This window comes from Sphaeramia orbicularis, chromosome 14, assembly GCF_902148855.1.
Source record: "Sphaeramia orbicularis chromosome 14, fSphaOr1.1, whole genome shotgun sequence".
NCBI lineage: Eukaryota > Metazoa > Chordata > Actinopteri > Kurtiformes > Apogonidae > Sphaeramia > Sphaeramia orbicularis.
Window position 1 is genome coordinate 22,772,112 of NC_043970.1, and position 72,089 is coordinate 22,844,200.

General features: G+C 37.0%; 3 protein-coding genes across 6 annotated transcripts; all 3 read right to left on the bottom strand.

Annotated features, from left to right (window-relative positions):
- Positions 1 to 2,390: 2,390 nt before the first annotated feature.
- esrra (estrogen-related receptor alpha) lies at positions 2,391 to 17,559 on the bottom strand. Of its 3 annotated transcripts, none has more exons than XM_030153886.1 (8): positions 17,292 to 17,559; positions 15,269 to 15,359; positions 9,996 to 10,379; positions 9,180 to 9,296; positions 8,905 to 9,018; positions 7,479 to 7,646; positions 6,005 to 6,274; positions 2,391 to 5,689 (listed from the first exon to the last, which is right to left on the bottom strand). In XM_030153886.1, exons 3-8 carry the CDS (start codon positions 10,372 to 10,374, stop codon positions 5,436 to 5,438), a joined length of 1,302 nt encoding a protein of 433 aa, XP_030009746.1. In that variant the 5' UTR covers positions 10,375 to 10,379; positions 15,269 to 15,359; positions 17,292 to 17,559; the 3' UTR covers positions 2,391 to 5,435. The 3 variants fall into 3 exon arrangements, with proteins under 3 accessions (XP_030009746.1, XP_030009747.1, XP_030009748.1); XM_030153887.1 differs by lacking the exon at positions 17,292 to 17,559 and adding an exon at positions 17,131 to 17,192; XM_030153888.1 differs by lacking the exons at positions 15,269 to 15,359; positions 17,292 to 17,559 and adding an exon at positions 12,419 to 12,653.
- A 4,677-nt stretch (positions 17,560 to 22,236) lies between these two features.
- kcnk4b (potassium channel, subfamily K, member 4b) lies at positions 22,237 to 36,326 on the bottom strand. 2 transcript variants are annotated; one of them, XM_030153884.1, is made up of 8 exons: positions 36,057 to 36,326; positions 34,332 to 34,461; positions 33,792 to 34,068; positions 27,359 to 27,473; positions 27,088 to 27,248; positions 26,803 to 26,989; positions 23,480 to 23,622; positions 22,237 to 23,387 (listed from the first exon to the last, which is right to left on the bottom strand). In XM_030153884.1, exons 3-8 carry the CDS (start codon positions 33,978 to 33,980, stop codon positions 22,791 to 22,793), a joined length of 1,392 nt encoding a protein of 463 aa, XP_030009744.1. In that variant the 5' UTR covers positions 33,981 to 34,068; positions 34,332 to 34,461; positions 36,057 to 36,326; the 3' UTR covers positions 22,237 to 22,790. The 2 variants fall into 2 exon arrangements, with proteins under 2 accessions (XP_030009744.1, XP_030009745.1); XM_030153885.1 differs by having other exon boundaries at positions 33,792 to 34,182.
- Positions 36,327 to 45,546: 9,220 nt separating this feature from the next.
- Positions 45,547 to 56,722, bottom strand: adssl (adenylosuccinate synthase, like). Its single transcript, XM_030154499.1, has 13 exons — positions 56,396 to 56,722; positions 55,059 to 55,161; positions 53,610 to 53,678; positions 52,161 to 52,211; positions 52,005 to 52,071; positions 51,743 to 51,850; positions 50,541 to 50,622; positions 50,042 to 50,168; positions 49,801 to 49,955; positions 48,057 to 48,181; positions 47,859 to 47,956; positions 46,540 to 46,689; positions 45,547 to 46,430 (listed from the first exon to the last, which is right to left on the bottom strand). Exons 1-13 carry the CDS (start codon positions 56,621 to 56,623, stop codon positions 46,378 to 46,380), a joined length of 1,416 nt encoding a protein of 471 aa, XP_030010359.1. The 5' UTR covers positions 56,624 to 56,722; the 3' UTR covers positions 45,547 to 46,377.
- Between the last annotated feature and the right edge of the window lie 15,367 nt (positions 56,723 to 72,089).

The following is a 72,089-nucleotide window of genomic DNA, read 5'->3' on the forward strand; positions in this document are numbered from 1 at the left end:
TCTATCTATCTATCTACATACATACATACATGCATCTCCCCTGCTGTTCTGTATAGGCCTAAACCCCTCAGCCAGATCATCTCAAAGAGCGGCTTTGGGTACCACTTCCAAAGTGGAACAACCATCAGCCACCTCCTCTACATGGATGACATCAAGCTGTATGCCAAGAATGAGCGTGACAATGACTCTCTGATTCACCTCACTCAGATCTACAGCAAAGACATCGGTATGTCATTTGGACTACATAAATGTGGGCGGATGGTATCTAGAAGAGGAAAGGTGATCACAACTGAAGGGGTTGAACTACCTAAAGGGGACATTGCAAACATACAGGACAGTTCCAAATACCTGAGGGTCCTGCTGGCAAAAAGTAATCATGAAGAGGCAGCTCGGAGGTCAGCCATAGCCAAATACCTACAGAGTGTAAGGCAGGTCCTGAAAAGTCAGCTGAACGGCAAAAATAAGAACCAGGCCATTAACACCTATGCCCTGCCAGTAATCAGATACCCCTCTGGCATAATATTCTGGCCACTGGAAGAGATACAAGCCACTGATATCAAGACAAAAAATCGCCTTATCACGTATGGAGGGTTTTACCCTAAATCCAGCATCCTGAGGCTGTACACAAAGCAAAAGGAAGGGGACCGAGAACTAGTAAGTGTCAGAGCTACTGTCCAGGAGGAAACAACAAACCTCCAGGAATATATCAAGAAGATGGCCCCCAAAGACCAACTGCTAAGTGAATGCCTCAGGCAACAAAAGCCCAATAAGGAGGAGGAGCCTGAGGGGCTATCATGGAAGGACAAGCCCCTGCATGGCATGGACCACCGGCAAATTTAGGAAGTGGCTGATATCGAGAAAACATACCAGTGGCTGAAAAAGGCTGGACTGAAAGACAGCAGAGGCACTACTCATGGCTGCACAAGAACAGGCCCTGAACACCAGAGCAATAGAGGCCAGGGTCTGCCACACCAGACAAGACCCCAGGTGTAGGCTGTGTAGAGAAGCCCCTGAGACAGTCCAGCCCATCACAGCAGGGTGGTAGAGAAGGCATACATGGAGCAGCACAACCAGGTAGCGGGCAAAGTATACAGCAATATCTGTACTGAGTATGGACTGGAGGTCCCAGGGTCAAGATGGGAGACACCCCCAAAGGTGACAGAGAACAAACAGGTAAAGATCCTGTGGGACTTCCAGATCCAGACCAACAAGATGGTGATGATCAGCCTGACATAGTGGTGGTGGATAAACATCAGAAGACAGCGGTAGTGATAGATGTTGCAATCCCAAATGATAGCATCATCAGAAAGAAAGAACACGAGAAGCTCGAGAAATACCAAGGGTTGAAAGAAGAGATAGATAAAATGTGGGGTGTGAAGGCAACAGTGGTCCCAGTAGTGATCGGGGCACTAGGGGCAGTGACCCCCAAACTGAGTGGATGGCTCCAGCAGATACCAGGAACAACATCAGGGACCTCTGTCCAAAAGAGTGCAGTCCTAGGAACAGCTAAGATCCTGCGTGGAAGAATATATATATATATATATATATATATATATATATATATATATATACACACACGCATACAGGATTAAAAGTGTATTGCATATGCCTGCGTAGACTCAGTCACAGTTTATTTCAAATTTATCAGTGGTACGCAAATTAAAAATATTATAAAATCTGATAGTAACAAAATAAATAATCAATAGACTATGACTGAAAAATTTCTAAACTTAAACTGGATGATTTTTTTTTTTTTTTACTGTTAATCATTGTATGCATCAGCAATATAGATAAGGTTGAGAAATTCCTAAGTTATAACTCAGCTGCAGAATTGTGATGAGAAGATGGTCCTTACGGTGTGTTACGAAGAGTGTGCAGTGAGAGTCATTCTTTACTGCACTTAAATTTCCTCAATAATGTATCTCCTAAGTTCCTGATGAATGTAAAACTGTTGTGCTGGAATAAACCGAGGAGTGACTTTTAAGTCGTAAGAGCCACATTTTTATAATTGAAAAACGATTAGCTTATCAAAAACTAAGCTCAGTGCAACAAATACATTCACCTGTCAGAGGTCTGTTAGATTTAAACCTCAGTCAAGTCTTTGATTTTCATGGATTCAAAAAGTTTCTAATTCTGCCATCATCAGCACAGACTTATCTAAAATGTTCTCTGATATATCGGACTCTGCTACATTCAGTATCGGATACATCAATGACTGTCGGTCATTATCATACTCAGACTGTGAAATGTGCACTTCATGGTCAAAATGTGAATTATAATGTTGAATGTTTAAACAGTGGACTTCCTCAGACTCACTGCCCTCATTCCATCACACATTCACACAGACACACACATATAAACATCCAAAGGGAGAGATGAGACCAATGATATGTGGTGGTGGTGTGTCCATTTATTACACAACACAAAGCACCTACAATAATCCACTCCCTGTTGTTGGCAGAGAGTGGAAGAGATCACTTTTTTCACAGTGATTTTTATGTGGACATGTTTAGACAAGGACATCAAACTGTTTCATCTAAATGAAAAACAAAAATAGCCTACACACAGAAATTCACAGCCAATACCACACACAAAAAATAAAGCAGTGTCAACAAACGACATTAAATTGAGTAAAAAATAGAATTTAATCATTTAAATAGTCTTTCAAAGTACAAACATTGATTTGAACTTCTAAATAATATATTGTTTAGTAGCTATTCTTCATTTTAACTGGCAATGTTAAATTTACACTGTGGCTATACAAGGAAATGTGTGAGGTTTGGTAATTTATTGTATTGCTCATTTATATTAATGCGCACGTATTTAATAGAACCTACAAATGACTGTATAATTTAAGCAGTGACACTGCAAATACCCCTCACCCGTTGTACCTAAAACGTATTTTATGCTAGTGAAAAATCTACCTTTGTTTTAATGGCAGACTTTGCCTGGACCCAGGCATCTATATTAATGTTTAACATTTCAGAATTCTGACTATTTGAAGAATCACGCAAGTAATCCATTTTTTTAGATGAAAGGAGCACATTAACCGTAACCTGTAGTATTAAATGCTTCATTACCTTACACATTAGGACCTGAATAGGAAAATAGAAGTAAAACCAAAGAGCTCAATCAAACAGTCAGGTTTTTCAAAGAATATCTCCCACTGTTAAACTTCTGTAAATGACCTGTGATGATCTGAGCTGCATTTTTTTTGTTGTTGTTGTTGTGACACAAAGGAGGCTGGCCCTCCATCATGCAACATTTTGTACCGTGGACTCTAGTAAAGCCTGACTCATGATCCAGATGCATCATGAAATTATAAAAAGACAAAAATGTGCAGATGTTGGTGCAAGAAAAAACAAAATATATCCCAAAAGCCAAGTTTAACTTGAAAAATCACTTAAAAGAGCAACAATTATATTAGTCTCCATAGTTATTTGGCCATCTGGCACACTTCCTCCTGAGGTAGCCTTCTGTAGCCTCCTCATGTCGCTGATCAATAGAGCTGTGATTGATCCCAAATATGACAATCAGCTTCAGCAACTACACAACTGCTCACATTTTTTAAAAAACAAGTAGCATTCAAAACATTCTGAATGGACAGCTCATTTCAATACCAAACCCACAACAGTGTCACAATCTAAACAAAATACCCTTAAATCCTACAAAGTAAAATGTATGAAAAAGCAAGTTTCAAGTGTTTTTGTTCTTATTATTTTTATACAAATTTCAGTACACTGTAAGATGCACAAATATGTGTAATGGGGAATTTGTATCGCATCTGCTGGCTTTATTCTTTGATTATAAATTGCATTTTTCTATTTATTAAATGGAACTGTACATGGCTAAAGTTTACTGGCCCCATGGCCACTACATATTATGTTTATCTGACCTGGACATCAGATAATGTTGTGTATGGCATGTGAAGCTTACTACGTTGAGAATTGTTAAGTGTACAAATGTGTTAATGAGTAGGATTTTCAGGATATTGTGAGACAATATTTTTAAAATCCAAAAGGAAGAGGTTGCATATGTTGCATTTTTTTTGTTGCCCTGAACCCATTTTGGGCACTTCCATGTTTAAGTCTGACAGATGTACGTACATGAAGAGGGGATCTCTTTTTAAACTGACATCTCTGATGCAACGTTCTCCAGTGCTGCAAAAAATTCCACAAAACTTCATGATGAAACCATCAATCATATAGGTTAGTGTCACATGTAGCCTACAAATGAAACGGGTCACCAGGAACTGCATTATTTTGGACCAGCACAGCTGCTGAAGTTAAGAAGAGTGGTTAATATCTAAAAGGAGGATTTATAAAAAGAAAAAAAAAAAAAAGAAAAAGCAGATCAGGCAAATGCATTTTTTGTCTAACCACTGTTGTCACACTGACTTTCAGAGTTGAAATCTTCTTCCCTGATCCAGTGTCACTCCTTGGTTTAGACTGCACACAAGTGCACACGCTTGTATGGAAGCCAGTTATTTGTGTGCCAGTAGGATTTACATACAACACTGAATATATTACCTTCTAGGCAGAGCATTTTACGAGTGCACAATCTTCATATGCACTTCTCCTGGACTATTGTTCAATTGCACAAAGTTTTATAAAGCATTCTGTATCTAATATGTACACCCGTGGTTTCCAACTCCAGTCGAACTGCCCCAGTGCCACCGTATTTTCACATCCCAAACTCATACTAAAGTTTCCCCAGAAAAAAAAACCTTAGCACTTGGGGTCCTGCGAGTGGAAAACAACTGATATACACATACAACAGGATGTCTCACCATTTTATCCACATTTTAAATGTGACAGACAACAATCAACTCATTATATTGCTTTTTATCATATTGCAAGTAATTCCTATGAATTTGCCTACAACGGCACACTAAACTAATGAATACAAGCACTTCATGTGCACGCCTGTCTGACCTTATACCCTATGGACCCTCAAGTCTTTAGCCAGGTATGTTATTATGGCTTTTATGAGTAGATGTTGCATTATTTAAATTAAAAAAAGTTCAAAAGCCACATGATTGCAGTCTGCTGCTTGGTGTTTTTCAGTGGTTTCTCAACTGCAGATCCATGCTGTGATAGAACACACCGTGATGATGGTTGAAATTAAGTCGTATTCTGGCATTCAGTTAAATGTTTTTCATCCATTTTTCCATTTGGACTGATGGTGGTTCTTGAAGCCTTTAATTCAGGTTTGGCAGTTAGACCTTAACTATCGGTACCCAAATCTTACTCCAGGGATTGAATACATATGGTTTTATTTTCTCTTTTCCTTTCTTCATGTAGCTGAAAGAGAAAAGGTTCATCTTATTAATTCTCTAATTAAAACCTTCCTTTTACACTAACCACTTATTCACTCATGGAGACTCTGAAGATCTCTGTTGGGTCTTTATCTGCATCCCTCTGCTTCATTTGGCTCTAAGGAGAGTCCATCATGGCTTCCAGCATCTCCAAGAATAGTTTGTGCATTGGTACACCACCACGGGTCTTGATACTGTAGAAGGTGGTGAGAGCACGACCAGCAGTCTGTCGTAGGAGAGGCAATGTTAAAAGGAGGCGTCCTGCCCGCTGGGGGTCGTCTGGGCGCCGCTGACATTCAAGCTCCAGCAGGGCCTGGTGAAGGAGGTCCCGCAGCTTCTGCACAGCCTCCATATCCTCGATGTAAACAGAGTCTGACAGAACAGCAAGAAACACTTGGTGAGGTGGGGTGTAGGTTGGTGCAGTTTCCTTACTGTTCACCTAAAGCCTGACTTGCCTAGTAATCTACCAAAAAGGCTGCCTTTATTTACAAAACAAACAGTTGTACTGCAGTGCCAGCAGGATAACCAATCTGCTATTGACAGTAATCATGGGTGTATGTGTATAGAATATCTACATAATGACAGTCATCATGCCACACCCACTACCACTGTATAATCTGAAATGTGCATAATCTCATCAAGATAAAAACTGCCTGCAGGACTATTCCAGTACACAAGGAAAGGTACCTGAGTTGGTGAGTGCGATGGCTTTTAGCATGACAAATTCCTCCCGGTCCACATTAAGGGCACGGAAACGACGAGCAAGTTGACTAATTGCCGCATTTAGCTCTGTCAGTCCGGCAACTCGTGACATCTCCTCGTCAAGGACAAAATCCTCTGCAAACACTACCTCATCCTCACAGCTGAGGGAGCGGTACGCTACACCCAACACCAGTACCTCCAGCCAAACTGACTGCAACACGGACATCTGGTCTGCTAGGGACAGCGACAGGAAGCCTGCAGGAGAGCAGACAGATGGAGACGAAAAAAGTGAATGTGAATGCAGAACAGGCAAAAGGGCATTGTGTTCCTTTTTGTTGATGGGCCAGACACTAGTCCAATATCTTTATATAGCACTAGCTAAATAATAGACTACAAAGGCAGTCTGTGACCTACAATAACAGCAAATTGTTGGAACAGCATAATTTTTTGTAAGAACAGTGTTCAATGACTGTTGGCTATGAGCTCTGCCTGTGTTTGACACATCACCATAAAACCCTTACCAAAGGTGTGTGCACTACCACAGAAGAAAGTAAAGAGGTACATGTATGCTCTTTGATTAACACTAATGCAGTTCAACACTTTGGCGTGTTTTTAAATAAAATATGCAAAGCCAACTTTACACTGAAAAAAAAAAATCTACAACACGGTGATAGGAAATATTCAATCCTTGAGTGTTGAAGAGATACTGAATCAATGATCAAAAACAGTGCATCCATTTTGAGTAGTAGAGCTAACATTAAACATGTAATATTTGCAGTTCGTCTGTACATATTTATATACTATATGAGTAGCACTGTCTGTTTAAATATTTTTATTGATTTAGTTTAATTTACCTTAAGCATCCTGCAAGTGTTTAAATTTCACTGATGAGGGCAAATGTTAATTTCTTAGTACAGATTGCAGAAAACGTTGTGCTATGATGGTGGATGTTACATGATTAAAATAAAATCTATGTCCTACTGCTCTGATTGAAAAACAAACAAAAAAACATTTACCTTTGTAACTGAGATTTTATGCTTGTTATTTATATCATGGTAGTTCTCCCACCCACTAAAATAAAGATGAAAAATGTGCAATAGTTCACAATATGTTGAATTATAGCCCCTGTGTCATGAAATGCATCACATCAGCACAGTCTTTCCATTACACAGCTCCAGTCTACAACTCAAAAACTGGGAATCAAATAACAGCCTGCATGATGCTTCAGTGATCTTAATATGAATTACAAAATTCAACCATTACAATCACTTTTACACAGGCCACTTTATAACTGTCAGTGTTCTGGTTATGGAAAATACTAGAGGACTGACAGTTTTCTGAATGAAACATAACAAACCATATTTGTTAATGTTGGAGGAGATTATCGCTACATCTCTTCTGCTGCTGCTGTAGTATCACTGCCACTATCTCACAATTTTATCATCTCTGCATCCCATACCAGGAATGTGTTTGGCCCAGCCAATGATGACAACCAGCTCACGGTCCGCAAGGTCACACAGAGTAGTGAGAGTGCGCTGGGCTGTGTCGGGCTGCAGGGGATCGGGCATGGCAAATAATTTTTCAGGCTCTGCCACAAGCAGGTGGGACACGATGATGTTAGAGGAACCTGTATCATAAAAACACAAACAAAGGCGTGGATTGATGTGGTACAAGGTGAAAACTGCAGTTCATATTCACAGATGAATTCATTCCTAAAACTTCAGCCATGTCAATTCTGTGACCTGGAATCACCAAGTTCATATTACAGGTTTCCACATCACCGTTGCATATTTATGTATTACAAGTGCGTTAAAAATCTATCTTAGAAACACATACACATATATTCTTCTACCTACTAGTAAAAAGGAGAAATTTTGCTAAATCCTCAGATACATTCACGTAAATTATGAGCTGCAAGCTGAGTCATCTAAACTCAGAAAAAAATGAGTGTGGTTAGTTCCGCTGACTGAATAAAAGCAGACATCAGCAGAGGGCAGTGTTTCCTCACCTCTGGATTTATAGAGTATTGTATGCTGCCTGCGTACTCTGGAAACACTGTCCTTAAAGTAGCATTCAGGGACCCTCTTGTTAAAAAAAAGGAATTACTCTGAGTAGATATTCATACATTACTGCAGCATTTACTCTGCTCTAAAATCATTATAGTGCAGGAATACTGCTTTTCATTGGCAAACTAAGTAACTATGTTTTTGTTTTGTTTTTTTTCAACATCTGTTGTAGATAACGACAGGTTAAGATATGCAAGTCATTTGTTGCCTGTTAGAACAGAAAAGGACATCGCTCAGCTAAAAAGAAAACAACAAAATCATCAAAAACTTTTGTTAAATCGAAGTAAGAGTCTAATATCATACCTTATTTAGTCAAAGTCTGAACTGAATGTGCCTTTACAGAATTCACTTCAGTTCAGTAACTGGTTGAATAAGTCAAAATGTATTTCTCCTGTTTCTCCTTAGATAATTGGGTCAATTTTAACCATAATACAATAAATTTAACTGCAATTTAACTGATGCTATAAAGAAAGTCTCACACTGGGGTGCCCATACTTTTTCAGCTTGTGAGCTTCTTTTAAAATGGCTAAGACAAAATGATCTACCGCTATTATACATCTCTCAGAGGCTGCTCAGTTGGTAATACTGTAGACACATATACCAGCAGCTGCATAACTCAGTAGTTAACACAACTGACTTCGATGCAGGAGACCGGGGTTCGAATCCTGGCAGGAGTGATAACAACAATGTCATTTAACCTATAGGATAACTTTTTTTTTAATGCCATTTAATTTATCCACACTACCTTCGCAATCTATCGGTCGATTGCGATCAACATATTGGACATCCCTGGTCTAACAAGTATTAGAAAAATCTTACCTTTTTCACTCTCCTTTGTCAGTGGTAATGGGGCACTCTGGTATGTTGCATTCTCCACTTCTGGACGTCTCTTATACTTCTGTCTTCCACCTCTGACTCTGTCAAGTCGAACTCCTGGATTATATAGCATAAAATAATTTAGATCTATGCCAGGAAAGCAGCAAATAAGCATGCAGTATTTGAAAACAAAGTGTAACTTTAAAAAGTAAATGACAGACAATGTGGTCTGCAGCTGCACATTTAAAGTAACTTTACTGCACACCATCAACACTCACCCTCTTTCAACATGCCTACTTTGAGGCACTTGGTGAAGCGGCATGCCTGGCAAGCCTTTCTGCGCCTTTTGGTGATTTCACACTCATTTGATGCTGGACAGCTGTATTCGATGTTACCTTAAGGAAACAAAAGAAAATGTCAGTACAGCTAAAGATGTACAAAATGTACAAGATGTAAAATACAAGCAATGCAATTCTAAATGACCTTTTTTTTACTTGAATCGCAACTTTGATTTCTTTGTGCTTTTCATCATTAAAAATTGTCTCATAGGACCAAGAATCATGTGCATAGTGAGCTTGTAGTCTCTGCTTCACAGACAAGTATAAACCAGATAAGCTGGTTGCAGTGACAATGCATTGACGGATGTTAAAAAAACAACACTGTAAGTATATGATCTGGGTTTTGAGCCATTTGTATGTACTGTACAGCTTCACAAGACTGGTAATGGTGCCAAGACACCGCATATATTTATGGGTTAGAATGATCTATATTAGCCTTAATCAATTTCAGATTTTTCTGTTTTGCAACCCCTTGCTCCAGTGATACCAGATGTCTATAAGTCAAATATACTAACACAAAGTCAAAAAAACTAAATGAAAACTTTGGAAAGCCTCCTCCTCCTCCTAACTTAATTAAAGAAGGATCAGTAGCATATATATATACACAGCATGCAATTATAAAATATGTAGCAGGAATTAATGACTACTTGTCTTTTTAGATCAACTTTTAGAACAACTACAAGTATTAATGTAAAGCTTGTTAGGAAATAACCTCAAGTTGTAATTCAAACATTCATACTTCAATACAACACACACCTTGGATGGTTCTTTTGAAGAATGCTTTGCAGGCCTCGCACGATGCCACACCATAGTGGTAACCTGAAGCAACATCCCCACAAACTAAACACAGCCTCTTGGGCAATGTGCTAAGGGCATACTTGCAACGGCCTGCTCCGTTTCCAGTGGAGCCCTCTTCTGCCCCATCACCAGCCTCATCTTTAAAGTGACAACGCAAAGCTGGTGTGTAGAGCGGCGGGGAATAGCGTTTGGCATTATCTCCTCTGGGTCCTCCACCTCCACTTTGTGAGGAGTCTGAGGAGGCTCCACCAGGGCTGGTCCGACCTCCCCCACCTCCCTCTGGACTGCTTGGTTCTGCCTTTATGTAGACATCTGACCGACGCTCCCTGGAAGACATAATGTCTAGAAGCAAAAGAAAAAGAATAAGGAAAAAATAAACATAATAAATGGTTCAATTGGTCCTTTTCGTGCACAGGGCAGACAGCAATTATGGTGTTAGCTTATTCAAATGGGCTGGTTCGAATATAAACAGATGAATCAGATATGAGTAAATATTAAAATAAGATATCACCCAGAAGAAAAAAGTAAAAAAGGTAACAGGCACCTGGGTACATTTACAGATCTGTGGTGAGAACATTGTCTTAAAGAAGCCAGTTTAGAGTTGGGCCAACTTCAAACCTCTGTTAAAGCCACAAGCTCAATGATACCTGCAAGAAGTCACTACTCACTAAGAGTTTTTGTTATTAAATGTGATAATTTTCTTTGCAGGATGCAATATCACACCAGTATCTTCTTTCTATTTAGTAGCATAAATCCTTCATACTTGTTTGTTAGCTATAACCATTAACATGTGACATGAAATTGCTCAGTTCACAAGGTCTTAACATATTGTTTTGTCTTTGTCCATTACTTTTGTGATTGTAAAATGACCACTGTGGCTGGATGAAGGCTGCTCACTACCAATGACTAATTTTGACACTGCTGTAGTCTGCATCCCCGACAACGACACATCTGCATTTAATTTCAATATACATAACCACTTCTCCTTAGGTGACAAGAAGTGACAATGAAAACATTTCATGAGTTATATGCAGTGAAAATGATGTTTCTGCTTATAATATTGGAAAACATAAGAGTCTAAGATATGTGGTTACTGTCAATGTACATTGTATCAGTTGCATTTGTATCACGACAAAGTGAACACTACTCTTTACTTCACAAATATACCAACATGCAATCAACCAACTATTGGTGCCATTAATATACAAAAGTACCTAAATCAGTAGTACTTTCGCCATCAAAAACATTGGGAAAAAGGAGGAGAACAAGCCCATGACTTGCAGCTTCAGAGACGCCAGTATGTTTAAAGTCATCAGAGGATACATTAATGAAGAGGCTTAGTAGGACTAATGTGCTCTTATTCCTACTAAACATTATCAATATGTGTGCACCATGATCTGATCTCTGCTGCCTAAATGGCTTCAGTCCAGTCAAAGCTTCTACGCAACTTGTGATTTTCTCGTGCATACACAAACCATCACAGATGAAACGACCCCTGGATTTTTCTCTACATTGTGGCTCTTTTTCGCTGATAGTCGAGTTGCTGTTCCTGTATGCTATTTACCAAGTTTTGCAGTATTTAAAATGCTTTGGTTATAGCCAGTTCGTTGCTCCGACTCCTCACCCTGCTCATGTCGGATAGATTTCTTATTAGTGTCTTTAGGCTGGATACAAAGTACTAAAAAAAAGACAGAATGGCTACAAGCTTAAGAACTTTCAGTGACACCATTTTTCAGTACAGGAATCAACTACACATTGCTTTTATCAGATTTATTACTATAGATGATTACCCTGTCCAACAGAAGTTACAGTTCATGCTGTTATGTTGGAGTTTGCCCCCCACTTTGGACTTAGCAAACAGCAAGAACAATCAGAGCAAACTGGCTAGCATTACGTACAGCTTGTTTTAACCGAAGAACACAAGTTAGAAATAAAAAAAAGAAAAAAAACACAACTGGCCCTTATAGCCAGCAACACGATCTAGCTTTAAAAACAACCAAGCATCCACCACCATGTGGACCGCTGGCCGGTTCAACATCTGCTTAGATAAACGGAAGGCGTCACTTCAAAGACTTACAAAACAGTGTCATTGCTGAATATACATCTAATTAAAGCAGGAAACAAACAGTAAACACTGCGAATATTCAGCTCACTCTGACAGAACTGACTTGTGTTTAACTTAACCACATAAACGTGTGTGTGTATACTAGCCTGTTAGGGTTAGCTGTTAGCATTAAGCAAGTTCCAACTGCGGGTTAGCTGCTGTTAGCTAGTTAGCTAGTAGTAGCTAAGGCTAACTCTAATCCTCAGTAACCAGCGCTGTCGCCCTGGGGCTGGGGTCTGTGTTTTGTTTCTCTAACCCTCACTTAGCTGCATCTTACCTGTCAGCGGTGACAATTACAGTAGTTCGGTCTCTCTGCGGTGTGTTATCATGGCACGGCTTTAGAGACAATCTGTGCTCAGACAGCCTGCGTCTGCTAGCTCGTGTTGGCTGTGTGTGTTGAGATGGGCCAGGCTACAATCGGCTTTCTTAACAGCTGGTAGATAATAGAGGATGAATATACTGTAGCTACAACACCTAGTAGTCTATGCACCTCCTCCTAGTGTTTACAGCCAAACACCACTCAGGAGGGTTACCCCTCAGAAGCTGTATTGTTTTACTTATTTAACTGACAAATGACAAATTCAGACTTGTTATCCTAATGTCTCTTCTATTGATTTCCTATTTGTTTTCACAAAAATGCACAGAAATGACTATTAGGTTGCTTATTCTTTGAGCTGCACAAGAAACCCTCTTGCTATACTATGTGTGTAAGCAGCTGTACTGTGTACTAAACAGTTAACTGCCATGCTTTTACAAATTAATCACACATTTTGCATTTAAAAGTCTGCAAAAAACAAGAACTTGAAGAGAATTATGGTAAAATTACATGAAACATGGCAGATGGAGGAAAATGGTAAAAACACAGCAGAATGTGGAAACAGTGGACAACAGAAGAAATGGTTATTTAGATTCTCTTTAGAATGAACAGACAGGGAGAATAAAAAGTGAACGATGTCAGTAGTGCAAACTTCAAAAACAGAGCAATAGACAGAAGTGCTTTTATGTTCTGGTAATATTGACTTTCAAGTGTCTTTCCATATCCCTTCACTTATCCATAACTATTTTCCTCAGAAGACCCTAATATACATCATTGTCATAGTTTGACATTTTTAATCAACAACACAATGATTTATTTCCCTTCTTTGAGGAAATGTCAAACATGGTTAATATAGGTAAGACAAAATATATCTGTTCCTCAGATGGTCTGGAGATTCAAGCTGACAGTTTTTCTGTCACAGGCCATATTGCTGGTGCCCTTTGTAGAAGGTTATCCACTCTAGCACATAATGTTAAGCATATTAGGCTTCATCTCTGAAGCTACCTTGAATATAACAGCCTGGTCTGAGCAAGAGCAAACCTTGAGGCAGGCAGGCGTGGCACTTAGCCACAAAAGACAAGTAACAGGCAGTGTAATGGCACACTATTTCATCAGTATAACACTGTGTCACAACTGAAGGACCACCATCAGCCAAGTAGCAGCAGTATGTATATGTGTCACACTGGATGTGTTCAGACACAGTATTAAAAGTCAGGGTCTCCCATGTTTTGCAAGTGGTTAACAATCCATACACAATCATTGCCATCACACACAAGGAAAAAACGACAAACCCTCTGACCTGGACAACCAAATATGTCCATTGGTTAGAGTCATATGACGCAAACCAATGTGTTATTGATTACCACTAATAAAGACATCAGGAGAAACTGCAGAAAATACTGGAGCTAAAGATCAAAAGCAAAAAAGCATTGTTCCACTCAGGTTGTTTCAGTGGCATGACTAATGTTTGAGTAGGTTTAGGTACAAAAACAACTTAGTTAAAATAAGACTGGTTTGGTTACACATAAAATAAGAATAATCCATGATGATTTTCATTATGGTTAGAATTAACAATGGGGTATGATTTAAGCAACATTTACTTTAGGATTGAAGTGAGAAATAAATATTGGTCTCCATGTCCAAGTTGGTTATCCCAACCTCCACCATGTAAGGAGTTTGTCCATATACCGGGTGTCCATGAAGTCCCCTTTTAAAATGTAGAAATTTATTACCTCCACCAAGGAACGGCGGAGGTTATGTTTTCATCGGCGTTTGTCTGTCTGTCTGTCTGTTTGTCTGTCAGCAAGATAACTCAAAAAGTTATGGATGGATTTGGATGAAATTTTCAGGAAATGTTGATACTGACACAAGAAACAAATGATTACATTTTGGTGGTGATCAGGGAGGGGGGGCTGATCTGCCTTGGTGAAGCACTCTCTGAGTGCTTTTCTAGTTACAAAAGCAATTGATGAGATATGTTAATCAAATTTGTTTGTATGTACTCAGTGGTTATCAAAGTTTTTTTTTTTTTTTTTTTAAATCACATTTGTGAGGTCATGTGCAATCAAATCATTGAGTCCATTTTTCTCCAATAAGAGATCAATTACTGCAAATGTTTACCTTGACCTTTTGACTGAAATAAATAAATAAATCTGTGGAACCATAACTGGATGACCTTCAACCAACCATCATTTTCCAGGTAGATGGTGCACCACCACATTGGGGACTGCATGTCGGTGGGTTCCTAAATCAAACATTTCCAGACCGGTGGATTGGAAGGGATGGTCCAACCACCTGGACACCTCATTCACCAGATATCACTCCCCTGGATTTCTTTCTGTGGGGTTATGTTAAAGATATTGTGTATCGAACAAAGATACGGAACATCACTGACCTGAAGCAAAAGATCACTGATGCCATTGATGAGGCTAGGCTACAGCCAACATGACAAGAATTCCAGTACCATCCTGATGTGCTCCATGCAACTTATGGTGCCCAAATAGAGGTAGATTAAATGAGGCAAAAAAAAAAAAAAAAACCTTCAATATATACTTTTCATTTTGTGATAATTTCCCCGGATTTGTCTGTTCATTTGGTTTTGTAATACATTTGTTAAATTGTAAAGAGACTTTATGGACACCTTGTATAATTATGTCATCTTGTCACTTTAACATCAGAATTTGACAATTTGTGCTCAATGTCTTTAAACAACAGGACACAATAATGGGCTTTAATAGGCTGGTTGCTCAAACTACCTATGACCATGTTTTCAGTGTAGATAAGATATAAAAAAAGGTGAGAGCAGATTACCTGTTAACTGAACTGGAATTTGAAGTTTATATCCGTTTCTCCCAATTGTATTTCAGAGAAGTGCTATTGCTTTCTGCAGGTATCAGGAAACCTGTAAAGTAAGCAAAGGTTTTTAGCACCACCACAAAATACAGAAGCCTGGCCAAGGTTCATTGATGATAACATCCAATTTATCATACAATTTACTTTTAAAGTGCTTGGGTACAAGTGATCATGATGTGCAAGAACTGACTAAATTGAATACTATTATTATGTTTATAATGAGTGAAATTTTTGCATCAAAATTTAATTAATAATGTGCACCAGTTAGTGTATGTTCTGTTTGACGATAGTGTCTATTCTATTCTATTCTATTCTATTCTATTCTATTCTATTCTATTCTATATGTTCCTAACAGTTGTGCCAAAGTTTATAGATCCGTGAGAACTTCTGTTTTGACAATACAGCAGTGTTAGGGCACATTGTACGGGTCCCTGTAAACACTGACTATTTCTTTTTAACATACTCCACCAACTGTATCTGTACAGATTTCAGCACACTACTCTGTACCCTCCCCCTTACATGCACAGCACACTCCAAAGGTCACAGTCACAGGAATGCTTGAAGGACAGTCAGAGTAATGCCAACACCTTGTCCCTCACTCATACAAAGTCACATAGGTTGAAGTTTACTAATAACTCTGTAAATAATTAAATAGGCTTGATTTATATGAGAAAAGATCATGTAAAACATCCATTTAGGTACATATTTAAGAGTCAATTTAATTCTTGTTTTGAGTTAAATAGTTACTTACAAAGCAACAAACCCCATTATTGTTTTGTTTTTTGGTTTTTTTTGTATGTTTTTTTATCTTTAACCTTGAACAACAAACCTGCAAGATCTAACAATATTTTACAGCGTATTTCCTTTGTAAGTTTTCAGATTTAACACATTTATCTACAAAGGTTGGATCCAGATCAGAAAGGAAATTTAATCACAAATGTAATAAGATAACTTTACACATGCAACATATTAAAAATCCTAACAACAATCCCTAAACAATTCCTTATTGCCCTTCTTTCCCCATTCATAACAAATCAAAAGTCAGTGCACATAAACCTCCTTTGTCTTTGACGATAAAGCTTCTTATCGCAGTTTGTTAGGGGGCAGCGGTGGTCTTTGTCACTGATAATGAAACACACTGCCTGTGTATACATAAAACTCAGTTTCAGGATTTTACATGCGGCGCACGGTGGAGACGGAGAGAACAGCACCCAAGGGTGACCTTGCCTACTGATCTCAGACCGGTGAAAGGTTAATTGCCAAAGTGGATTAAGCTTTAAGATCAGTGGTCTCAATCCTGGCTTGGTGACTTGTACATGCTAAAGCAAAAGGCAAATTCACTACTGGATTTTGAAGCACTGACAAAAAGCTCCACTCTGTTTAGTTTGTGAAGTGTGAGCCATTATTTTGCACATGCAGGTCTCGGCTTTAAACTGAGAAAATGAAGAAAGAGCAAGATAATCATCGTCTTCATCAAATGCAACTGACCGGAAGTCTTTGGTCAGTCCTTAAATTACCATGCAGCAAAGCTACGATGATTTTTTTCACGACTAAAATGACATGGGTAAATATGTAGATAGTTAGATAAGAATAAATCATGACAGAGACTATCAAAGCACTGGTTAACACAGACTGATCCTCTGTTGATTAACGCTAGTATTGTCAAATGCCCCAGCCGCTTGTGCTGCAGATCATTAAACCAAATGTAGGTAGTCTGTGTGTGTGTGTGTGTGTGTGTGTGTGTGTGTGTGTGTGTGTGTGTGTGTGTGTGTGTGTGTGTGTGTGTGTGTGTGCATGGATCCAGCTGCTCGTGCCCCTACCCCCCAGAACGTGGCCACGCGAACTTAGCTCCTCCAGATGACTCGTGCATGTACATGAAGTTCCCGTTAAAACAGCTGCAATATCCGCAAAAAAACAAGAATTCCACCTAACCCGCTACTTGCTCCGTCTCTCCGTGACAAGGCTAGGTGAGGCTACTTACTAGGGTATGCAAAAACATCGCAGGCTTGTATTTTTATATGAAGTCAGCCAAGTCTTGGCGGTTGCTCGGCCAGTCCACAGTCGGTTGAGCCGCTCTGCCGCCGCTGTGTGCGCATCACAGGCTTCCTAACATCGCATCGCTCCGTTACTGTGTACTAAAGTGATAACAAGCACCGGCAACACTCTGTCTTATCCGTCTGTTCGGGTCCGTACAGTGGTGTTATAAATTCCCGTCTTTAGCTGCCACAACTGACGTTGTAGTTGGATCAGCTTCAATTAGTCAACGAAAAGAAACACGGCGTATCTGGTTTATAATTTCAAAATAAAACCTACTGACCCGGATAAGACTGTAATTCTTCTTGAGTAACGCAAAGACGCGAAGTGAAACGCAATATAAAACTTTAGTATTACTTTACACCTGAATATACACAATAGTATCACCAGTGTTGGGTTATGGATTAAAAAAAAAAATAAAGGCGCTACACATCATGCTCTTATTTTAACAGCCTATATCCGGTTGATGCTTAGCTTTGTATGGCTACCTTGACGTAACGCGGTGACGTAGCTTTATCCCGTGTCTTCCGCCCCTCCTCCCTCTCCTCAATTTGCGTCCGCTGTGTCTCCGTTACGTCCGTACGCGCCTTCACCAGCGTCATCATCAGTATTATAATACGGGTCCGCAACTCATGTGAAAAAAGAAAAAAAATTGACCCAGTCTGGTCTTATCCTGATGTGGGCCTGGTGATTTAATAAGGATATGGCGTTTGTTTTCTGCTAATTATACATTAATGTCTGCTGTCCAGCAAGAAAATTGAAGGTAATGCAGCAACCACTGGAAAAAATAAAAATAAATAAAAACCAAATAAATTGAAATCACTGTAAAAGCTTTAAAATCTTAAATATTATCAACATTTCTGTGCTTTATTATTGCTTTATGACGTCATTTTTATCTTAAAGTTTAGTATGAATTAATATAAATGAAGTTTTTTTTTCTTATCTTAATTTTAGCCTTTCATTACACAAGCTTCTGCCCACAGAATAGATGACACTGCCTCTTGCAGCATACACCTCTATGGAAAATAGTCATGCCGCCGGTCTTGTGACACTGACCCGGCTCTCTCTACCACTACACTATTTGGATCAGGGCCAGAGAAGAGACGATCAGGCGATCACTGCAACGAGATGAGAAAGGGACATAATCAGGGTTAGTGCTTTCAAGAACAGGAGCCTGCAATTTTACAGTTTGCCAGATGCATTGATTAAAAAGACAGGGCTTCAGACACTGGCTATGTCTGCATTGTCTGATGATATCCTTTATGTTTAACGTACAGTTCAGTGAAAATATAGACTTTATATGCATACACCTTTTTGTTCTCACTTTGTAGCCTTGTGCTTCTTAAAATAGGCTGCCCCTCTGCTCTACAACATGCCTGGTAACAGCTGGCACAAAGAAGAAAAAGGTTGACACTCAAGAGCTGACAACCTTGTCCGGCGATTAAAAAAGACCTAATAAGAAGAATAGGCTGCAAACCAAGTCAAGTGCAGCTGAAAAGAAAATGCAGAAGGCTATAGGTAAGTGGACATTTCCCCAAACATCTCAGCCTCTTATTATGGACTACCAAACGTTAGTCCAGCCTATGTCATTAATCCAACAAGCACCAAAGCCATTACAGAATTCTCTATTTGTGTTGAAATGCGTCTTGATGTGGTCACATGTGGACTACTATGCAGCAGCGAGATCTGGCTCGGGATTTTCATGGTGCGTGAGAGGCATGAGAGGAAAAACTGACGGCAGTGTCACTGCGACCTTGAAGCAAGGTCATCGAGTCTCTGCTGCAGACACTGCAATTCTGCGGAGCTGCATCAGACTGGTGCAGAGTCTGCATTATCATCCTGTTAGAGGGGACAGCGTTCATACTATATTCATAAAATTCACTCAGAGTCCTGTTATTTGTCAGAAACGGTCCAGGTTTATGTTTAGAAAAGGTTTAAGCTTTTGCATCGTGACATCGGTACACGATCCGTTTCCTTAGATTAAACCCACGGAGCGCTGAAGAGGAGAAATGTGTGGTTAAGACACGCAGTTAATGCCAGCTTGGGTCCCCAGGGTGCTTCTTAGAGCAGGTCGTGACCTTAGACAGGTGTCAGCTGAAACACATTGTGCTGGAGGTACAGAAAAAGCATTGGGCACTGCATCAATGAGTCATACAACTCAACTGATAGAGAACAGCCTCCACCTCCACTATAAACAATCAGGTCAGCATTAATAGTGCACTATGGTGGTGAAAGATGAGAGGAAGAACACATTTACACAAAGGGATCAATGTAAGAAGACATATTTTGTACACTTTGAATGAGACAGTTTTAGTCATTGCCACTCTGAAACATTATTAGTTCATGAACTTTTAGTGATAATTTAGATTGGTTATAAGCTTTAATGAAAGAGAAGAGAAGAGTGTTCTGTGTTCTCGGATGGATATTGAAGGGTTCACATCATGGAGGTGGAACATAAAACTATTAATAGCATGGTGTCCTGTAGATTGTACCAATAAACAAATATATTTATGTAGTTATTATTAAATGAACCGTCCTCCTATGTAATAAACAACAAAGGGAATATGTATGTATACATAGGCTCTATAGATATATAGATATAAACTGACATTATTTTATTAAATTATTTATGCAGTTATTTTTAAATGCTACTAGTGAAGAGTAGGTTGTAATATTCAGCACTAACTGTGTCCTTACATCATGCAGTCTGCGTGTGTGTGTGTTCATATAAGTGCAAATTTAGACTTGTGTTGGTTTAATTTAATGTCAGTTTTACATTGTATCTGAGAAAAACAATATTTAATTTACACTTTTTTAGATTTACTGGCAAAAATTACATTTACTGGTGATGCTGTTTTCAGGTTTATCTCTAGATGACACCATGATCTCTAAAGTAGAATTTTTTTTTTTTCATTTCACACATATTTTGCTGCAGGCCTTCAGTGTAACAGAAGTGACTTTTTGAACTCTACGTCAATGTTGATTTTCCCTTTAACACTGGGTCAGAGGCTTGCCTACATCAGCAGTACTCGTCGTTTGCCCCCTAGTGGACGGAAAATGCAACTGCAGCCGTGTGTCGGATGACGTTATGGCAGCTGAGCCTGTGTGTCCTCCAGTAAAAGGTCACTCACTGCCACTGCACATCTTTGCCGCCTGCTAACTTCCTGCACCCAATGCCAAGCACGGCCTTTTCTTTTTACATATCCTGCAGGAAAGTGTCAAATTTCCAAAGGGAGATGAACACATCCAGTTAAAGTCATCTTTCTGCTTTTTCTTGGTGCTAAGACTTAAGATGAAAATGAAAAGAGACTGCAGTTTGTGTCATCAGATGCTGCTGATGTAGAAATATAGATGTTAATAATTCAATGTAAGAGTTCATTGCTTGTATTAATGCAGATCACTGAAGTTCAGTCCTGCAGGTATGACATGTGTCAGTGTGTGCCATCTGCTGGTGGTGAGTTCACTTACAATGAGAGGAGGTTAACGCATTTGTAACAGCTGCAACTTTTATGTGTCAGATACTTTTCACATTAGGGCATATCAGCCTTTTTTTCAAAGTCATCATAGAAATACAGGAGACAAAAGAAGTACAGACTCCTCTTTGTCGCTGTTCTATGGTCACTGTCCTTGGTGCCATTTTCAGATTGAAACAGATAGAGTTTCCAGTCGAGTATCACTTACAGATCAGCTGAGCAGCTATACAGTGAGGGCCATATAGGCATCCTGAAGGGCATTTGCACAATACTATATTCATACTATTTAAATCCTCATCTACCAAACAACCTAAAATGTTTCAATGGTGGAAGAATGTTAAAGTAACATGAATAATCCACTAAAGATAAGTCAAGCCTTAAATAAAAATAAGTGTTAGAAAAAATATACACAGTCCCTGTCAGTGTTACTTTTGTATCGATATTACAGCTGAATTCATGTATGTCTTGTATTTCACTGTTATAAATCATAAAGGGGTTTCATACATTTCATTGCCCTGTCAGAACCACATATCAAAAAAAGGGGGGGGCCTGTTTTCAACTTTCCAATGTTTTCCAGACAATCCAAGATTTCTTGGACATTCTCAACCCATAAAGCAACATTTGTACTGCTTCCAAAAAAAATGTGGAAAAGCTGTAAAACTATTTCTGAAAAGTATCTAAAGTTGTCAGACATAAATAATGGATTAGAAAGTACAATAGTTGTTTCTGAGATGTAGTGGAGTAGAAGTAAACTGCAAACCCTGAAGTAAAGTACAAATGCTCTAAATCTGTAGTTTAATCCAATACTCCAGTTACAGTATTTTCAGTTCATCACTGAAATGTTCTTTAGTGAGCAGCAAATCATGGAATATCTCTTTTCAGATAGGGCCTTAAGTAAAAATATGAATAAACTTATCTGAACAAGGACTATTCTCTGTAATGTAATTTTCATTGAAATCTTCAGATTTATGCTACAGATATCAACCAAACACCAAGAATGCTGACAAGTAGGTGGTTTTCAAAACGTGTCTTGATTTTTAGCTGTAGAGGTGTTTTTGCATCTGGAATCATTAGGTAATTGGAGACTAAAGTAAAGAAAATAGCTTCTCACTGTTTCATTGTAGAAGGGGCTTGTGCTGCCACCAAGAGGTGAAGCTTTGTCATTTTTTCAGCACACAAATGTAATGTCCCTCATACCTTGAACACTTTGTGTGTGGCTTCTGCAGAGTTTAAACTTCTTGACAAAGTATAAAAGACATGAACAATAGAATACAATAGGTAGAATTTTCAGGGGATCTCAATGGACCTCGGTATGTGACCGTCTTTGTAGAGATTCTTTATAAGTTTATTAAAATCAATAACTTTAACATGTCTTTAAGAATCAGTCCCATGAAAAAGTCTCATAAAAAGTATTTTTAATTATATATATGCATTACATTAGTGTTTATGCATTTGGCCTTTCTTGTTCTTGTCTATATGGTTATAAAAACTTTAGTTACATACCAAAAATGTACAAGAGCCTGTTTAGTACCCGTTTAATGCTTGGCAGGTTAAAGGACAAACTGTCTGAGATCAGAGCCCCTGCTCCATGACACTGTTATGGCATATTTGAAACCAAGTGGGTCTTAGTTTTATCACTGGTGAATTGGACGTCCCTACTGTACTCAGGGAGTGGTAATGCACTTCCACTGAAACCCAGCAGAGAGCAGTAACTCCTCAGAAATCATTCTGTCTAGGCAAACAGCATGAAAGTCACTTCATCATCTTTGATTAAGGCATACACACTCGCATGCTAAGAGCATCAAATGCAAAACACAAGTGGCTAAGGCTTCATTTTAAGTGTCTGCAATGCATTTACACAAATGAAAAGCTACACAGTGAACTCCTCTTTAAGATTTCAAATGCATCTCATTTCTTTTGAATCTCTCTGGATACTTGTGCTAGCAGTGGAGTTCCTGCTATCGTCTTCAGTCTTAAGGCTTCAGTGGCAGGTCTGGAACTGGTTTTGGGTTCCCATTGGGCTCCTTTTTGTCAGGGTTGGATCTGTTCACTTTGGGGCTTCTCTGTGTAACAGGCCGTCTGTGGCGTCTTCTCTTTGGCTGACGAGAGCGTACACCATTAGGCTGTGTTGGATCCAACAGAGGATCCAGATGTAGCTTCGCACTCTGAGCATCTGAAGACTCATCAATAAATGCCAGGTTCTCCCCAAAATAGTCCAAAGGCTGACAAAGATGGGGATCAGGTAGAGTTTCAGGTTCGGCAGGTTTCTCCTCAGGCACTCGCTCTGTTTGAGTGGCCTGAGAGCCTGATTCAGATCCAGACTCTGATTCATTAGATGAGAAAGAGGAACTTGTGTAAGACCCAGACTCTGTTTGACTCTCATGCTGCTCTTCTTTTCCCTCTGGGGCCCCTGAACCTGATGCACTGTGACCGCGGCTGTGAGGCCTGTGACGCCTCTTTCGCCGGCGACGTTTAAAAGGGTCATCAATCTTTCCCGGAATCCTGAAATCCACAGACATATTTTGGATGTTCTGGGTCCAGTCTGTGGCGTGGGCCCGCAGTTCCTCCATCTAATACATAGAACAATAAAACCAGAGATGATGCAGAGGAAGTGGTAGAGGAAAGACATGATAAATGAACAGTGGAGAAGAGGAAGAAGTACCTCAGCTCTGGTTTTCTTAGACAGGACCCGAAGCCAGTTACCAATCATTGTCAGGATCGATGCAAAGTAAGCCAGACCCAGCAGGATCCAGAACCAGACTAAAGGTTTATACCAGTGGTCGCTGCCTGCGTTTCCAGAATCCCCTTTAAATTGAACAAAAACACAAGGATAGTACTGAGTTAATACATTTCACACACACTGTACACATTTGTTGTGAAGTAAATACAGATTAAAGATACACTGCATTATGACAAAATCAATAATTCATCTCTTGAAGCTGTCTTGAGTAAATTTTTATTGATCCGTGTAATATAGTACCACATGTGCAGTGATGAAAAGCTATAAGCAGTGAGCGCAGGCTGAATCTACCTTCACAAACTCCCTCTGTATGTTTGACCTACCGCTACACTAGACGTACCTTTCCCAAACTGAGGGTTGGGCCTGAAATGAGTCACAGAGCTGTGTTTATTGGTGTTAAAAAAAAAAAAATTGATTTGTGAATTCATATTTATTATTAAAATAGAAGAATATTGTTTTCTGAAAGAGTTTAAGAATGAGATAAAACAATGCAAAGGTCAAAACTAAAATGACATATAAAATTTGTTAGCATTTTAACTGTGTGCCAGTCTGTGCTGATATAGTTAACGTTACTTGTTCAGCATTGAATCACTAATTCAGCATTGTTATTTTCTTGTGAAATAGTCAAAAATGTTCATAATGTATGGTCATCTTGAGTCCTTAGGAAAAACAGGGCCAAGAACTGAAAAAGTTTTGGAACCACTGCATTAATGGGTTATGGACAAGTAAGGCTGTCATTATAAAAATAAAACAAAAACACGAATCAATAAAGAAATACATGATGCCATGAGATTAAAACTAAAATAATAAAGATAGACATTTAGAAATGAAAGTGTCAAATATTCCATACATTTAAGTTTATTTTGAAAAAAGGCACCAAATTAGAAAAATAAAATGTGAAATGTATTTATTTCTGTTGGAAAGAATTTTCATATTTCATTAGATAATTGAAATTTTTATTTCAAAATTTCTGTCTTTCTTATTTTCTTTATTATTTTAGTATCCCACCCTTCAATGGGGAGGCAAGGGGTGTTGTTTTTGGTTTGGTTTGTTTGTTTTGTTGTTTGTTTGTTAACACTCCAGCACCAAAACTATTGGATGAATTCTTACCAAATTGGGTTTATAGATTGCCAGTTAGCCCAAATAGATCTGATTACATTTTGGGAGAAGCAGGACAAAGTTTCAATTTTTTATGAATTTTTTACATCTTTTTTTTTTCTCCCATTTGTGTACAATGAATGAAATTTCAAATGTCTATAAAAACATCAATTTTGTTTCAATTTACTTCAAACTTGGCGCATTTGTATAGGCAGTTGATATGCTGACATCAGCACATGCATAGACATGATGACATCAGATGGATCCATGCCAAAATAAGATACAATACGTGCGAGGGGCGGGGTTTGTTGTGCCTGACACCACTTTTTGCATCATTTATTTATTAATTTCTTATAATGGCAGCTTTGGTTGTTTATAGGTGGACATGTAAGAGACCAAACTAATTCTGTGGGCTTGATTCCATAAAGTCCCTCCCCTGTCACTCAAATGTTTCTTTAACCCTCTTGTGAAAAATTAACTCCAATCTTTATCCTAACCAGGAGCATAGTCCAAAATTCTGGATCATATCCATAAGTAGTCTATGGATCTGTTTTCATCTTGATCCATGTTATTGGATCTAACACATGAGAAGAGAGCCTATCCTGGGTACATATGGGTGAAGACGGGGTACACCCTGGACATGTGACCAGTTCACCGCAGGGTTGACATATACAGATGAACAACCATTCACACCTACAGGCAGTTTAGACCAAGCAACCTTTTAAAGTGTATGTCTTTGGACAGTGGGAGGAGAGAGCCCACATACACAGCAAAACAAGCAGCGTTAATTTTCCAGAGTTGGGTTGATGAGTGTTGTTTTTTACCCCTGTGGTGTTAAACAGGTCTGTGGGCAGAACTAATTCCACAGTCTCATTGTTTGAACAGTCTGAAGGGGGCGTGTCATAGAGGATGTCAGATTGTAGCAACAATATGTTAGATCAGTGATGTTACAACACTGTGGGTAAAGCACTCTGCAGAGTTGATGACAATAATCACATTTATATATGCTCAATAAACAGGGTGTCACCCATACCCACAGTAATTTAGCTCTGCCTTCGTGTAGAGTTAAAAAACTTTAAAAATTTAACTCTCTTGATAGAGAGTTAAATTAACTGATGTGTTGCACCACCTTTCATGATGTAAGAAAGTGCTATGATTGGCAAGAAAAGCCTAACGCTATCCTGAAAGTAATTTTGGGGCTCCAGTGGTCAACAGGAAGAGCAGCAAAGAGTTAAATATTAACCCATAAAGACCCAACAGCCACTGGTGACCAAAGCATCCACTGATGTAAAATCTTCAATACCTGTTGATCCACTAATCCTATCAATAAATGTAAATAATTGGTGTAAAATGCAGTTTGTCGTCTTTTCATGGTCATTAGATATGACCCATTTGAACGTTCAGAGGCTCCATAGTTAGTATGAAAACACTGTCATCTTCTACAACATTAATTCACCAGTAAAACCCATGGAGTTGGATCAATGACCGTGGATGGACACACTGGGTTTATGTTCAGTTAATGAGAGATGTTACTGAAAAAGTCACGTTTTCTTCCGTTTTCACTGTTTTGATATAATAACCTTTGAATTTACTCTGAGCTTTAATGAACATCTACATGATCAGTGAATTAAATATCGGAAAATACATGATTTACACTGGAAAAACTCCAAATAAAGAGGATAATTTTGCAATAAATGGTAATAAATCCCTTAAAAAAGGTTAAACATTGAGAAAAATTAGTTTGGGTACTGCCTCAAAAGTAGCACTGGATTTTTATTGGTTAATATTAAAGAGTTATATATTAACTATATTAACTAGTGTTGACTTTAACACTTCAGTAATGGTTCTCATAGAAACATCAGATGAGTGTTGATTTTAACTCTGAGGGTGTTAAAATTGTTATATCAAATTTGCAGTGCAGACATGGAAGAACATGCAAAACTCTGCAAATAAAGGCCCACACCAGAATTGAACCCAGGACCTTCTTACTGTGAAGTTATAGGACTAACCACTGCACAACTGCACCACCATAAAACATGAACTACAGTATTTGAAATAAAAAAAAAAAAAGAAAAATGCAAATAAAACCATCCTTCTTCCTCAGTCCATCCATATTACACTGCTGTGGCTGATTAGCAGTTTTGTACCTGCAACATAGTCGCCAAAACCAACTGTTGTCAGGGTGATGACCACAAAGTAGGCTGACTCCAGTAGTGTCCACCCCTCCACCTCTTGAAAAACAAAGATAGGCACAGCAACAAAGAGCAGGCATCCCAGCAGGATGGACAGGACGGCTGAGATCACTCTCACAATGGTCGGACTAACTCGCCATTTCTGCCAAACACAAAATAATAATAATTGAGACAAATCAAAATAGATGTATTGTAAAGTCCAAGTTATGGGCCAATCAGATCAGCTCTTAAATTACTGACCAGAAAGAGGGTCTCTACTTTCAGAACAGCTTTCCTCAGACCAGTACCCAGGTGGTCTCCAACTCCAGCGAGCAGGATACCAAACAGGGGGATTCCCACCAAGGCATAGAAGATGCAGAACAACTGGCCACCATATGTTTTAGGGGAAATGTTTCCAAAACCTACAGGTAGAAACACATTCACACATAAAATCTAATCATCAAATATATGCTTCTGTTAAAAGTGCAAATGCAGGACGGATTTAAGTGATGTGGACTGACTGGGCACGCACCGATGGTTGTGATGACGGTTCCTGAGAAAAAGAAGGCACTGGCCAGGTCCCATTGACTTACGAAGGTGTCATTATTGGTGGCATCCACACCTGCACCAACAGCATCCAACACTTCCTGCAATGAGAAGAATCTACTATTAAGAATATGAAGCAGACTCAGGAATTGATTTCTGATTTGGCAGCAAAAGGAGACATTACTAACACCCTGAAAGTACACAGCAAATATGGGAGTGTTAAAATTTCAGCTACAGTGTTAAATAGAGAGTGTTGGTGTTATATTAACACCACATTGCTATAAAATAACATTGCCTGTGTTACCTTTGACAAATAAAAGTTGCCATATCAGAGTGTTCTTAACACTGATGTTAAATTTAACCTTGATTGGGGTAGATTAAGCCACGCCCTCACGTAATGGTTCCACACCCACACCAGAATGAGCAAGGCCACACTGACTCATGATGTTTCAAAATGGCCGCTTCAAGAACAGGAGTTCTGGCTGATTACACCTTCAGCCACATTGGTGGAAGAGATTAAACACACCTGTGGAGCCTGATTGCTCTGAGAAACTTAAAGTAAAGAACTGTGACAGAAGGGAAGGATTGAGAATTTCCAAGGATCTAAGAACAGGGTGACAGGTTATGTTTGTTTGAGTTTTCAAGGAGAGAAACAAAACAAAATGCAAAGTTTTGAAGATTCACAGCATGGGTGAAAAGTGTTACTTTAAACACTGTATCTCAACACCAACACTAGTGTAGAGTGGATACATCACTGGAAGGTGTTGTGTGATGTTACTTTATGATGAAGAGTGTTGAACTAACATAAACTGGGTGTTAATCTTTTAACATTTTCAGAAGTGTTACCTTGACACTGTACAGTGTGGACACATATAGACACTTTGCGAGTGTTAATTTCAGCAGAGTGGGTGTTAAATTAACACTGACATTTTTGCAGTGTACAAACAGAACACACTCCTGTATTACTTGATAGCCCTTTGCATTGAACTCCATCCTCCAGGAATTGCACCACTTTGTCATCTTTCCTCTGAACACAATCAGCAGCAGTTTATGACAAAGAAGTGAGTACGAGGACGAGTGAGGGCTCCATTCTGTCCCAACATTATCGAACCACTGCCAGCAGAGATAATCTCATTTACTGAATCAATTGTCTACTTTGTATCTGTTGGTACTCGAAGACATCCACAGAGTCTAAATTTAACCTGGAATATGATGAAGTTGTGGTTGAACGTGAGTTTTGCAGACCTCATTACTCCTGATAAATTGGAAGTGTGTTATTACAGAGACAGACAACACAGTGTTATACATTTGAACAACTGATTATATGTTTTCACATGTTTCAGTTAATTCACATCCCCACATTTTGGCTGCTTCTAGTACTGCTTTTATTTTTACTTTCAGCTGTCTTTGTCTTATTGCAGAATTCAGTAACAAAGGGTAAACTGTGAGTTTGTGTAAACCAACTTCTGTGAAGTCTGTACCCTACAGGAGACATTCCTGAAACAATTTAGAGCAATAACAACAAAATTATCTAATTTTCAATCCTGCCAGGGAATTCATCCACATTAAAGTGCTGTAATATTATGAAATAATACAGGAAGTGAGATTGTAGAGGTATATATTGGCTGCACTTCAGTTCTGTGTAGACAGACACACCAGACTAACGCTACATTACACAGAGTGCATTACACATACAACTGAAACAGTTCTACAGATGCACTAATAATATGATGATATTCTACCTGAGAGTAAATTTAAAGGTTTAGATTACTTTCTTGAGTGCACTTCCAAGGAATAAAACCAATAAACACTGGTCTTGGGGTATCATAGGAGGTGGTAGAGTACTCATTCTTTTATCATACAAGACAGTACATCATAAAACTCTTCCCTTTGACTTCCTGTTTGTTTGGATGAATTTTGGATGAACCACTATTCTAATTGTTTTCATACTGTTTTTGGTTCGGTTTGTTTGTTTCTTTGTTTGTTAACACTCTAGCAGCAAAATAATTGGTTGAATTCATACCATATTGGGTTTATAGATTGCCAGTGACCCAGAATAGATCTGATTACATTTTGAGAAAAGTAGGTCGATTTTCAAATGTTTTATGAATTTTTTTAAAATCTTTTTTTTCCCCATTTACTTATAAGGGGAAAAATTTCAAATGTCTATACAAACATCAATTTCATTTCAATTTACTTCAAACTTGGTAAATATATAGAGGCAATTGATTTGGTGACATCACCACACGCATAGACGTGATGACATCATGTCTATGACATCATGTCTATGATGGCAACATGTCTATGACTGACTTGTGAGGGGCGGGGTTTGTTTTACCTGGCACCACTTGTTTTAATTTTCATGTTATGTTACAAGAAAAACAAAAAGTTATCTTGCTACTGGTTTTCAGACAAGTACTTTTCATAGCAGTTATGTACACTGTTCTATACATACAAAGTTAGAATAATATTGCTGTCACATTCTTCTTTTTATTCGTATTTGTACACACCAATAATCACCTTTGACCAGGTGCAACGACTACATGCTGAGTCCCAGTTACACTTTATCAATCAAGACTAAATGTCATTATCACAACCATAACAATATTTTTTCCAACTTTATGGGTAATAACTGCTTATGAAAAGTAACCCATTATTTACCTGAGACAATCCATGTAATACTATCCAATGGCAAGTTCTAATCTTTTTTTGTTTTTCTTGTAATATAAAATAAAAACAAAAAAAAGAACAAGAGCATTTTGTCATGAGTTCACATAGACGGAAGAAAATGATTAGCGTTATTAATTATTATACCTCCTTTTTTAACTACTGCCACTATTTTGTCATTTATGGTGAAAAAAGATGATCTGGTTGCACCACTGAATTTACATGAAAACTAAGTCTGTATAGATTTTGCAGAATATATTGGGGGGCTTTTTGTTGTTTTTTTCTCTCTTTTGTGCATTCTGTCATCTTAAACATAAAAAAGAAACTACTATATGGTACATTTGCACTAATAAAACACTGAAAAAGATGTTTTGGTTTGTGATCATATGTTAAATATTATATTATATTATATACTGCTCATAAAGGTGGAATACATTTTTTTAAAAATCTCTTCTCATAAAATGATTTTGACAGTGTGATTTATTCTTGATAAATAAAGTGTAACTGTGTCTCAATAGGTAATCATTGTTCTTGGTGATTGCTGATGTGTATAAATAGGAATAAAAAGAGGAAGGGGCCTGAAAACAAAATTATTCCCACTTTATGGGCAACAGTGTACTATTGAACTTTAGTTACATAAAAACTTGGTTCATCTGGAGTTTGGGGTATAATTTTATTATCTCCACCAAGTGAAACGGCGGAGGTTATGTTTTCATCGGGGTTTGTCTGTCTGTTTGTCTGTTAGCAAGATAACTCAAAAAGTTATGGAGGAATTTTCATGAAATTTTCAGGAAATGTTGATTCTGGCACAAGGAACAAATGATAAAATTTTGGTGGTGCTGGTGGGGGGGGGCTGATCTGCGTTGGCGGAGGTCTGTGCTCTCTGAGTGCTTTTCTAGTTTGTATATTTGATGATTTCTGTCTGTTTTGTACATCCTTTCGTCTTAAACATGAAAAATAACTTAGATATTATATGCTATACAGTACATTTGTGCTAATAAAACACTCAAAAACATCTTGTGCAGGTGCAGGACACAGCGTTCTAAAAACAGCTTTGTTCCTGTCACTGTCACTGAGCTCAATAAGAAATAGTGACATTGCACTTTATTAACTTATTTTAGTTATTTATTCTATTTCTTTGCTCTATTTATTATTATTGTGACTTCAATTTTTTTTTTTTTTTTTTTATGTTCTTCTCCTGTTTTGTTTTTTTTTTTAATCCCAGACTGTTTTTATCTTTTGGGTTTTTATTGTGTTTGATTGCATCTTGTTTTTATTTATTTGATCTTATTTATTTATTTTATTCTTTTACTTATCCATGCTGCTATATTGATGAATGGTGGAACACTGAGCACTTTCTGTCCTGTCTGTAAGCTCGATCAAGTACCTGTCTAACATGTTCAATGTATGTCTTGCTGTAATGCCAAAGCAATCACCCCGACTGCAAAACAAATCTACCCACGGGTACAAATAAAGTAACCTTGAACCTTGTCTGTTGTCTGGTCTCATGTTAAATTGTAAAACTCAACAGAATCTCTGACAAAATAAATAGTCTTGATAATAATCCGTTTAATGCAGCATAAATATGAGGACCGGTAGCCAGCTCACATACAGTGGTCACATCTGTTTGCTGCAGCTGTCCCCTCACATCATCACCACATGGCTGTTATTCAGAGACATTAATCGCCGATAGTGGAAAATGTACAACTGCTCAAGAGAGCCACATAGCACAGTGATGTGATGTTTGAAGGATGGGGACAGTTTGTTGTAGAAACACAAAGACATGTTGAAACATCATCTGACTTTGGTACTTTGAAACCCGAACCACAATCCCAGCCAGTTGAACAGACCATAAACCTTTAATAACATCTGAAGAACGACTTTGTAGCAGCTGTCTTGCTCACTCAAAAAAGACCATTAATGTGCATTTGTATATCAGCTCCAATTAAGTGCATACATATCTGCAACTATTACTACCATGTAAAGCAATTTGTGAGCGTAGCAGCAGCTGAACAACACTTAAAGAACCAGCACTGAAGGTAAAATAAGGTCAAATGTGCCAGTCTTTCTGAATCCGAGCCTTTGTTTGTCCTTCTGATCCGTTTCCGTCGTGCCCTTCACTCCCTTTAACCTTTCTATAAGTGTCAACAACTTCTATAGATCACTTTGCAGGCTAAAACAGTAGTTTACAACTTTTTGGAACATGTACAAACATCTTGAGATCCCATCGTGGAAGCCAAGCTGGATCATAACCCTCCAACCTACGCTTGGATCAGTTTTCATGTTCTTTCACCGACCGGCGCTGACCCATAGCTCCATAGTCGCTCTGACCACACCTGTTATCTGGCCCATGGTCAAACGGCCCTGGTGGCTCCTCACATCTGAAGTGACCACACTCAGGACACATAAAATGCATTCTGAATATGATAAGACCTATGAACATGAAATATGAAACAAAGCCATTTTCACTAAGACACCAAGCCAAAATATATTTTTAGCCATAGGACCTGATCAGTCTCTAAGCTGTTTGAAGCCCAACATAACGACCCTGTACAATAGCAAAGTATTTGACGTTATATTTTGGATGGTCTGAGTAATTTTTATAGTGCGTTTATGTCATTGCAGCTTAATTGTTGCATCAAATGGGCCACTAAAAAGTACAGCTGTATGGTGTAGTGTTACAGTCAAAACAGGTCAAGACTAAAAGATAATGAAGCAAAAATATATATTTTAATGAAGCAGTCTCATTAATTCAGATTCAGAAGAGTTGAATCTGTGTAAATGAAATGTAAATGTGAATAAATGAGAAGAAAAATCTTGTTATCACAGGATATGTTTTAAACAACATAACATAAAATAACTACATTGCTAAAAAAATGTTTGCTTCAGAGATAAAATGTGTTCAAATTTACATACTTTGAAAAGATGAATGAGGAAAAATGATAGAAATGCTGGTTGATGTATGTTTTCAAGATATATAATAGAGTGTTATTACATATACATAGAATAAATATACAGAGAATCTGAAAAATGAATGTACTCTTATGTGCAGACAGTGTTGTAAAGCAGAACTAGTGGCTTTTCTTATTAAATCAAAGAATTTCACATTTTGACCAAATGTTTTCTCTTGTAAACTACAACCAACCAGCACTTTTGGTTTATTTTTCATTATTTGTGACCCAAATTTGATAAAGTATCTATTCTTCTTCTTCCTCTTGAAGTATTTTACTGTAGACCAGTGTTTTTGCACCATCTAAGAAAACACTGCTTTGCATTTTTAAATTGATTTTCAAGTTATCATGAAAAACATCCTGTAAAATTATAATACACTGCAAAAAGGAATTCCAGGAAAATACAAAAGTTATGTTTCTGGGATTTTTTTTTTTTTTTTTTTTAATCATGGCCTCTAAGCTGGGATGTAACAAAAGGGATGAGATGCATGTTGAGGCCATCACATTTTATAAAAATAAATACGTTAGGCTTATTTTTCATCTAATGCGTATAATATAGGCATATGGAAACACTGGTACAACTTCTCAGTTTAAGGAAATGTATCCATCTCAAAGAACCAATGCTTGTCAATGCTCGTGATATGCAAATAAAGTATTTTGGTTACATTTTTTACTGGTTTAACTTTTATTAAATCTAGTCAAGCAAATGTTCTTACTCTACTGAGAAATGCTTTTCTTAATCCAGGATGATTTTAATAACATAATGTTTTGGCAGTGCATCTGCAATGAGTATTCCTGTACCTCGATAAAGGCCTGCAGGTTGTCATTATCGATGCAGCTGAAGTTCAACAGGAAGTCCCGGCGTGTGTTCTGCAGCTGGATGTGCTTGTTCTCCTCTCGAGGAGTCTCCAGGGCGCGGAACACCACAGCGCCCAGCACCAAGTAGAGCAGCACCCCAGTGAGGATGGCGAGTAGGGTGGAGCAGCGCATGGCTGCACCTCCACCTAGTCCAAAGGCAGACTGCTGTTTCTCTCTGCCAGCCTCGGTGCTTCTGTTGCCAGGATCCCAGCTGCTGCAGCTGAAACATCAGCAACAACACAAACCGGACTACAACCCTCAGTTGTACTCACGTCTGCGGCAGCCAGCCTTTTAGCTGCACACAAGGCATTAAATGGACTCAGGGCTCACCACACTGCTGACACACAGTAAATGCAACATCCCCAATAAAAAGCCTGACCCGCTTTACACTTCCAACAGATCAGACTGTATGAAATCCCAGACTGGACAAATGATCTATGTGACTGAAACTTAAACAGATCCATCTGTCATGCAGCCACTGACCTGTTACTCCGCCTCAGTTGCTCACGCCTTCGTCTTTTCCAGTCTTTCTTTGCACCAGGCTTAAGGATGGAGTCCCTGGATCCGTACCCACTTGGGAGTCCGTCCACCTCACACTCTGAAGGAGGGGACACTGGAAAAACAAACAGCTGTTTAGTGTCTATCACACACACTGTGTTCTCTGTATGAGGACAAATGGGATATCAACAACTGACGGCAGGGTGAAGGTTGTAGAGAAATACAGTAATGTACATGTTAGGGAAAGAAAACCAACTGTTGCTGTTTATTTATTCCCTGTACACACCTGACAGATATACGCACCATTGGAACCTTTAGTTTTCAGTGAGAGACTGTTCTACCCACACGTAGGTAAACTCTGGGTCCACAGTAGGGGATAAACAAATAAAAATGATGAAATATTGTAGGTAGAGCAATATGTTTATAATGGCTTTTGGTGTCAGTGTTGGAGACGATTAGGTGTCTATTAATAACGGTATCTCTGATGTGATTATGTTGGTCATTGTGGACTCAAATCAATTTCAATCAAGATCTAAATGTCTGCAGTGCTAAGTGTATTTACTAACTAAAGCTACAAAGCTGATACTGACACTCCCCTGTCAGGGACATTTCAGCAAGATTCAGTAGAGAAAGAATTTATTATTTCATTAATTTTGTAGGGCAAAACTTGTTTTTCTCTAATATAAAAAAACAAGAACTATTCAGTTTAACAAAAAACAAAAAGAAAATCCAGTCTTTATTGATGGTTCAGATAGTGGTTGGTAAAGAACTGAAAAACAGAACTCCACCTGCACTAATTCTGTATATTCTATGGAACACCATAAGAAATATAGAAAATACTGCAGTACACAGTGTAGAATCAGAATGTAGGAACTAGTTCTTGCATGATGCTGATCATTCTTTTCTTTCAGCTCTCTATATAAATATGTATATAATTTCATTTTTCCACAACATTTCAGAGCTAACCACACCCCTCACCCCTGAGGCAGTACTTTATCATTTCAACCAGTGGGCTTGTCACTTTTCTCTGCATCAGTGATTGCAAGCCAAAATAAAACAAGCTCCCTTCTCAAGTACAACTTTTGTGACTGCAGCCCTTTAGTCAGCAGATCTTTTGGTCTTGATCCAAACTTAGACCAATAAACTGTCACACGGTGACAGCAGATTATATACTTCCTCCTCAAACAGTTTTACAGCTGCTGGGAAAAACAAAGGGACAATCCACTTACTAAATTGGATGTTTTAGAGCCAGGAATTAGCGATAAATATAAAATCTACACAGACACAAAATGACTTTAAATACCCTGAACATATGTACATTTAATGCATTTGTAAAGCAGCTATGAAAACTGTGAGTCTGGCAACACACATGTGGTTCATGACTCACTTAAAAACAGAGTGGTTTAATAATGATTTAGTAAGAAATATATTATGTTGCTTCAATCTTAAAGAGACATATGAACATGGACAGAACAAGATGTATTTAAGTCATCAGCTCATATCCTAACATTAACACATGAAGCCAGACAGATTATGCACCACTAGACAAAAGGAAGTGTAATACAGCTTACATTAAGTGCCTACTGTTCTGCTGCTGCAGCCGAGCCGTGGCCGTAGTGATCCCATTTTATTACCACTTAGAGTCCCTACGGGTCCATAAGATGTTTGGTATGGACCAGTGCGCCAGACAGTCCAGCCCTGCATGCTTACCTCAAAACGAAAGATCATAAGAATCCAGAGTACCGGACACCTCATGCAGAGTATTTCATGATCTCCGGCAGCTGCATACAGGCATGGTGTGAGGGTATGAGTAAGGAGAGAGGCTGTTGCTGAGTGCACAGGAGAGGAAAAGACACTCAATCAAACTGACTTTATATAGAGTAGCGTGGACGTGAGGGAGAGTGAATTAAAGAGAGAGCAGCCCAGATGGAGGTGGAGAAGCAGGGAATGACAGCTACAGAAAACAATTTCATCAGCCTGTATTTGTAGCAGCAGCAGAAGATCTTAGTGTGTATTTGATCAGTTTAAAGAGCAAACATTTATATTTGAAGGAGGGGCACAGTTTTCAACTATTGGATGTATAACCCAGCCTTTAACCCTTTCATGCGTGAATTATGAGAACCTTAGTCAAGATTTTTTTGCTGAGTGTTTTTAATTCCTCTTTAGACATGAAAAAACAATGTGATTGAAATTTTTTTTATAACCCTATTTTTCATGGAGTTACAAAAATGTCCACTCAGCTGGACACAATGTGTTTAATTTTAGAAAAAAAGACACATGTATTTAAAACCCATCATCAGAAAGTGATATACTGTGTGAAAATATGAAATGAAAACATTTTTTATGCAGCTAATCTGATGTTTTCTCACATTTTAACATACTCTAACTCTATAACACCAAATGTGTCATATTTGATCCATGAGTTTTGAAGGCCTCTACATGATCAGCGTGATATTTTTTTCTTGAAAAACCTGATGTATACAATTAGATACATGCAATACACAGATAATCCACCAGGGGCGAGGAATTCTGTCACCAGAGGCCTTTCCAGTGACACTACAAGACTGTCATTCATGTTGAAGGAGGAAGAACTTTGCCAATGTTGAAAAAGGAATTACCAATTTGTTAGACATGTTTGTGTTATATTATGTTTTTGTTTGTTTAAAAATAATAATATTTGAACATTGAGACCTGATGCATCAAATATGACACAAAATTGAAACTCATACATGGAAATTGATATTTGAAAAAAACATTTTTGGTGTGTTTAGAAGGACCAATAAAGGCTCCAGTTTCAAAGAACTGGAATTTTCTGTCAATGATTTAATCGTTCAGGCTTTACAGGGTTAAAACTACTTATTACTTACTTCATGGAAATGTAATATGCAAAAAAAAAACTTTTTGTTTAAGAAAACTGTTAATTACAGTCTAATAACAACTAGCAATTGATTTACACTCAAACATGTTACTACAGATCAGGTTGATCAAGAACAGCAAAGTTACAGTAATGGTATGAATGTCAGTGTATGAGATGATCCATAAGTGTCCACTGTGTTGGCTGATATGCACATAAATCAACAAAATCCATAAATATACAAAAGAACAGCTGTAGACTAGCCGTCCACTGTTTTGACCACTGTGCATGAAAGGGTTAAATTCACCCATCCTATATGTACAGTTAGAACTGTTACTATTTATTTTGCTGTTTTCCAACAATATAATGTATTTGCAACAGGAAGCGTCAATATTTGCACTGTTGAGTATTGGCATGTGAAGGGAACACACGTTAATCCTAAGATTCAGTGAGGTTTAATATGTTACACTGTCGATTTTGCAGGAGGAATCAGATGAGCCGCCCCTGTCTCTGCTCTCTATCCCATCTGACTCAGTAGCCGGTTGACAACTGCTGCAGCTTTTTTCTGTGTGTGTGTGTGTGTGTGTGTGTGTGTGTGTGTGTGTGTGTGTGTGTGTGTGTGTTCACAGGGGAGTGGATCATGTTTCTGAGGCGTAGCCATATAAATATTATTCTCCCACATCTTAAGCACCTGCCAGGTCAGGTCAGGAGACTCCAGATTCCTGTTTTAAGTTTGTGTTTGTTTTTAGCACCATGCTCTAAATGATTATCCTCTGTTTACTGTGCAACTATTTGTCTTTTCTCACTTACAAGAAGCCCAGAGAGAAAAATAATGTTGTTGAAGTAGTAAATGTACATCTATTTAAGCCAGTGGTTTACTGTAAGTTGTTAGCTGTTTAGATGTTTTCTATTTGCACAGTGGTTATGTGATTACATTTATTTTATTTTATGTATTAGTCTATTATTATTATTTTAGTATCATTTAATTTCTTTTATTTTTGTGGAGTGTCACTGCTGAAATTACTGCTTTGGGGAAGGGAAGGGAAGGGAAGGGAAGGGAAGGAAAGGAAAGGAAAGGAAAGGAAAGGAAAGGAAAGGAAAGGAAAGGAAAGGAAAGGTTTAGATCACAGGTGTCAAACATGCGGCCTGGGGGCCAAAACCAGCCCGCCAAAGGTTCCAATCCGGCCCGCGGGATGAATTTGCAAAGTGCAAGTTAGGGCATCAAACTCAAAAATAATATTATAATAACCTATAAATAATGACAACATCAATTTTTCTCTTCGCTTTAGTGCAAAAAAACATTAAATTATAAAATGTTTACATTAACAAACTATCCTTTAACAATAAAATGTGAATAACCTGAACAAATATGAACAACCTGAAATGTCTAAAGAAAAGTGCAATTTTAGCAATATTCTGCCTGTTACTAAATGTTCTGTCATTGTAGACCTGATCTATAATGCACATGTATGAATGAAAAGTCAAGGCAAAATTTTGATAAGATTGTACTTATATTTCTTAGCAAATTTTTTCAGGTTATTCACATCCTTTTTGTTTGGATAGTTTGTAAACATAAATACTGGCATAATTGAATGTCATTTTTTTCTGCACAAAAACCATTTGGAGTTGTCATGATTTATTGGCTATCATGCTATTATTTTACTGGTCTGGCCCACTTCAGATTAAATTGGGCTGAATGTGGCCCCCGGAAGAAAATGAGTTTGACACCCCTGGTTTAGATATATTGATTAAGATTATTTATTTTTCATTGCTTCTCTACTGTAACTGAACCCCTTCAACCAGCCTATTCCATATTTATTTCATCCTGAGATTAAACATGAATATTTGGAGGTAAACTCAATTAACAATAACTCAGTTTCTTTATTATTTGTTGGTTGGTTTCTCTCTTGGCAAGAAAACAGTAAAATTACTGAACACGGTTTCATGGAACGTGATGGAAAGGTATGACACAGGCTTAGGATGAAGCCAAAACACTGTATATAAATAGTGGATGAACCCTCCGTGACGTCTGTGGGTCTGGCATGTAAATGCAACACCTGTGGTTCATGACTCACTTAACAACACAGTGGTTTAATGTTTTAATATTATGTACATTATGTTGCCTGTTGTACTTCACTGTGCATCATTTTGGTTTATGAACTGCAGTTTCGAAACCTCGAGGTGCAGGACATGACCATTTTCATGATGTTTTTAGACACCAAAAGCAAATGAAGAGCTAAGCACCAATAAACTAAATGACAGAATCCTCTGACAGCCTAGGAAGTAACACAACCACAGCAGAATCGTTCACCACGGCACAAAATGTGTTTTATTCAGTAAACAAAACTCTAAGGCTTTGTTCACACTGGTGACACAAGTGGCCCAAATCTGACTTTTTTGCCCATATGTGATCAGTAATTTAAATATAGAAAAATACCTGATGTTTACTGAAAAACTGCAAAATACGGAGGATAATATTATAATAAAGGGTAATAAATCATTTTTTAAAAAGATAAATATACACTGTTACAAAAATCTGTAATTTAACAGAATTTTTAGCGTTTATTTTACAGATTTTTTTCTGTACTTTTAAGATACAGGAAAATATCAATGAAATTACAAAACTACACTGTGATTTTACATGTCAAATGTAAAATAACATGAAAAAACTGTAACTGTGATAACCATAAAATTTCCATTTTTTAAATGATTTTTTTTTTTGTTTTTTCACAAACAAATACAGATAAAATACATTTGCAAATGTATTATAATTTCACAAATATTTATTTTCTATTTATGAGATTAAACTGTTAATTTAAAGCTTAATACTGTAAAAAAAATAAAAATAAAACAAGATAAAATTACTGACAATTAACCATAAAAGAAGTATTTGTTCTGTAAGTTTAAGGAGATTTGTTTGTTAATTGATAAATATTTTGTGTAATTACAGGAGGTTTCACAACAAAAATGTTGAATAATTGTGTTTTTGTGAATGTATAACATGTAAGCCCTATTATTTGTTTTATAACAATGTTCGTTAATATTTATAGGTAATTTGATTGTTTTAATACATGTAAATATTCTTTAATAAACATTAAAAAGTCAAAAAAATATGCAAAATCTCATGTAAAGTTAGGGCAAAAAACTGTATTTTAATTATGGAAAATTACCATATTTTTATGAGATGGCTATTTTCTGTTATTTAACAGTATTTTTTTGGCACCCCAGCTGCCGGAAATATTACAGTTTTTTTTACAGTGCAGAGAAAAAATATTTTTGAACTGCCACAAAAGTAGCACTGGGTCTTTATGGGTTAAAATAATAGATAATGAGAAACAAATGGAAAACTTTAAACACATTTTAAGTATTCATTTGAGGTAATAAAAGTTCCATTCTTTTTAAGACCCCACTAAGTTTCTATTAATTCAAGCATAACAGGTGAAAATAATTGATATGTAAAAAAAAAAAAAAAAAGCATTATGACATATTTTCAACATAACAGATTATAAATGTAGGGTCTGCTAGCATCTGACAAATTTGTCCAAAACATATCTAAAGAGGCAAAGTATGGGTTCACAATTATTGTATGAGCACATGCAATTATATAATCACAAAGGGCTGCAAATTTAAAGATTCAATGAATAAATAAATAAAATAAACACCCTCTTGTATGATGATAGTTTAGAGTCAGTGACACTGAATAGATGAACTGTGCAAAACACTTAAGTCACCTTTTTTTAACCCATAAAGACCCAGTGCTACTTCTGTGTCAGTTCCCAAATAAAGTTTTCCCTATATTTAATATTTCTTAAGTAATTTATTACCATTTATTATAGAATTGTCCTCTGGATTTTGTGTTTTTTGAGTGATAATCAGGTATTTTCCTACAATTCATTCACTGATAATGTAGGTGTTCATTAAAGCTCAGTGTAAATTCAAAGGTTATTTTATCAAAACAGAGAAAACTGAAGAAAAACTGTCTTTTTCTTTAAAATCTGTCATTAACTGAACATGAACCAAGTGTGTCCATCCACTGTCATTGAGCCAACTCCATGGGTTTTACTGGTGGATCAGTGCTGTAGAACAGGGGTCTCAAACATGCGGCCTGCCAAAGGTTCCAATATGGCCCATGGGATGAATTTGCAAAATTCCATGGTCAAGGCTGTTGAATTTTAATTTAGAGTTCAGCTTTATTCAGTTATTTTAGTTCAGGTTCCACATACACACCAATATGATCTACAGTAAAACAATAGCATAAAAACCTACAAAAAATAATGACTCCATATTTTCTTTGATGTGAAAAAAATATTACATTATGCCTATAAATAATGACAACTTCAAATTTTTTGTCTTTGTTTTCGTGCAAAAAATAACATTAAATTATGAAGATATTTACATTTACAAACTATCCTGTAAGAATAAAAGGTGAATAACCTGAACAAATATGAGCAACCGAAAATGTGTCAAGAAAATTAAGCCCAGTTTTAACAATTTTCTGCCTGTTAGTAAGTGTTTAGTGTTTTTGTAGATCCGATCCATAAAGCACACATATAAATGATAAGTTGAGGCATAATACTGTTAAAATTGCGCTTCTTTTTCTTAAGAAATTTCAGTTTTTTCAGGTTATTCATAGGGGCTTTTTAGCACTAAAACATAAACTAAATTTTGGAGTTGTCATTATTTACATTTATGCATTTGGCAGATGCTTTTTTCCATAGCGACTTACAGGGGAAAACCAATCAAGTCAATCAATCAATCAAATTTTATTTATATAGCGCCAGACCACTACAAAAGTTATCTCATGACACTTTATATATAGTGTTGGTCAAAACCAGACTCTGAGCTAATTTACAGAAACCCAACAGAATCCTCCAGGAGCAAACACTTGTGACTGGTGACAGTGGAAGGATAAACTTCCCTTTAACAGCAGAAACCTGGAGCAGACCCAGATTTCTGGAGGATGGCCGTCTGCCTTGATCCGTTGGGGTTAAAGAGAGAGGGTAAAGGAGGAGAAAAAGAGAGAGCGATAGAGATAGAGACTGGGGGAGAGGGGGAGAAGGGGGGAAGTAGGGGGAGACACATAGATGCAGCTGAGGATAAGTAAGTGATGACGATGAAGGCAGGAGAGAGGCAGGACCACCGCAGCAGGTCCAGAGATAATCCTGGGAAAACCTTATTAATATATTTAAAATGGAATGTCTGACAGTGCTAGGACAGGAGGTGCTCTCGGAAGAGCTGAGTCTTCAGGAACTCCTTGAAGATAGGCAGGGAAGCCTCTGTTCTGGTAGTGCTTGGTAGAACGTTCCACCAACGTGGAACGACCCATGAAAAGAGCCTGGATTGTCTTGTACAAGGTTTGGGGACCAGGTTATTATGCTATTATTTTACTGGTCCGGCCCACTTGAGATCAAATCGGGCTGAATGTGGACCCTGAAAGAAAATGAGTTTGAGACCCCTGTTGTAGAAAATGACAGTGTTTCCACAGTAACTATGAAGAATCTGAAAGTCCAAATGGGTCATATCTGATGACCTTGAAAAGATGATAAACTGTATTTTACACCTATTATTTACATGGATTGATAGAATTAGTGGATCAACAGTTATTAGACATTTTACATCAGTAGATGCTTTTGGTCACCAGTGGCTGTTTGGGTCTTTATGGGTTAATGTATACATAAGTTTATGTATTGTTTGATGCTATGTCAAAATGAGTGCTCTTAGACTAGACTCCAGTCACAATATTGCTGTAAGATAATTGCAACATGATTTTTCTACCCAATTGTGTAGTTGTGGGTATATTATTCAGACCCACAACTACATATACTACTATGCTGTGGACATTCAGAGGTGATGGTCACATGTAAACACATCACAGTGTAAACAGATCTATGAGACTGAATAAAACACCTGAACGTAACTCTAACACAGGTGTCTTATTCAGCTGTAAATGAGTGTTACGTTTGTCACAGTGTAAATGTAATTTGGAGTCCGTTCCACCGTCATGCATCTTTCTTCACCTTCTCCTGCAAACACTTTCACACCTCAACTGCAGAAATGGATTTATTTCATGCACTCACCAAATGAACCGTTAAATACTTTTAGCTCCTTCAGCTCTCTCTCCCTTTCTCTCTCTCTTTCTGTTCATGGACAAACTGAACCCAGTCCAACAATAAAACACTGGTCGTATTGCTTTGTATACATAAATCTGAACACAATGTACTGGGAGGAGTGTTTACATAGTTAAAGGAAAGAGGAGCAATTACTTATTCTGAGGGGGAAAAGATGCAGTAATCAATGTTAAACAAAAAGCTCTATGTAAGCACTAGTAGGGTTTTTTTCTGCATATGTCAGCCAGAATGTTTGCCCTGAGCTGCATAAATCAGTCAGAAAAATATTTTTTTCTTCAAGTTATACAGTAGATAAAAAAACAAGAAAAATAAGCATTACTGCATGGCAACTGAGGTAGAAACTTACTTCTTCTGCTTCTTCTTCTTCTTCTTTGTATCGATTGAAGGCTTTAATTCCAAATGTTTGTTTTGCCTTTGCCTGCTTAATTAACAAAAGACAAAATAAAATAAAAGGTCCATCCAATTTTGAAAAAAAACAACAGATTTTTGGACGAAATCAGACCAGACATAAACATCTGAGAGGTAGCTCCACTGGAATCAAACACTCAAACTGATTGGGCTGATGATAAATTACAAGTAAAGGAAGGTGGTAGTAAATAAAAGTGAAGGGGGGAAGGGATGAGGATGACTACAGCGCTATTATGAGCACTTTATTTTCAATTAAGGCCTCTTGCGTCTACTGTAAGCTCACTTTCTGACAGTTTTGATGATGCAGGGACTTCTGGACTGGAAATTGATTCGTTAGCAAACGTCGGCAACTTTGCTCATTTAGGGGAAGATGCACTTTCGACATGATGGAGAAAACAACAGAAAAATACCATTTTTACAACAGCATGTCATAAAATGTCATAGAACCCCATTAGTTTTATGTTAATTTCTTATAAATATTTATGGTTTTACGTTTTACGTTCATATTTTTTGTTTAGCTATTTGATGAAATGATGAAATTCTTTATTCAGTCATCACATAATAGTACAACCAGTGTCAACAACACTTTTACATTACAAACATTACCAACAGGTTAATGACTGAAAAGGCACAGGCAGAAGCAGAATGCTTATATTAATGCGTGTCCTACAGAACAAAATCAGCTACCCAGCATCCAATATCGGAAAAAGAAAAAAAAAAAACAATGCATACAACCAAACACACAAGCAAAACATAAAAAGGTGAAAACAAACCAGAAAAATAGAAAACTTAACCCACCAAATTAATGATAATTTAATGTAGAATTAAAAATAAATTATTTACCTATCACTTATCAGAGCTTAACAATTGTATCCTTCAAAAACTGCCTTACATACCATTGTTTTAAATATCAAAAATGGGCTACACATTCTTAAATCCATGCTGGCCTCATTCCATAGTTTAACTCCCAACAACAGATATACATCTTTTTAATTTCATTTGTTTTTCATCATTAGGGTTTTTTTTTCTAACTTCATTTAACTGTGAATTCTGTAGTGGGTACGTCATGTTTTGTTCTTTAATTGTTAAAACAAAAACAAAAAAATAAATACTTAGCTATAAAACTTGTTTCTGTGAAGGTCTTATCTGATCTTAAATGTCATTTTATATTGTCCAATAATCCACCAGCATATTAAAATCTGGTTTTGCATGATTTGTTGAAAGAAAACACGATAAAATAATAAGCAACTACAAAACATATAATGCATACTATGTGACGCAATTTTACGAGAACTTTTCATGAATTTGATCTAAATCTGTTTACATTTGCATCACCCATTACAAGCTTTGCTGTCCAGGTTTTTGAGTAGAAATAAATAATTCTGTTTTATAAATGACACTTGAGTGATATCACATCCTTCCCAGCATATCTCTGCCTGACATTGACCTGATCCGAGGCCAGAATCATCTAGAATGACTGAAAACACCCGAGTGTGTGCATTAGAAGGACAGTGAAATATGTGAGAAGCTCCAGTGCACTGTTACACCTCTAATGGCTTTGCCAAGGAATCCACTTTACACTTTAATCTAATACCTAAAAGCTTTTAAACTGTGGGAGGAAGTCAACATAACTAAGAGGGTGTTAAGAAAGGAAGAGTGAGAGAAGAAAATTACAGGTCTGGATGAAACGTGTGCATTGATGTGATGAATGAAGGGAAGTACATACATGTAAGAATGTTTTAATAATGTAAAATTCTGCAGTAATGAATTCCATTTCATACCAAAAGAAGACAAAATTTGAAGCTAATGGTACATTTTATGATTACCTTTTATTGACAACAAGCTGAGTCAGGTCTTTATTATCCAGAAATGAATGAAAAAGACACAATGGAAAAATATTAAGATGTATTTTGGTACATTAACTGCCTTACAATTACACAAACCTCTAGAATACGAGCCAGTGTCCCAGTTTGACAACTGATTTTTTTTTAATTCCTTTACTAACCTCTTCAGAAAAATATGTGAACTGTATTCTTAGTGTTGATTTCTATGGCCTGAAGAACTCTTTAAAAGAAAAATCTACGTACAAGATGCATTTATGTTTTCAAACTGTTTAAAATTGTTCTTCAATAGAAAACTTCACAATCATACTGATCACAGGATGGCTTTTTGTTAATCTTTTCTCCATCTCATTACAAAGCAAGTGAGTAATCTTTACCTTATTGTGAAGCTCCTTTAATTAAAGGTTTTTACATCTATTCATTAATGGCTCTTCATACATGGTTAATGTTGAAAAAAAAAAAAGACAAAATCCAGAATCCCCAAAAGGTTAAGAAGATAAGCTGACTGTGCTTTACTGTGGAATGAATAAAGACATTAGTTCTGTTTGCATCAGGTTTTAGAAGTTAACACCCTTTAAAAAAATTGTAGAAAACATCATTTGGAATGCAGCTTAAATTATCTCTCAGAGGAATTAATGGAATTGTGATGCATAAGCAGCAACTAAATTTGAGAAGTAGCCTTGCTGGTGAAGTATGTCCTTTAACGGTCGGCATCATTAACTCCTCTGGTCTTATCGTAACATCGCGGTATCACCCAGTTGTCAGTGAGGTAAACTACAGATGTGGAAACTGCAGATGGATCAAAACAATTTGATCATGCTCTCCCTGGACTTCCCGACTCCAACCCATTTCACTGAAATGACAGATAAAAAAAAAAAAAAAATGTGAGAGGCAGATTTTGGCAAAGCTATTAAGAGTTTGGCTGCAGCTTGTGCTTTAATGTAAAGTGTCTCTTTACAAACCTGGCACTTGCAGGAAGTCCTCAATGAAGCGAATGTAATTTTGTGCCTGAGACGGCAGCTCGTCAAAGCTGCGAGCCGCCTCAGTGCTGCACTGCCAACCAGGCAACGTCTTGTACTCAACTGTCACCCGCGTCAAAACATCCATATTTGCTGCAAAAATTAAAGTAGGAATAATTTATTTACATGTTTTGTTCTGTTTTATAAAAGATAATGCAACAAATTAAACTAGTAGAGGGCATTAGATCCAGATATTTCTGACAGGACACTCATGTTCTTAGTGGTGTAATCTGTGATCTGAGTGGCATGACACTGTTTTTGGTATTTCAGTCTCATTTTATTGGCTTATGGTTAGAATGGGCAATATACTGAATTAAATTGGTTAATCAAAGTTTTGATTCATGATAATCACAAAAAAGTGCTGATGTCACACAATGACATAGATTCCTACTTCTTCCTGAGACATTTTTTACTAACCAAACTAGAAAATACAACCCCTTTACTGTAATGTAATCACTATGAATATATTAGCAGTGGTGATGCAATTTAACAATATTGTAATTCTTTTATAAAAAAAATAATGCACAATAACACCTTCTCAAATACTACCTTTAGTGTTGCTATTCAATGATACACCTCACAGATATATATTTTTTAAACCATTTCTATTGTTTGTGTACAGTGTATTTGTTCACATACTGAAAAAAGTTAAACATTCTGAATTGTCTATCACACTTGGAGAGGAAAAAAAAACAAGATACATTTTTTTGGCCATATTACTGCTTACATCTACTCATTGTGTTCATAAATGGACAGTCACGGTTTACTGTTTATAGGCTACCACTTCTCAACATCAGAATTTGGTGGAATTTTTGTGGGTTTGGACACAGGCCTAAAGTGAACCACTATGACCTACACACACCACTACATTAAGAACCATCATTTATCACTGAAAGAAAGACTCAGGATTATTTGATAGACCATCACAGTGGAAACGCGTTACCGTGGTTCATCACAGCGAACACGGAGAAGTCTGTGGTGTTTCTGGACATGTTTAACACAAGACTTTTAAGTGGCATATGGAAATGTATATTTACAAATCAAATGAAGATGACAGATAAAACGTTATGTATCTTTTCTTCGCACTGTCTGCAGTGAAAAACAAGTAAATGCAGAATTCACTGCCTTCTCCTTTCATGTAGCAGTGAAGTATCAGGTCTTACTGAGTCTGAAACGTTGGATCTTATTTCCCATTAAATTATTTTTCTGTACTTGGCACACGATCGACAGATCAATGAAAGAGCAGAGAGAGAATGACCTACCGGGAAAACTTGGTAGAGGATGTCCATCAACCTCATAGGCCACACCCACTTTGATCTCAGGCAATGTGTCCAAAATGTCAAGTTTTGTCAGAGCAATGCTGCAAAAGGAAGAAATCCCTCTGGTCAGTTTCATAAACCAATGCACAAACCCATCTATTTACACCAGATAATACTGTGAAATAGTGGGATGTTACTCACGCAGAGAAGCCATTGACCATGTGGGCGTATCTGACCAAAATCAGGTCTAACCAACCACAACGCCTCCTCCTGCCGGTCGTCACACCAAATTCTCTCCCTCTGGATTGTAACAGATCCCCAGTCTCCTAAAATACAAAGAGCAAGAGCACCTGCTGTTAGTTTTACAAAAGTGACATTAAGTCAAAAAGCCTGAGCATAAAACTTTGTATCTTGAGACAAAAAGTGAACTGTGCACTTGTTTTTCAAGTAGAATGTGTATTACACACACACACACACAGATCTTAGCTGGTCACACTCTGCAACACAACCACAGAATATACAATTAGTGGATGGCAAACACATGATGTCGCCCTTTTTTGGAGCTAGAAGTGACCATATTTGGACAAAAAGAGTGGAGCTGTGGTAGAGGTCAAAGCCATCTGCCAGGGGTCATGGATGATTTAACACTAAATACTAGCTTACTCACTCAGTAAAAGAGGAAACTTCATCAGACACTGCATATTAAAGTCATTTTATAGTCTTATTACTGGAACCCATTAACCATAACTACAGTGAAGCCATTTATCAGGGTAAAGAGTGTCTTATTAACACGACACTACAGGCGTGAGATCTTAATAAATAAAATAAAACTATTTAATAATAGAGGAACATTTTAGAAATATCACTTATCAGATGTTCCAAATCAAACTAATGAAGCCAGTGTAACTCCTGCAATAAAATTATGGACTTAGAACTTTTTTTGTTCTTTTAGTGCATTGTGTCTATGTGACCCCTGGGCTTTTTGAAATCAAACTCAGTGGCCAACTGTGGTATTACAACTTCACCAAATTTCCACACTGGCTTTGTTTTGGAGTAGAGGTCCTTAACCCTTGACCACATCTAATGCTTCAAATGCAGGACACTCACAGGAGAATGATAAATTTCAGATAACTGATCTGCTGTTATGACTAACTGAACCATTTCAGCATTTACTGAGTGTACTGGATTTATTAGACACCAACTAGAACTTTCAACACTAATACTACTCCCAGAGAATGAATACAAAACATTTGCTTCCATTCTTTCTTCCTTAATTTCTCAAAACATTGAAGAAATTCTTGATCAGCCTAATAAATTCTGGGATCACTCACACAAAATGTTTAATCTGGACTAGAATGACATGCATTGTACTTTACTGTAATGAAACACCAGTCACATTTATCAGTTTGTTTAAAAAAAAACTGCTTAGAAGTCTAAGTTCTGATTACACTGTTCTGGTGGGATCAGGATAATGCTTAGTTTTTGATCAGGTATCTCAATCCAACACAAATGTTAAAAACTAAGACTGGAAGATAATATCCAATCCCATTACCTCTAAGTAAGTGAACCACAATAGTGATTAGTTTCAGTTTCATTAGTTTTATGAGAGTAGTTAGTAAATGACAGTTAATATATAGTTGTAAAATCCAACAACGAAATGTTATGTAGCTCCTAACTGTGACTATAGTGGTATTTTCATAGACAAAAGCACAGTATATACAATATTTCAATTACCACTGCCTTTAAACTAGAAGCATTTGAATCATATGAGTGGAGTGGACAGATATAACTCATTATAATGTGTTGGCTTCTTTACAAAAAGCAGCGGCTAACTGCCTCTGAGGTCCAAAGATGGATATGGTACTTCAATTACAACATACAGACTAGTCTCTGATGCATCTTTTTTTCTTATTCATTCTTTTTTTAAACAACCCTCTTTACTTACATTGTCCTGCTCTGTTGGGAAAGCTCCAACGCCCACTCGGGTGGTGTAAGCTTTGACCACTCCATATACTCGACCGACGTGTGATGGAGGAACGCCAAGACCGGTGCACACTCCTCCCACGGTGCAGTTTGAAGACGTGACGAAAGGATACGTCCCTGATCAAAGAAACGTCTGTTATCCTGAGGAGGTGAAAACACTCATCCTTCTTCATGATTAATTCTACAAACCCCTTGTTACTTACCGAAGTCAATATCCAGCAGAGCGGCATTGGCTCCCTCCACCAGGATTCTCTTACTGGGTCCAGTAAGAGCTTTGTGCATGAAATACACACCGTCGGTCACCAGAGGACGCAGCTTCTCAGCGTAGATCTGAGGAAACAGAGATATGACATGATGTAATTTGCAACTTAAATGTGTCAAAGAACATCTGTTACCCAGAATAGTACAAAAAATGTAAAGAAGTTAAGAATTAAAAACAAATACATGTTGGAAAAGAAACACTTATTGTGAATCACAGGACACAGAAGTTATACATAGATATGAAACCAATACAAGTATCCAGATTAGTGTAGGGTAAAGTAATGATGTGAAGTCTGGCTGTCTGCATTAGAGTGATGCAATGCTCTATTAGAAAATATCAACTATCAAACATGGAGAGAGTCAGATAAAATAAAAGCAAAACCATATACTATACGTTTGTGAATTTGTAAATTCTGGCTTCACATGATCAGCCATCCTCACCTTCAGCTGCTGGAGTTCAGCCTCAATGTCAACATTAAGGTTCCGATACATCATCTGGAAATGTGTTGCCAACATTCGAAACCTACAAACAGCAGGGTAAGATTGAAACCAGCTCTGCACCACAAATTAACAAGCATTTCACATTATAATGTAAAGCTTCATGGAGAGCTAAGTCTGTTGAAATTTAAGTGGGTCACTGAGTCAAATACTGTCACCTGCTGGTGAGAAAAGATACCTGCTTGGCTTCTGCAGATCTGAAGGTGTACATAAAGATGTTTGGTTATTACCCTGCCCCCCAAATGGGAGGCAAGGGGTATAATTTTTGGTTTGGTTTGTTTGTTTCTTTGCTTCTTTGTCTGTTAATATTCTAGCAGCAAAACTATTGGTTGAGTTCATACCAAGTTTGGTTTATAGATTGCCAGTGACCCAGAATAGATGTCATTACATTTTGGGAACAGTAGGTCAAAGTTCATTTTTTTATGAATTTTTAAATCCTTCCTCCCATTACTTATAATGGGTGAAATTTCAGCTGTCTATTAAAACACTTTCAATTTACTTCAAACTTGGCACATATATAGAAACAATTGATACGCTGACATCAGCACACGCATGGACATGATGACAGCAGCTGGATCAATGCCAAAATAAGGTACAATACGTGTGAGGGGTGGGGTTTGTTGTGCCTGGCACTACTTGTTACATTAAGGGGAACGTAATAATGGAAACAACTGCAATTCAGAAGGCAGGGTTTTCTGTATTATTATACATATAAGACTAAGTATTTTTGTGTAACATCTGAGATATAGAGAGAGGAAAACTATACTGAGCTTTGTGTTTACTGGATAGAAAGGATACCATGCTAGACAACATGGACAGTACAAATATGAATATTTCATTAAAAGGTGAGAGTACCAGTGCAAATCGGGTATGATACAGAAAGTAATGCATCATGGGCCATTTGTAGTAATAACTTGGGATTCTTGTTTAACACAGATAGTAAGAATAACAGAACTAGTAGCAACACTTCAACACATTCTGCACAGACTATGAATGTACTGTGACTCTTGAAATATTAATTTGTAACACCAAGTTCTAACTTTCTCATCTACAGTCCCTCACATCCCATCATGTTGGGACCGCTGATTGTATGGTAACATGCAAAAGACAATTTACAACTGAAGTAAAAAATGTGTGAAACTCACTTTTCCTCAAAAACCTTGAAATCTGAGACAAGGTCACAGATCCGCAGACCATTCCGGGCAGCTTTGGAGGAGTATGCAGGACCGATGCCTTTTTTAGTAGTTCCCAGACTGTAGCAGATAGACGAAGTTAGTAACCAAAATAAACAAACAAACCAGAGGGAAAACTCAAGGCTATCTTCAACCAGACTTACGTTACATGTCATTTACACCTCACACAAGTTGAGCTTTAATAGGGAAGTTCAATTATTCAAGACAGACTCACTTTTTCCCTTCTTGCTGCTCCCGCTGCTGCTCCTGGAGCCCATCCACAGCTTGATGGAAGTTGAACACTAGTGGCCAGAGAAAGCAGATAACACTTTCAATGAAGATGAAGTTCCATATTCACAGAAGACAATAAATACCCAGAAATACTACTTACCAATGTGTGCACGGTCAGAAATCTTTAATCTTTCCTCCCAACCTTGTAATCCTGCAGAAAATACAAAATATCAGCATATATCATTATTCTACACTGTCTGTTTATCTAGTATAACATCTGAGTCTGTTTGGAAACACAAGACACACTATAGAGAAAAAAGTATTTGAGTTGTTTCCTTCAGTTTCATTGGCATAAGTGTATAAAATCAAACCCTAAACCATGCAAATATCTGTGCCAGAATGGGTCAGTCTAATGAGCTTTCTGAACTGGGGTGTGGTATTGTAGTAGGATGCCACCACTGCAAGAAATCAGATCATGAAATGTCTTCCAAGGCATTCCACAATCAACTGTAAGTGGTATTAGTGCAGAGTGGAAGCATTTAGGAACCACAGCAACTGAGCCACGAAGCTACAGAGCAGGGACTCGATAAGATGAGGCGTATAGTATGTAGTCGCCAACGCTCTGTTGACTCAATCACTATAGATTTCCACGGCCAAGCTCCAGCTCCGTGCAAGCATTACATCACCGAGAAGTGGTGTAACACACGCCACTACTGGACTCTGGTGCAGTGGAAAAATGTTCCGTTGGGTGACAAATTACACTTCTCTATATGGATATCTGATGGACAAGTCTGGGTTTATTAAACACCAGTAGAACATTACCTGTCTGACTGCTTTGTGCAGACTGTAATGTTTGGTGGAGAAGGGATAAAGCTCTGGCGTGTATTTTCTGGGGTTGGCCTAGATGCCTTAGTTCCAGTCAAGCGGTGTTGGACAATTCTATGCTTCTACTTTGTGGGAACAGTTTGGGGAAAGCTCTCTTTTGTTTCAGCATGACTGCACCCCAGGGCACAAAGCGGCATTCATAGTTGAGATAGTTGATGACGTTGGTGTAGAAGAACTTGAGTGGCCTGCACAGAGCCCTGGACTCTAAACCAGGGGTGGGCAGTCCTGGTCCTTGAGGGCCGGTATCCTGCATGTTTTAGATGTTTCCCTCTTCCAGCACACCTGAAGGTCATTATCAGGCTTCTGCAGCGCTTGATGATAGGCTTATCATGTGAACCAGGTGTGTTGGAAGAGGGAAACATCTAAAACATGCAGGATACCAGCCCTCGAGGATCAGGATTGCCCACCCCTGCTCTAAACCATCCAACAAGAGGTTGTTAGCCAAGCCCTCTCACCAAAGTCTGACACCGTGAACACTCTTGTGGATGATCAGGTAAAAATTCCCACAGACACTCTCCAAAATCTTGCAGACAGCCTATCAAGAACGGGGGCCAACTCCTTATTAATGACTACATATCTCCAATAGGAAGTCATAAAAGATCCTGCAAGTGTGATGTTTATGGCCAAATTCTGTTGTCCATAAAGTTTAGTTATATTACCTCTACAGATAAAGGCGATAGGTGCTGTCTTTTGTGAATTGCGTCTGCCGAAGCATTAACTCTACCTTTGCCTTTCTCCAGGTTCTTCTTGGCCTCATCAAACAGACCTGGTAGGTGGATCACCACTCCGTTGCCTGTGACATAAAATAAATACATAAAAGTCCACCCTAAAGGAATCACCCTCAGTTTGTGTAAATGTATAAAACTACATTCTTCTGTATTGTTGTTCCTATTTGTGTCATTTATAAGTACAAATAAACACATAAACAAGGTCAGTTGCTGAAATACAAAAGATCATTGTGTCACTGGTACAACAGATAACAGCTGATAAAGCTATCTAAGGTGTTTTTGAAGTACACTCGTAAAACTTGATGATGGTCATTTACTGCAGCGTATATTGTTTTACGGTTTGATCAGCATAACAATCATCAGATTGACATTAATTCAAACATCTTCAATAATTGTTATTTCTCCACATCAGAATGTTAACAGGTTTTGGATACTTAGGTTTTATGATTTTTAGAACTTTAAGTTAATTGTTAGACTAAATTAAGAATGATTTCAGGACTGCAAGTAAGTATAAAGGTGAGAAGAACTTAGGCAGGGTTCCTACAGGGTTCTACAAGTTAATTAAACACTTTTTAAGACCTTTTTAAGACTACTTAGAACAGAGCTGAATGCCTATTTCACAGCCATACTGGCAAAAATTTGTGACTCCTAGAATTTAAGAAAATGTATTTGTTTACTCCAACAACTTGGTTCCCATTGTTCCGAGTCATTTCTCACCAAAAGCAGCAAAATTAGCCATAATTGGTTCCTAATTTCAATATAAATTGTCAGGTTGGAACGGGTGGAACTGAATAGACTAACGTTACTTTCCTTGCAGCATGAACACATGTAAACACAATACAGTGAACTACTTTATGACAACATAACTTAAGACCAACCCTATCAAATGTAATACCTTTTAACCTCCTGAGACCCAGGAAATGTCAGCAAAGTACAAGCTTTTTTTGTTTTTTATTAAATAAGTGCCTATATTAGAAACATCATGATCCAACAGTTTTTTCAGATGCAGTTTTTAAATTTTTTATGGACTTTTATTAAAGACTTTTTTTAAGGAACCCTGTTAGGGGATGAGATTTACACAGGAATTAAAATGAGGCAGATTAACTTCTGCTTTATCAGTGGATAAGTGCAAGTATTAAGTAAAAAAGTTAATATTAGAAAAGAATTACCGATTTGAACATTTCTAAGATCAGAAATGTAGACAGAGTGACAAAAACAATTTAACATTGGGGTAGGTAAAATATTTGTAGATATTAAGAAATCAGAAATTCTACTTTGAGACTTTTAGTGTTTTATAATGCCTGATATTTATGAATGCATAAAACTGGCATCTTTGCTTTGTGGTAAGAGAGATAGGAATTATCATCCCGACAACTGATAAAAAAAGAAAAAAACAATAAAACAGGTCCAACAGCTACATCTCTATTTCAAATGTAAATACACACCGATGAAGGACACTGCCTTTTTGTTGAGCACTCCACTGGGCAGCAGGTGGAAGTCGTACTCCACTGAGTCCACAACCACAGTGTGACCTGCATTGTTTCCTCCCTGTAAACAGTTCAAACATTTGACATGCTGGAGGGCAGTTTCATCTAAAACACATCACTGAGTCAATAACAAGGAAGATCAACACTGGGGTCTGCCAAAAACACGCACTTGTGCAACATCCAACTACATGCACCTTTCAACAAAAACAGACAAATATTCCAAAGGTTGATAAATAGGAGTTTCCTGTTTTGGTCTGAAGCACAACAAATAGTTTAAATAAGTACATCAGGGTGTTCCCTTCTCTTTTAAGACCAAGACGTCGCACTAAAGCTGACTGAAGAGATTTCTCTACCATAATATGGAATATTAATGGAATAACTATTTTTATAGCCCTTTATTAAGTACAACCTTATAATTCAGTGTATTTGCTTGACAGTGCATTTAATAGATACATAACAGGTATAAATCGAATACATGACGGTTCATGGATTTTGACATCATCTATTTTTATGTGTCTGCTATCAGCAAAATTGGATTTGCATAATGTTTTAAGCAAATGCGATTATATTTTAGGTACAGAATTATAAGAAAAAATGCACAACAGCTAAAAGACTAGCACATCAATAGAAGTCCCTGCAAAGTGATGCAAGCAGATTCAGATTATGTAATATACGACATGTTAATACATATGTGTATAATACACGAATTAAAGGTTTTGTTCAGATTTGTACCTTGTTATGGTGAGTGCATGATGCTGTTGCACATGTGGAAGAAGATGCAGCTAAAAATTAGACTAAGTGTAAAAACATCTGCTGTGCACTTTCCTATGAATGGATTATTTACAGTAACAGCAGTGATGCGTTTTTCGATAGCTCTATTATTAAGTCGATTCAAGACGGTTATTTTGTGGATATAGTCTCTCAAATTCAGTGCTGATTGCTGTAAAATAAGTAAGAGGCCCATGTTTGCTGACTTTGAGCTGTTTGAGTGAGAGGAGGAAGAGGAACATCTGGGTAACAATGGGAGGCAGATGTGTTACATAACGTTAGAGGGTTCTGATGAGCCCAGTATGCGGAGGTCATATGCTGCGTTCAGGACACATGCTGGCAGGTCGCACACAGATTAAACACTACTCGTTAGCGAGTCGTGTTAGCTCTTCCTCATCCGGAGGACACACAAGGTTGTTGACATTGGATCCGGGTCATGATTATTTAACGGAAATCACACGGTAAAGACTTTCCCCACAGTCAGTGTCCAAAAAATATCATGTTTTAACAGAAGTGTAGTTCGGTACCTGGCACCTGCACACAATGTCCGCATCCATCGCGAGCAAATCGACGACCTTCCCTTTGCCTTCGTCGCCCCACTGTGCCCCCAGAACAACGGTCACTTTGTTGTGCGGCTCCTTCGGGGTTCGGAGAGGAGAGTCCTGGGCCGCACCGAACCGCTGCCGTTTGGAGACCGGCGCCCCGTCCCCGGTATCCCGTCCGTTCCCGTTAGCCATGGTGCCGTCCGATGCCATGCTGCCTATCCGCAACCGGAATATCGTTTTAGCGGGTATTTCTGCGTCACCGGCAGGAAGGAAGACGCCATTTCAGCTCGGCTGCCATTGGTGGAAACGTAAGGGTTAGCATGAGGCTAATTAGCTACAGCTTTAGTCACGTGTGTCCACGTGAGCCAATGGTGTCAGGTCTCCAACGAACGAACAGTCTGCTCATTTGTTTTTAGGAGTTTTGTGTCGGTCAAGAATGTCAGTAGATATTTTGACCACACAAAATCTAAATTATTATTTCTAATCGATCTTTTTTTATTTTATTTTATTAGGTAAATGTAGTATTCATATATATAAAATTTGTAAAAAAGTTCCAATTTTTACACTTTTCATGCGTGAATCCAAAATGTATTTTAACTCATTATACCTCATAAAGTCAAAAAAGCAGCAAAATCCATATAGTACCAAATAATACCAATAATACCATGATGTTTTTAAACGTAATGATTATACCTCCTTTCAATAATTGTGCTGTTTTTTATTATTTCTAATCAATCTTTTTTTTTTTTTTTTTTTTATTAGGTAAATGTAGTATTCATATATATACATTTTGAAAAAAAGTTCCAATTTTTAGAATTTTCGTGTGTGAATCCAAAATGTATTTTAACTCATTATACCTAATAAACTCAAAAAAGCAGCAAAATCCATATAGTACCAAATAATACCAATAATACCATGACGTTTTTAAATGTAATGATTATACCTCCTTTCAATAATTGTGCTGTTTTTTATTATTTCTAATCATTTTTTATTATTAGGTAAATGTAGCATTCATATGTATAAATTTTGAAAAAGGTTCTAATTTTTATAATTTTCATGTGTGAATCCAAAATGTATTTTAACTCATTATAATAAACTCAAAAAAGCAGCAAAATCCATATAGTAGCAAATAATACCAATAACACCATGACGTTTTTAAATGTAATGATTGTGCCCCCTTTCAATAATAGTGCTGTCTTTTATATATATATATATATATATATATATATATATATATATATATATATATATATATATATATTTTTTTTTTTTTTTTTTTTTTTTTTTAATCTGTTGCATGTAATGTTTGATTACATTGTTGTGGCACTTGAATACAGTTTGTTTAAAAACGGTTGTTTTTGTGTCGGTTTCTTACCACCAATAAGAGAATTAGTGACATGTTTGATGAATTTCTTGTTCAATTTTTTGTTTTGATGATATGAAGCGGTAAAAAGTTATAAAAGTGTCTGGCAGACTGTAAAACTGTCGGAAATGGGCATCATGTGTTGTAACACCTGAAGCTGCCACTTTTTTCCACACAAAGCTCATTTAGTTAATTTTAGATATTATCAGAGGGCATCATTAGGCCTATTTGCTGGTCTGTGGATGAAATATGAAACATCATCTCGGAGTTCGCCTGACTGTCATAAAACCAACAATTTTAAGGAAAATAGTTATGTATTCACAGAACTAAGCCTCTCATCTCATGGAACTCTATTCTAGTAGAACATCCTCTGGTCCTCCCTTAGAGACCCTTGGGCCATGACATGTATAGCAGATTAGTCGTCTGTCCCCTGGTTAGAATATCTTTGGTCTGCCCTTTTCCTGTCCACTAGATGGTAGTATTCATCTACAATACGTCAACCAGCACATGATGTCCTAACAGTCACATGCACTTCATTCCTGTATGTGTGAGTAGGTTTCAGTTTGAGGTTAATCGTCCAGACTTGTTAAGCCTAAAGCACTTTATTTCAAACTTCTTGCTCAATTTCAATACACCGTTTTATGCCTGTATTAGTTTATGGTGGAAATGTCTTTGTCTCCATTCTGAAACAGAAAAAAAAATGCACAATTAAAAATATATACTCTAATTCCTCTCAAATGAGTGTACTCACCTATATCAACTTCCCTCATATACCAACACACATGCAAATACTGTTCTCTTTTACTTTTACATCCTCTTTAGCATCATGTGTGCTTGAGGAATAGAATAGAATAGAATAGAATAGAATAGAATAGAATAGAATAGAATAGAATAGAATAGCCTTTATTGTCATTATGTGTACAATGAAATTAGGAGTATAACTCCAATCAGTGCAGCAATATTTACTAACACAAGTGTTACAGAAATAAGAGTAGAGTGAATATAAAATTACAAAAGCCACAACATAAGATAAGAAAATGTAATAAGAAATGTACAATTTAACAAGGTAACGTAAGAATAACAGAATGTATACAAAATAGTATTTATCTCTATTTAACAGTATTAACAGTTTGTATTTCCTATAAACACAGTATGTTTATATATATGTGTGTGTGTGTGTGTGTGTGTGTGTGTGTGTGTGTGTGTGTGTGTGTGTGTGTGTGTGTAAAACAGTATGTATATCTGTGAATCATGTCTATATAAAAATAGTGCAGTTATTAATTTAAAAAAATATATTAAATACATTTTGCATTGTTATTCCAGGACAGAAGATTATTGCATGGTTATACTTATTGCACATAATTCCCATTTGAGGGATTATTGCACATTATGGGAAGTGATGTTTAAAACCCTCTGCACATTCGGAACGCATCCTGTATTTGACATGATTTTATAAATACTGAAGTAAACAAAGGCCATGGACACAATTTGGTCAATAGCTGATTAACATTTTAATCAAAGCTGTGTAATACTGAATGAGGTAATAACAAAGTAGAAGGTGTCAGTAGAATGCAAACGATAACTTTAATAAAAAAATTTATGGTAAAGTCTTACATGATTTGTGTTTAGTCTGTACTGACTCCACTGACCTGTTGGTGGTGTGTTTTTTTAATCAATTAACGCAACCACTATTTTTCACAAAAATAAAGCACTACACAAGCCTCAACATTATGGATTTGCATATTTACCGAGGGAGAGTAAAACCTCAAAATATTATGCTAGTAAATCTAGAAACTCAGGCGGTCATAAGAAAGTGAAGTGAAAAACATTGCTGCAGATGTTGCCGAGTGGTCTGTCTTACTTCCCTCTCATCGCTGTTGGAAGCTGCACATCCAGATGAAGCATAACATTTAGTCTTAATCTTTCAAACCCCTAATAAACAACACAATTTGTACTGGGGAAAGCAAAAATGTATATCCTGTTCAACATTGCAAAAAACATGCAAAGTAAACTCATAAAGACCCAGTGCTATTTTTGTGTCAGTTCCCAAATGATGTTTTTTCTCTATTTTGAACTTTTGTTTAGTGATTAATCATCGTTTAATCTAATATGCTCAGTATTTTGTATTCTCAGAATCAGAATCTCTTTATTGTCATTGTACAACGAAGAATGAAAATCAGCTGTTTTCCTGTACTTTATTCACTGATCATGTAGATGTTCATAAAAGCTCACATTGAAGTTGAGGGTTATTATGTCAAAAACAGAGACAACTGCAGAAAACTGACTTTTTCAGTCAAATCTATCATTACCTGAATTTAAAAACAAGTGTCTCCATCCACTGTTATTGATCCAACTCCATGGGTTTTACTGGTGAATCAATGTTGTAGAAGATGACAGTGTTTCCATGGTAACTCCGGAGCCTCTGAATGTCCAAATGGGTCATATCTGATGATCATGAAAAGATGACAAACTGTATTTTACACCAATTATTTACATGGATTAATAGGATTAATGGATCAGCAGGTATTAAACAGTTTGGACTGGTCGATGATTTTGGTTAAAGGTGGATGCAAGGGTCTTTATGGATTAAGAAAGGTTAAATAGAGAGCAAAACTGACTGCTGCGATAGTAGCACAGGGGCTTTATGGGTTAAATCAGTGTGAACCAGGATTCTTATGATAAACAGTTCAGTACCTTCACATCATATGTTATTTTATAGTCTCTCTAAGCTCAAAGAAATGATCTCTTAATGTATTGATAGGATTAGTGGATAAACAGTTATTAAACCTTTTTATATCAGTAAATAGTTTTGGTTGCCAGTGGATGTTTGGGTTTTTATGGGTTAATATATAGAAAATATTAACAACATTTATTTTTATGTGATACTTTAATATTTTGAGCCCACTCTGTATGGATAAAATATATATATTATGACACATTTTTTTCCTCAGTACCCAATTTTTGCATCTAGTTTTATCTTTTCAAAGAAATAAAAGGTGCATCTTTAATACTGAATGTCCATTTTTACTTTTCGCTAACTTGCTGCTCTTTGTGAAGCCACCTAGCAGATATGAATAACTGCTAGGTGGCAGCAAAGACAACATTTTCTACCTGTGCTTTATTATAAACGGTGTTGCTTCAGCTGACATTGTGTTTAATAAGTGCATGTTTGTACGTATGCTTTATATTGCAACAAAAATAACCTTGTTGGATATATTCTTACATTTACCATCTAATCATATAGAGTCCCATAAAGCTAAATTAAGTACAGAAATATGTCATTTCTTCAGTTTCACCTCTATGTGTATATTTAGTAATTGTACACATAGTTTATTTGCTATACTTATAGACTGTAACAGATTGACATATTTCAGACACTGACAGCGTCCACGTCTTCACCTCCAGGAAATTCTGAAGAAACACAAGTCACTGAGGTCATTCTCCTGCATCAACACTGATTTTCGCTGCTACATGTTTGTTTAGTGAAGGCCTCAGTTCTAAAAACACTTCATCTGGGCTAAATAAGGATTTTTTTCCTATATTGATCTGATTAAAAAAACAAATGCACCTTAACTTTGGGGTTATAGGTCCAACGCTTATTATAAGAAGCAAACAATGGTGGACGCAAACATACAGAGTAATTAGTTTATTCATTTTTGATCCGAATATTGTCAGGATGATGAGTTCGAACAAAAGTGAAAGTTACAGGGATATTGTTTTCCATCATTACAGAACATAATCTCTCTTTATCCTTGTTTTTATGTTGGTGATTGTTGTTTTTCAGACAAAGACAGACAGTTTCCTTCTGTAAATTGTGTGTTTTTGCAGAATTAAGATATTTTTTCTGTTTTTGTTTGATTACATGTTACCTAGTTTTGTGTTTTTTTTAATGTTTTATACAACCAAAGACAATTTTATATTCAGGTAGATGATGAAGTTCTATTGAATTATATTATTACTGAGCTGTTAGTTTGTCTTTAAACCCAATTGTAGTGCTTTAAATCCAGGTAAAGTGCATAATATGTCATTAAAAACTATAACAGCACTTCTACAAGTTTTTTTTTTTTTTTCGAGGACGTTATGAATATATGTGTGTCGTGATCTGTGGCGAATACAATACCCTCAATATCACTTAATACATCATGATTATACTCCAGAAATTCCACTATGTTATTTATGCACATCAGATTTATTCAACTTTATGTTTTGATATAAATAAAAGTGGCTTGAATTTGTAGCTGGAGGGTGAATAACAGACTTGGCCATTTAGAGAGTGATACATTTAGATTTTATTGAGGATAAAAACACACAACTTTGACATGCAGCAACAGGAGTTACATCATGCTTCATCAGTTTCAGACACATCAGTTGGAAAGCTGTTTGCTTTATCTGGTCATGTTCAGAGGGGAAAACAGAGCAGTGGCCTACAGAACTGACAGGCAGCTGTTCAGATCACTGGCTGTCAATTCATAGGTCATCCCCTTGCATCCCATAATGCTTAACACTCAATGAAACAGGATTTTTTGAGTTGATTAAAAAAAAAGGAAAGGAAAGGAAAGGAAAGGAAAGGAAAGGAAAGGAAAGGAAAGAAAAGAAAAGAAAAGAAATGTCGAAATGAAACCGTGTATGTGGTGGCTCTCTGCAGGTAACAGCACCTCCACTGGAACTATCACATCTTCCACATGGAGTTGCTGTTACATCCAGCGAGCACCAGAAGGTTCATCACCGCCTCTCCATCAGCTTCTAGGCAGCTGATGTTCCATTTTACAGACAAACCCGTGATGCTCAGGGCCTTGGTTTCCTGAAAACACGACAGAAAAGAAGCCACGGAGGTGAACCCGGGCCTTCAATGCAGCTGCTTCAGAGTGCGAACCATCTCCACTTGTAACCGACTTTGACCCGTCGTGTTCCTCCGCCCAGTTTTATTGCCTGAAGTAGACGGCATCATTGCTCACACTTGTCCAACAGCGTGGTCAAAGGGCCAAGGCCTGTATAGATAACACAGACTTTATGGTAGCTGTCAACATGAGGCTGCTTTTCAATATGTGGATATATGGGTGTGTCTGACCTGTGTACCTGCCGCAGACCTTCGATTTCCTGCTTGCACTGACATTTTTCTTCATAATTACTAAAAGATTGGCTGCATTGTTGTGTCAGGGCGTTATTGGTTTGAACTGAGTCAAGCTATTACTTATTACATCTCAGGCTGTGAGTCAACTTTACCCACCTTTTTCTACATTTTTTTGAAAAAACAAAACTAATACAGTTAGATTACTATAAGTTTAATGAAGCTGTAATCATGCTGAGCTGTTTATTCCATTGAAAAGACCAATCAGGGCACATTTGATTGCCTTTTTGTGCTTTTTAAATGACCTTTGCACAGCTACTAGAATTAGATCTCGTATCAAAAAACAACAAACAAAAAAAAGCCTTCACAGGTTTCAAATAGAGCAATGTAAATGAATTGAAGCATAAAATTAAATGATAATTAAGATTTACCTCATTTTTGTTGCTAATCTGAACCAGAAATTAAGTGTGTGGACTGTTTTAAACCTGCTCTAGTTTCATTTGTTGTCAGATCAGTACTCACCTTTAGGTCCAACGTGGCCCGGTGCTTTTCTGAAGTCGAAGCGAAAGGTTTGGAGATCAGCAGAGAGGAAATAGACGAGAGGAGAAGCAGAGCAGACAGGATGAAAACGGCAGAAAAACGGCAAGATTAAAAGAGACGTATTTTGATGTATATGTCAGCAGTGACAGCGAAGCAATGGCAGCGAGGGGGAACAGCCAGTTTAAGAGATCAGGAGTTGGTGGAAGGTTAATTATTACACTCGCAGTCAATATTTAACAGGCCCAGCGCCCTGCCCCTCAGTCCAACATCCTGATTCCACACTCACTGACACAGAGGGTAGGGCCAGTGTCAAGCACATCTCTTTTGTCCCCTGTGCAAAATATGTATTCAATACCTCTAATAAACTGCATAAAAAACTTCTACAAGAACCCTGAATAGTAGCCACTTTGATACTCTCAATATATAACCTGCTCCAGTTATACACATCATGTACAGTATACGTTAAAGTGGACAGGTTTCCAATCACATGACCCACAGGACAATAAACTGCACGTGAGCTGGACTGCATTTACTGTCACCTTTCCGCTACACGCTGACATTCACACCTACGCACAATTACCGGAATCAGCAAATATGAAACTCAGAGGTATGAAGCAATAGCAGCAGGAGGAAGCAAAAGGCCGTGGACTGTAGTCACGGAGCAAGAGTGAACGACAGCACAATAAAAGACTGATTGAAGAGTGTGTTAAAGATTGGTAAAGAGGAGGAGGTGGAGGTGGATGAAGGTTGACTTTAGTGTACGGGGACATAAAAGCTGTTAACATTATAACACGATAATGAATGTAAGGGTGATAACATTAGGAGATCATTTCTTTGAGTTTAGAGAGACTATAAAATAACATGATGTGAAGGTAGTAAACTGTTTATAATAAGAATCCTGGTTTACACTGATTTAACCCATAAAGACCCAGTGTTACTGTTGCGGCAGCCAATTTTACTCTCTATTAAACCTTTCTTAACCCATAAAGACCCAAACATCCACCTTTAACCAAAACTATCCACTGATGTAAAATGTTTAATACCTGTTGATCCACTAATCCTATCAATACATGTAAGTAATTGGTATAAAATGCAGTTTATCATCTTTTCATGGTCATCAGATATGACCCACTTGGACGTTCAGAGGCTCCGTAGTGGACGTATAAACACTGCAATCCTCTACAATATTGATTCACCAGTAAAACCCATGGAGTTGGATCAATGACAGTGCATGGAGACATTGGGTTTATTTTCAGTTAAAGATATATTTTACTTGAAAAGTCAGTTTTTCTGCAGTGTTCTCTGTTTTTGATATACTAACTCTCAACTTTAACCCTTTCGTGCATAGTGGTCACTACAGTGGACAGTTATTCTACAGCTGTTCTCTTGTATATTCATGGGTTTTGTTGTTTTAGTTTCATATCAGTCAACACAGTGAACACTTATGCATCATGCCATACACTGACATTCATACCATTACTGTAACTTTGCTGTTCTAGATAAACCTGATCTGCAGTAACATGTTTGAGTGGAAATCAATTGCTAATTGTTATGATACTGTAATTAAGTTTCCTGAAACAAAAAGTTTTTTTTTTTTTTAATTTGTTTTTCCATATCCTCCTGAGACCCAGCAATGCATTGTGTCCTCTACAGGGGACAAAAGTTTGACAGTTTAATGAAAATGCTGTCCATTGCAAAGGATATTCAATTAAAAAAATCAATCAGTAAATAAAAATGATTTTAAAAATGTATCTGAAAAAACTGTTGCATTATGTAGATTCCAATCAAGACTATTTTTTTTGTGTAAAAAAAGCTAAAATTGTCAATTACCTGGGTCTCAGAAGTTATTATCTCCATGAAATAACTAATAACTAGTATTTGAGTTGGATAAAATGTGAGAAAACATCAGATTAGCAGCATTAAAAATGTTTTTATTTCATAGTTTTCACACAGTATATCACTTTCCGATGACGAGTTTTAAATACATGTTTCTTTGCTTCAAAAATTAAATGCATGGTGTCCAGCTGAGAGGACATTTTTATGACTCCACGAAAAATAGGTTCATAAAAAAAAAAAAAAAAAAAAAAATTCAATTGCATTGTTTTTTTCATGCCTAAAGAGGAATAAAAACACTCAAGAAAAAAATATTGACTAAGGGTCTCATAATTCATGCACGAAAGGGTTAATGGGAGTTTTTACGAACATCTACATGATCAGTGAATTAAATACAGGAAAATACCTGATGTATACTGATAAAATACAAAATACAGAGGATAATATAATAAATGGTGATAAGTCACTTAACAAAGGTCAGATATAGTAAACATTTAATTTGGGAACTGACAAAAAAGTCATGCTGGGTCTTTATAGGTTAAGTGATTTTTCACTATTTAGTAGAATATTATCCTCTGAATTTTGCATTTTTTTCAGTGAAATCGGATATTTTTCTATATTGAATTCACTGATCATGTAGATTTTCATGAAAAGTCAGATTAAAGTTGAAGGTTTTTATATCAGAAACAGAGAAAACTGAAGAAAAAGTAATTATTTCAACAAAATATATCATTAACTAAACATAAACCCAGTGTGTCCATCCACTGTCATTGATCCAACTCCATGGGTTTTACTGGTGAATCAATGTTGCAGAAGATGATGGTGTTTCCACGTTCACTACGGAGCCTCTGAAAGTCCAAATGATAAACTGCATTTTACACCAATTATTTACATGGATTGATAGGAATAATGGATCAACGGGTATTAAGCATTTTAAACCAGTAGATGATTTTGGTCGATGGTGGATGTTTGGGTCTTTATGGGTTAAATCATCTTAACATTTCTGGAGCTGTTTTTTTTTTTTTTTTTTTTTTTTTTTTTTTGTGCAACTCAAAGGATATTTTTTCCTGTCTAATCTGACAGTATGATGTCCAGAAACTGACTGAAGATGCAATATACAGGGTGGGGAAGCAAAATTTACAATGAACATTTAGTTGTTTTTTCTCAGCAGGCACTACGTCAATTGTTTTGAAACCAAACATATATTGATGTCATAATCATACCTAACACTATTATCCATACCTTTTCACAAACTTTTGCCCATATGAGTAATCAGGAAAGCAAACGTCAAAGAGTGTGTGATTTGCTGAATGCACTCGTCACACCAAAGGAGATTTCAAAAACAGTTGGAGTGTCCATAAAGACTGTTTATAATGTAAAGAAGGGAATGACTATGAGCAAAACTATTACGAGAAAGTCTGGAAGATACTATTAAAGAAGAATGGGAGAAGTTGTCACCCGAATATTTGAGGAACACTTGCGTAAGTTTCAGGAAGCGTGTGAAGGCAGTTATTGAGAAAGAAGGAGGACACATAGAATAAAAACATTTTCTATTTTGTAAATTTTCTTATGGCAAATAAATTCTCATGACTTTCAATAAACTAATTGGTCATACACTGTCTCTCAATCCCTGCCTCAAAATATTGTAAATTTTGCTTCCCCACCCTGTAGTTGACAGAAATGTACCTGAAATAAGATGGCTATTAAAAACTACATCACATTAATGTAAAATGACATAGTAATCACCTTAATTTTACTGATAACACAGATTATGTTTTCAAGAATGGGATGCAGATGTTGTGAATCTGAAGAAAATGGAAGGACTTCGGTTGAGTCAGAAAACAAGAATCTGGTAGAAAAGTTTTCGAACTTTTAACATGGTATATTGGAACGGACACGTTGATGTTAAATGTAAAGCTGAACTGTCCAGAATGGTAAATATTATGAGTAAAATAATGATAAAACCACAGATGCAGCTCAGGGACAAGGATCTGTTGAGTATCAAGAAGAAAGTTCTTGACCTAACAAGTAATCTGTTGTATTTGCTCAGCATCACTCAGGAAGGTGCTTTAGACTCCCAAAATCCACCAAAAATATCTATACCAAGTGAAATTAAGGTGTTAAATTGTCAGACTGTACTAACTGCCTGTAACTAAACTCGTCTCTAGTCTACTCTCCTGTAAATTGTGTTCCTATTTTTTCATGTATATCCTGTTTCTTTGACAATTCTTCATCTAACTGAACCTAAAATCAGCTTCATTCTAGTTTCCTGTTAATGGCTCTTAGTTAACGAGGATAAAATGACTTCGCACAAAATTTAACCTTTAACCCTTTAACCCCTGAGGCATTATTCCAGGTAAACGTGCTGCTGTGAATCTGCGTCTGTTTCAGTGTCATAAAAGCTGCTGTGAGTGTGTGTTTGTGTTCCTTTTCTTTAGTGGTTTTGCTTTACTGTGTGTTTTAGGTTCAAAACAGGGTGGAATAACAGAAAAAGACAAAGACAGACATTGAACTTTGACAGTTTTTTATTAAATAAGACACTCAGAATGTACATCAATAAGAGATTTAGGATGTTGAACATGAACTGTAAACTGTAATACACTGAACAACAAGTATTTGAATTTGGGCCCAGTAGTTTCTGTTTAGGGGCTCTTTTTCTCTAAATCAGTCCAGCTGCTTTTTGGCACCTGGTTAAACGACAAAAAACAGTTACACGGTCAAAACTCAGTAAAAACACAGTAAAAAAATAAGTATAGTCGTGAATGTGAGAGTGATTGTTTGTCTATATATGTCTGCCCTGCGATGAACTGACGAAATGTCCAGGGTGTACCCCGCCTTCACTCATAAGTAGCTGGGATGGGCTCCAAGCGACCCCCATGACCCTAGTGAGGATAAAGCGGGTTCAGAAAATGAATGAATGAATGGAAAAAAAATAAGGTAAGGAAGATCACCACAACACTGCAAACAACAGTAAAAACAAAAAATGACAAGGAAAATGGTGTAAAACAAACAAACAAACAAATTGTCTATTTTATAGTATCGGTCTCACTCACTGCTCTTTGCCCCTCATTCCACAGGTGATGGGAGGGGGTGCACCGAGCATGCTCAGATGTCTATAGAAAGTGCAAGGTCTATTCTATCAACATGTTTTGAATTTTTTCTTATTGAGCAAATGGTTGCATTTTTATGAATATTTAAAATAAAAAAAATTTTCATTTTCATTTTATTTATTTATTTAGACAGGGACAATGCACAATATACATTAACCCAGGGGTGTCAAACTCATTTTAGTTCAGGGGCCACATTCAGCCCAATTTGATCTCCAGTGGGCCGGACCAGTAAAATAATATAAATAATAGGAATGATAGGATAAAAACTTAAAAATAATGTCAATGCCAAAGTTTTCTCTGTGTTTTTGAGTGAAAAAAGTAAAATTCTGCAATGAAAATGTTTACACCTACAAACTGTAATTAAACATAACTTGAACAAATATGAACAACCTGAAAATGCTTCAGAAAACTAAGTGCAATGTTTATATTACACCTTAGTTTATCATTTATACATGTGCATCACAACTTACAGACCACAGTGGATCTACAAATACACATATCATTTAATAACTGGCAGAATATTGTTAAAATTCCACATACTACGTTTAAGACATTTCAGGTTGTTCATATTTGTTCAGATTATTCACATTTTTTGTAAAAGGCTAGACTGTAAATATAAACATTTTGATACAATTTTACTTTTTCTTTTACACTAAAACAATGAGTTTTCATTATTTACAGGTTATTATGATAGTATTTTACTGATCTGACCCACTTTAGATTGAACAGACCTAAAATGATTTAAACATCCTTGATTGTTAATATCTTCAGTGTAATTTTTGCAATTCACAAAATCATCCCGTGGGCCAGATTGGACTCTTTGGCGGGCCAGATTTAACCCCCGGGCCGCATGTTTGACACCTGTGCATTAACCTTAAACAGGACAGATGTAGTGTTCCAGGTTGCAGCACTAGTGCTAATTTCCACCTGTAGTCTTTTATAAAATCTCAAACATACAAAAACGGTAAAAAATGCATTTCTATAACTCTGTCTATATAAAATATTCCTTCACATCCAACCATTCACTCATTCGTCCCACTACTCTGTCACACACACTCTAAGCATGTTTACATTAAATTACATTATGGCTACAGGTTTGGTTAGAGAGTAGCTGTTTTTTCACCTTGTGGTAGAATGTATGGTAGTTTGTAATTGTTAGTAGTTCTGTTGGTAATGTATTCCACTGTCGCATGGCCACACATGAGATCAAACATCATACATTCAGAACGCTCAGCACAGACACATCAGGGGTTAAAGGGTTAATAAACAGTAGTTTTACTTATTTGATGTGATACATTCTTTCATGCTAGTGTTTTCATCTTCTGTAAATCCAGGGTTTATTCATCATATATAAAAAACTGGCCTAAAACTAGTCAATTCCTCACATCAGAATAAAACTACAAACTAAACGAAAAGGCAAATGGAAAGACTAAATAATAAACATTTCAGAATGATAAAAACTGAAGATGAAATATAATCTACATCAGCAGGAAAAGACAAACTCCATTAAAAAAAAAATCCAATCCACAGTGAGACACATTTGAGACATTTTTCTTCTCAGTAATACATTCCTTCACACTCTGCGCCTCGTCTTTCGTTCTTACACTCCAGCTATCTTATCTCACAAGTTCAAGGGATTGGTACCCGGTATGGCCGAGTACAGAGTCCAGTGTCTCCAGGACGGAGAATGCACGACATTAATCTGCCACACAGATAAAGTCATTTGTCGTTCCTTTGACTCGACTGTGCTTAAGGTCATAATCATTTCTGCTGCAGATAACCACATCAATATGCTGAACATGAAATTATCTGGAGCAGCACAAGGTCGCATGCGATCTTCAAATCTTAACGACATCTCGTGTCAAGATGATCTCATTCAGGAATGAGTTACTGATATTTATTATGGCAGGCGACATCCTTTTAATGCCCACATTTAGTTATTTATTGCCATGCAGTTTTGTTGCTTTAGTGGTGTTTGTGCTAATTAAGTCCATTATGTTCATGTTTAATTGTGTTTCTACTTGTTGTTTTTTCAAATTTTATTTTGTTTAACCTTATTTTTTCAATACTAGTGTAGTTTAAGTCTCTGTTAACCACACTGCACTGGGTCTAGACAGCCTTCCACCTTATCATTTTAGTTGTTCAAAGAGTCATCTGTTACACTAGTTTTTATGCTATGGTCTTTTTTCCTGGACTGAAAACTAATCTTAAAGTGAGATAAATGCAAACAAACTGTGTAAGAACTCTCTGTTTTATACGACCATACAAAAATGGTCACTTTTTCCGCCATTACTTTCCCACTTTACACACATTTAGTCTTTAAACAAACGGGCTTTACATATCTGATGACTAATGGCCGCCAGATAAAGAACAAACAGGAGAGTTTTTTTTTTTTTCTTTTTTATTCTTAACCTTCTCACATTAAGTCAAGCTGACAGTTGAGCCTATGTGATTTTCATCAGAAATGCTCAGATTACTGTTTGATGGACAGAGAAAACATAAAGCTGTCACTTGTTCACTGTGGTACATGTGCAAAAATAAAAGCTGCCATGTGATGTATTATTATTTAGTGACATAAAATCCACACTATATGTATTCTATTACAGTCGGTGGGGTCAGTGTTTACCCAGAAGCACATAAATGTCTAAAGCTGCCAAATATCAAATCTTCCCTCCTCCTTTTCTTTTACCGTTGTCTTAATCTTATCTCAGGTGCATTCAGGTACAAGTAACCCAGAGGTGGCAAAGGTGCACACTTTGTTTACTACGAAAGAACTACAGATACTTGTAAAGAAAAGACAGTGGTCACAGTAGAAGGACTGATTCGATTCCTTTAAAAGTAGAAATCTTTTCATTTTCATCTCAGATCATCTTTTACATTGTTTTGTTTTGTTTTGTTGTCTTGTTAAATAAGCACTCTCAGTTGTATTTTTCACTTGTGTTTTTTATGTTATTCATTCATTCGTCTTCTGAACTGCTTTATCCTTGAGAGGAGCCTATCCCAGCTTCCTTTGGGTACACCCTGGACGTGTCACCGTTCATCACAGGGTTGATTTATTTGATTGAGGATTGTTTTTGATTTATACACTAGATTTCACTGTATTATATCAAATAAAGCAAAATAAGACTACATGCAAACCATGTTTGGGTGCTTCTATGAAACTGGTCCCTAAAAACAGGACAGAGGGGCTAAACATTCAAACCACATGTGGACTAATGTTATGAAGCAAGTTTGGAAGCACTTGGGTCTATTTTTTAAAGACATACTTACTGAGATAAAAGGGAAACTATTTTTCAGATAAAACACATTTTTGTTTTATTTTTATACAAAAATCCGAATGTAACATGGTAAAAAGAACATGAAAGTTACGCGCTTCTGTTTTTTCAAATATCTTTTTATTCTCTCACAGGTAGATGTTGGGAATTGAACCAACTGAACCGTTGGACACTTTTAAGAGGATGCTGTGTGACTTAGAGAGAGAGATATCTGGCTGCAGATGTTTTACCTGATGCATTTTTGTCTACATTTCATGAGCACTTTTTGAGTTGACTTTGGAAGGTTTGACTTGTCTATGTGCTTTTTATGTATTCGTTTTATGTATGGAAGTCTGTCTGTAACTATTTAATGTACTGCTGCCCGTCTTGGCCAGGACACTCTTGAAAAAGAAATTCTTAATCTCAGTGAGGTTTTCTTGGTTAAATAAAGGTAAAATAAAAAATAAAACAAAAATTATGCAAGGCAGAGTGTTTCACAAAAATGACT

Excerpts from the sequence above, each read along its gene's own strand:
- esrra (XM_030153886.1), bottom strand. The coding sequence starts at position 10,374 with ATGTCTTCCAGGGAGCGTCGGTCAGATGTCTACATAAAGGCAGAACCA. Across the intron at positions 9,019-9,179 it reads AGTAGGCATGTTGAAAGAGG|GAGTTCGACTTGACAGAGTC; the intron begins GTGAGTGTTGAT and ends TATATAATCCAG. Across the intron at positions 7,647-8,904 it reads GACAAAGGAGAGTGAAAAAG|GTTCCTCTAACATCATCGTG; the intron begins GTAAGATTTTTC and ends TTTATGATACAG.
- kcnk4b (XM_030153884.1), bottom strand. The coding sequence starts at position 33,980 with ATGCGCTGCTCCACCCTACTCGCCATCCTCACTGGGGTGCTGCTCTAC. Across the intron at positions 23,623-26,802 it reads TTTTGGCGACTATGTTGCAG|GGGATTCTGGAAACGCAGGC; the intron begins GTACAAAACTGC and ends TTCAATTTAAAG. Across the intron at positions 23,388-23,479 it reads CTAAGAAAACCAGAGCTGAG|ATGGAGGAACTGCGGGCCCA; the intron begins GTACTTCTTCCT and ends TCTATGTATTAG.
- adssl (XM_030154499.1), bottom strand. The coding sequence starts at position 56,623 with ATGGCATCGGACGGCACCATGGCTAACGGGAACGGACGGGATACCGGG. Across the intron at positions 53,679-55,058 it reads AAAGGCAGTGTCCTTCATCG|GCAACGGAGTGGTGATCCAC; the intron begins GTGTGTATTTAC and ends TTTATGTCACAG. Across the intron at positions 46,431-46,539 it reads GGACTTCCTGCAAGTGCCAG|TGAAATGGGTTGGAGTCGGG; the intron begins GTTTGTAAAGAG and ends CTGTCATTTCAG.